This window comes from Nicotiana sylvestris, chromosome 8 (assembly GCF_000393655.2).
Source record: "Nicotiana sylvestris chromosome 8, ASM39365v2, whole genome shotgun sequence".
NCBI classification, from domain to species: domain Eukaryota; kingdom Viridiplantae; phylum Streptophyta; class Magnoliopsida; order Solanales; family Solanaceae; genus Nicotiana; species Nicotiana sylvestris.
Genome location: NC_091064.1, coordinates 96,465,111 through 96,537,199, shown reverse-complemented (window position 1 = coordinate 96,537,199; position 72,089 = coordinate 96,465,111). Strand labels below are relative to the sequence as shown.

General features: G+C 39.0%; 2 protein-coding genes and 1 pseudogene across 2 annotated transcripts; all 3 read right to left on the bottom strand.

The window, feature by feature from the left end:
- Positions 1-18,023: 18,023 nt before the first annotated feature.
- Positions 18,024-18,885, bottom strand: LOC138875416 (uncharacterized). Its single transcript, XM_070154242.1, has 3 exons — positions 18,623-18,885; positions 18,454-18,511; positions 18,024-18,341 (listed from the first exon to the last, which is right to left on the bottom strand). The coding sequence occupies exons 1-3, from the start codon at positions 18,883-18,885 to the stop codon at positions 18,024-18,026; spliced, it is 639 nt and encodes a 212-aa protein (XP_070010343.1).
- An 8,305-nt stretch (positions 18,886-27,190) lies between these two features.
- LOC104240485 (pectin acetylesterase 8-like) lies at positions 27,191-28,855 on the bottom strand (annotated as a pseudogene).
- Positions 28,856-46,880: 18,025 nt separating this feature from the next.
- Positions 46,881-52,181, bottom strand: LOC138875415 (uncharacterized). Its single transcript, XM_070154241.1, has 7 exons — positions 52,092-52,181; positions 50,498-50,575; positions 49,707-50,398; positions 49,046-49,508; positions 48,684-48,832; positions 47,461-47,913; positions 46,881-47,346 (listed from the first exon to the last, which is right to left on the bottom strand). The coding sequence occupies exons 1-7, from the start codon at positions 52,179-52,181 to the stop codon at positions 46,881-46,883; spliced, it is 2,391 nt and encodes a 796-aa protein (XP_070010342.1).
- Between the last annotated feature and the right edge of the window lie 19,908 nt (positions 52,182-72,089).

Below are 72,089 nucleotides of genomic sequence, written 5' to 3'. Positions count from 1 at the left end.
TCCTTTCATGTTAGCAGCCCCATCAAAAAAAAGTTTCTAGCCAGGTTTTTCAATTTGCTCCATCTCACCGATATGCATTACTTCTTCATCGGGGAAATAAGTTCTCAATGGCTCGTAATCTTCGTCGACCGGGTTTTCGGCTAAATGATCGGCCAATTCTTGGGCTTTTATTGCAGTCCGAGTCACATAGATGATGTCAAATTCTGTGAGCAATATCTGCCACTTTGCAAGTCTCCCTGTTGGCATAGGCTTTTAAAAAATATATTTCAACGGATCCAGACACGAAATGAGGTAAGTAGTGTAGGATGACAAATAGTGTTTCAATTTCTGAGCTACCCAAGTTAGGGCGCAACATGTCCTTTCCAGATGAGTGTACTTAACCTCATAAGCTGTGAACTTCTTGCTAAGATAATAGATGGCCTGTTCCTTTCTGCCGGTGATGTCATGTTGCCCCAGTACACAACCAAATGAATTTTCCAAGACTGTCAAGTAAAGAATCAAAGGTCTTCCTGGTTCTTGCGGAACCAGCACGGGTGGGTTTGACAAGTATCCTTTTATCTTATCAAACGCTTCTTGACACTCATCATTCCATTTGACCGCAACATCCTTCTTCAACAATTTGAAAATAGGCTCACAAGTTGTCGTGAGCTGAGAAATAAACCTGCTGATGTAATTCAACCCCCCTAACAAACTCATTACTTCAATCTTGTTCCTTGGAGGTGGCAATTCTTGGATGGCTTTGATCTTTGATGGGTCTAACTCGATGCCTCACCGACTGACTATGAATCCCAACAGCTTTCCAGATGGAACACCAAATGCGCACTTGGCAGGGTTAAGCTTGAGGTTGTACCTGCAAAGTCTCAGGAAGAATTTCCTCAAATCCCCAACGTGGTCGGACTGATTCTTTGATTTTATGATCACATCGTCCACGTATACCTCAATCTCCTTATGTATCATATCATGAAACACCGTAGTCATTGCTCTCGTGTAAGTTGCCCCAACGTTCTTCAAACCAAATGGCATTACCCGGTAGCAATAAGTTCCCCATGGTGTGATGAATGCCGTTTTTTCTGCATCTTCTTCATCCATTAGAATTTGATGATACCCGGCATAACAATCCACAAAAGATCCTATTTCATGCTTGGCACAATTATCGATCAAAATATGGATATTGGGTAATGGGAAGTTATCCTTTGGACTTGCTTTGTTGAGATTGCGGTAATCGACGCATACTCTAATCTTGCCGTCTTTCTTTGGCACAGGAACGACATTAGCCAACCAAACAGGATATCGAGTGACCCGAATGACCTTTGCATCCAACTATTTGGTGATTTCTTCTTTAATTTTCACACTCATGTCAGTGTTGAACTACCTCAACTTTTGCTAGACAGGAGGCACCATTGGATCAGTGGGCAATTTGTGAACCACTAAATCAGTGCTCAAGCCTGGCATGCCGTCATATGACCATGCAAAAATATCTTTGAATTCGATGAGTGCTTTAATTAACTCTTCCCGGATCTTTGGTTCGAGGTGGACACTTATTTTAGTTTCTCGGATATTATTTGTGTCTCTTAAATTGATGTCTTCGTTATCACTAAGGTTAGGTTTGGTTTTTTCTTCAAAATGAATTAACTCTTTACTAATCTCTTCGAAAGCTTCATCCTCATCATATTCTGATTCATAATCACAATATACTTCTTGAATTATTATTTCGGAATCAAATTGATTTTTAAGACTGGGCTGAGGATTCCTTATGCATGCCATATCACTAGAGCCAACGTAAAAAGGACTGTACAGAAAAAAAGAAGAAAAACAAAAGAAAACTATCAGGAATGATAATGAAAAGGAAACTGTATTTCATTGGATGATGAAAGATAACAAGGTTTGCACACTTCAAACAAACTATAAGATAAAAATTTGGATTACAACCCTGAAGTAACCCAAAAAAACTGAAGGAAAATCAAAATAAACTACCAAGACTCCTTTCGAATGGGGAGAGGAGTGGCTTTCCAGTAATTAAGCTTTGTCTCTGGCCCAACGAATTGAACTTCGGCGTCGCTAGAACCTTCACCACTTTCCACCATGTTCACATCGTCAAACAGCTTTTCAAATCTTTCAATTAATTCCTCCTCAGGATTAATCCTGGATTTAGGAATTGTTGTTATCGGGTGATTTCTGGTACCGGACTTGACAAAAGACTTTGATAGATGTGGGACTAGCTTTGGAAGGACCCATGCCTTCTGTTTTGGCTTTCTGGCCTTTCTCGCGTCTGTGACAGTGGGTATGAATCCCAAACCAAATGTTCCCCAGTTCTCGGGAAGAGATACTAGTTGTATAATGCCTTGCAAAGATGAGCCCAAACCTTTGCCGAGTACAAAACCATTCTTCAACATTTCATAGGCTACCATGACTGATGCAGCGGTTATCTTTGGATTCGGAATGTATTTCCCCTCCGGAATTTTCTCTACCAACATTGTGTCGGAAACCTGGTAAACCCATGGTCCCTGGTCATTCTTTATTACCTCGACCGGTACAATGGCACTGCTGTGAGCATTTAAACTCTCTTCCCCATGCACAACTATTTCTTGTTTATCCCATTCAAACTTGACCACCTGGTGTAGTGTTGATGGGACTGCTTTAGCAGCATGGATCCATGGTCGACCCAACAGTAAATTATAGGAAACAGCTATATCCAACACCTGAAACTCCATTGTGAATTCAACTGGCCCTATTGTCAGCTCCAACACTATGTTGCCAAATGAATCTCTGCTTTCACCGTCAAATCCCCGTACGCAAATACTATTCTTATGGATTCTCCCCTCTTTTATTTTCAACTTGCTTAGAGTGGAGAGAGGGCAGATATTTGCGCTTGACCCGTTGTCCACCAACACTCGGGTCACTACAGAGTTTTCACATTTTAATGTGAGGTAAAGAGCTCTGTTGTGCTCAGTACCTTCCACAGGCAATTCATCATCAGAAAATGTGATTCTGTTTGCCTCAAAGATTTTGTTGGCTATTTTTTCCAAGTGATTCACGGAGATCTTATCAGGAACGTGTGCCTCATTCAAGATCTTCATTAAAGCTTGACGGTGCTCGTCCGAATTGATCAGCAATGACAATAATGAAATTTGAGCGGGCGTCTTTTTCAATTGTTCCACGATAGAATAGTCATGCAGCTTCATCTTTCTCAAGAATTCTTCAGCTTCTTCTTCAGTCACGGCTTTCTTCATTGGTGTTGGATTATTTTTTAGTTTTTCTTAACTCTTCGGGAGTAAAACATCTTCCCGAGCGAGTCAAGCCCTGCACTTCACAGACTTCTTCCTTAACTTCTTTTCCTTTGTACATTACCGTCACCCGTTCGTAGTTCCATGGAATAGCCTTGTTGTTGATCACTGGTAACTGGGTTACTGGCTTGATAATAACTCGATCTACACGGGCTCCTTCCACGACTATGATGGGTTTGCTGGACACCCCTGGTATAATCACCTTTAACCCTTCTTGCTTCGTGGCAACTTTTCTCGAAGATCCCTTCTCAACTACCACAGATGGCTCATCACTGTTTTTGTTCTACTTAGGTACCTACTTCTCCTCTGCTAACTGTTCATCTATCTTGGCTTCATGAGACCGAATCATCATGACGGTTTGTGACGGCTTCTTTGTTTCCCCATCAGCCCGTACTATTTCTATCATATTGGCCTCCTGATGGGCTGGCATTGGATTTCTGTTGATATTGGGAGCTTCGGGGGTTTGAACTTCAATTTTATTAGTATCAATCAGCTCTTGTATTGCATTTTTTAAATGCCAACACTTTTCCGTATCATGGCCTGGTGTACCAGAACAATATTCACAGCTAACGGTGTAGTCCAGATTCTTTGGAGGAGGATTTGGCATCTTGGATTGTATCGGCCTTAGCATATCTAGCTGTCTTAGCCTGTGGAACAGACTAGTGTAGGATTCTCCCAATGGAGTAAAGGTTTTCTTTTTCTGCAACCTTTCACCCTTGAGTGCTTGATTAGGCCTGAAACCTGGTGCGGGATAGGTTCGCGGATAAGGGTAGGTACTTGGTATGACAGGAGCACGCCAATGAGCGTGGGCAAGTGGCTGATTGTATGCTTGCGCATGGTTGACGGAAAAATGAGGTTCCGACGGGTGATAGTACTGTTGGGGTGAATTGTGGTGATAAGTTGGTTGGTGGGATCGATGTTGATTGTAGTAATGAGGTGAACCTCTGGATCCCGACCAAGTTCCTGAATCAACCATTGTCGCTTCCTCTCTTTTCTTCTTTCCAATCCCTCCTACTCCGCCTTGAATAGCTTGAGTAGTTGCTTTAATAGCCGAATAGCTCATAATTTTATTCGACTTGAGACCTTCTTCCACCATACCTCCCATCTTCACTACTTCGTTGAATGATTTTCCTATCGCTGAAACCAAATGGGCATCGTAAGTAGGTTCCAAGGCTTGTAGGAAGTAATCTACCATCTCACTTTCCTTCATTGGGGGATCCACCCTTGCTGCCTGTTCCCTCCACCGGAAACCATACTCTCTAAAGCTTTCACTGTGCTTTTTCTCAAATTTTGTCAAGGATAGTCGATATGGGATGATTTCGAGATTGTATTGAAAGTGACAAGCAAATGCCTGTGCCAGGTCATCCCAGGTGTACCATCTCCCATGGTCTTGGCGGGTATACCCCTCCAAAGCTGATCCGCTCAAACTTTGACTGAAGTAAGCCATTAATAATTCGTCTCTTCCCCCAGCTCCCCTCATATTGCTGCAAAAACCCCTCAAGTGGGCTACTGGATCGTTGTGCCCGTTGTATAGGTCGAACTTGGGCATCTTGAAACCAGCTGGTAATTGCACATTTGGGAACAAACATAAGTCCTTGTAGGCCACACTGACCTGCCCTCATAACCCTCGCATGTCTCGGAACGATTGTTCTAAGCATTTGACCTTCCTGAACATCTCTTCTTATTCGGTATTTTTGACTGGCTTGTCAATTTCTGTTGGGAGGTCAAAATGGGGAGTAAATGAATGGATTTCGGAAGCTTTGAAAGTGGGCTCCAGGGGGGGAGTATTGGTTGTCCTGGGCCTGGAACATAGGCTCACTAGGAGATTTGTGGAGTGTAGCTGGGGGAGGTGCTACGAAGATAGGAGTTACTGGTGGATGAGGGTATGGAACTGGTTTAGGGGGTGGAGACTGTGGTGTATGAGAGGCGGTGCCTCGGTAGTGCTGGTAGATGGGGAAACTCGGGGATAGTTCAGTGGCAGGATTATCCTGAGTTTGGGCTAGTGGTGGGGTGGAGGCAGGGTTAGCTGGGTAAGATGGGGGTAATTGCCCTGTAGACCAAGCCCGATACATCTCGGCCATCTATTGCTTAAGTTAAAGCATTTCTTCTTTCATTTTACCGACGTCCAACTCCTCTATTTCAATACCTATGTCAACATCCGGGATAGACATGCTTTCGGGTATCGGTCCTTTTGATCTGGTTTGATAATTATAATGTGCCAGTATACTCTAGATAAACTAACTGCTTGAATTCTGGAAATGAGCAAACTTGTTAGTTTTGAGAGTTTAACACATATACAATTACACGTTGAGATGCAATATTCCTAGACAAATAACCATTTTCTATCATGCATTTTCTCGGTTGCTTGTGTCATCCCAGCTTTTCTTGATCTTTCTTTTTATTGTCACTCACTCTTTATTTTATTCCTTCTTTTGATTGTGGTCGAATCTTATAGAGATTGCCTACGTATCATGTCCCCGCATGAATCAGACCGTGCGTAGTTCCGGCGGAAGGCAATTGTCAACACTTTTATTTATTATTGAAATAATACAAAGATGGAACGGACATTACATTTGGAAAACATTTTAAGAAAATGGTTTAAAAATTCGACACAAACCCAAATCAAACAAAAGACATAACTCTTAACAGCTGTGAACATGCTCCACTCCCCACTTTTGTTTTCAATCATTGGATCACCTGCTCACGGTGGGGCTTGACCCGGCTGACCTCCTAGTGTACGATACATTCTTTCTAACTCCATTGCCAGATGACGGGCAAAAATAGGTGCATGCTCTATAAACCTTTCATAATCCATCCCTTGGCAGTTCACATAACTTTGAGAGGTGTAAACCGCCAAATCATGGATTTGTGCCCTGAAATCTTGGAGACATTGGTCTTGGTTTTGCAGTTGATGTTGGCGAATGGTGGCTATATCTCTTATACGGTCTTCGCGATCTAAAGCTGACTCTAATTGAGCTTGAAGTCTGGCCTGATCGAGTCTTGCCTGTGCTCTTTCTCTGTCGATGTCTGCGTGCTGATGTTCTCTATTGTACCTTCTCGCCTCTTCCAATTGTGCATGGAGTTGAGCTTCTGAATGTATCCAACGGTCTTTCTCTTTATTGAATTGTGCCCTGTCTTTTTCGGATCGCATTACTTGGCGTTCCTTATTAGATTTGGCCTCCTCGTTTAATTGTATGATTCTTTCCTTAGCTTTGCCTAACGCCTTTTTAGTCTTTGCCAAAATGGAGTCATAATCTTGCATTTTTTCCAAAAGATTGGCGATGATTTTTTGATATTTCCAACTTCTCATTGGTGCTTCAGAAGCTTTCTTCATTTTTTGAAATTGAGCGTGGAGATTTTTATTTTCACAAGTCAGACTCTTCTTTTCACCTTCTGCTTCTTGTGCTTGTAAGTCTTTCTCCAAATTGAGGTTCCTCGGACTTTCCTTTAAGGCATTAATAGTCGCTTTGTATCCCTTTTCCTTTTCTCCCCAAACCAATCGTTCTTGAATTTTATCGTCAAAGGTTTGAACATGTGGTCTTTTTATAGGCCTTCTAAGATCGGGTTCTGGTGCATTATCCACGCGGGATCGTTTCTCAAACCACCTTGCATATCCTGGATTTATTTCGCCCTTTGCAGGATCTGGAACTTGAGTATCATCTTTCAAGTATCGACATCCATTCCACATCTGCTGAATTAAAGCCTCGGGAAGAGTGGCTTCGGGGTGTAACTCGATCACTTGCATACTCAAATCCTCATCATCAGGCACCACTTGGTATCTCCCTAGTTGTCTTAGAACTCTCTGTGGCGCATATGGCTGGACGCTTCTCAATCCCAATAGTTAGCAAATAACTATTCAAGGTTGACATGTGTATCATTTCTCTCAACGGGAGCCATCCCAAAGTCCACTCAATTTGACTTGCCGTTAAAGATCTTAGATGAGATATCCAGGCTTCCACCCCTTCTGGAGATTTATAATCTTTTATTCTTTCTTCATAACTTTTGATGAAATTGTCATTACTTGGACCATACTGCATGAACTTGGGATGATGTTGGAGATGTTCGATCATCCACATTTGTAACAAAATTTTGCACCCTTCGAAGACTTTTGCCCCTGATTTACATAAATTCAACGCCCGATAAATGTCTGAGAGAATGATCGGGGCAAGGGTGTGATTTTCCTTGGTAGTGAGGACCTGTACGACTTTCGCTGTGCGTATATCAATTGTTCGTTCTTTGTTTGGGAAGACCATGATTCCCAGAAAAGCCACCGTGAAAGCGAAGCGACGGTGAATCTGCCAGGTGTCTTTGCTCTGTTTGTTAGTAAGGCCTTTTTCATGAATTTCAAATCCGTCCGGCTTTCCGAACCTTGAATATAGGAAGTTGAAAGAACAACACCCTTTGACAACGTTGCTTTTTCTGATTTGATTACTGATGTTCAGAAGACCAAAGAATCGATGCACTGAGGGAGCCCTTGGGAATATAAGATTTTGGTTTCTCAAATCTCTGTCAAAACCGGCATATCCAGCTATTTCTTCTAATATAGGAGTAAGCTCGAAATTAGAGAAGCGAAAGACATTGTGAACAGGGTCCCAAAAAGTCACTAACGCCGCAATCAAATCATCACGTGGTTTAACTTTCATAATATCTGTGAGAGTTCCCAAATGCTTAATGACCAATTTCTGACCATCTTCTCCTAACTCATGCCACCATATTTGAAGCCGAAATAGAAACTCATCTACATTTGCGAATGGTGGGTTTTGGGTGGTGCTCATTTTGTATCTGCGATTAATTTTAACAAAATCAAGACTCCTTTTGAAAACAGACACTCATAAAAAGAGAATGATTTTTTTTTATTTATTTATTTAACACTTCTTCTTCTTTTTTTCAAAATTTAAAACTATTTTGGGAATTTTCTAAAACAGCCCATTTTATTTCTCGGCTCTCACAATGATTTTTTTTCTTTTCCCAATTAAGCTGGTCAACATGCAAATCCGAGGCAAATGAATGCACAAGTTGCAAATAGGATGCATCAGGATGGTCTTTTCATTTCGGGTGCATCTGTCCTAAACAGACCCAACCCCTGTGTTGAGTCTCCAAGGTCAAATGTACATGATGCAAACAGACGTTCCTACTAGGGATCCGGTACGAGGATGAGTTATTCTAAGTGAAAAACCTGAGGCATATTGTTCTAGACCTGGCTTACCCAAACGGACAGCTTGAGCCGAAATGGGGGCAACGTATCGGGAGCACGAAAGTCTACCCGGCCTAGTTACTTGTCCCAACTTCGTCTTATTTGGTATGACTTCTAACAGAAAGGTGGGCCATGCGCACGTGTGCACCATAAATTCAGAAGACTCAGAAAGAAGAAGGGTTTCATAGCAGTTTTATATACACAATTCAGATAATATTAAAGCGGTAAAAAGCAACATTTAGTACATTAAGCATAAATATGTGAAAAAATCAGATAACAAACAAAGCCAACTATAACAGTTATTTTAAGCTCGAATTCTTGAACCCTGAACCAGTGGTTCTGGGTTTTCTAGTCCCCAGCAGAGTCGCCAGAGCTGTCACACCTCTTCCTTACACAACATCCCGGAGGAGGGCGTAGTGTAAAGAGAGTTTTTCCGATTAAAGGACAATCAAAACGGGATTCTTTATTAATTTCAGAGTCGCCACCTGGGAATTTTATGGCGTCCCAAGTCACCAGTTTTAATCCCGAATCGAGGAAAAAATGACTCTGTTTGTCATTCTGCGAACCAGAAATCCGAGTAAGGAATTCTGTTAATCCGGAAGAAGGTGTTAGGCATTCCCGAATTCCGTGGTTCTAGCATGGTCGCTTAACCATTTTTATACTTGGCCTTAATTATCTTGATTTACTAAATACATTTTTTTTCTTGTTGCATGATTTTGTTACCGCTTTTGGTTAGATTGTTTACAATTATAGATCTATCTTGAAACGAATCACGCGTACGTATATTCGTATTTTGTTTATATAAATGTAAAGAATCGTGTCACGCATATGTGTATACAATAAGATTGATAGTATTTTTATATTTTTTGATATATAAAAAAATGAATTTATGGCCGAAATTGCGCGTTCTTAAAATAAAATTACGAACATTCGTCACTCTTGTATGATTAAATGGTGAACTGCACATCTCGGGTTATATGAAATAAATTAATTTAATAACCTCCGAAAAACCACTTTTATTAAGAAAGTTTGTTCAAAGTTGCGCGAACGCATACTCCGAATTGTCTTTAGAAATGTAATCATGTCACGCGAACATGTCCCCCAATTACACAAAATATTCTTAATGGCAACATAAATTTTCTACAAATGTTTATTATGTCCATCTATTTTAAATATGAAAGCCATGGGAAATCACCGAATGGGATGCCTCGAGATTTCTTGAAAAATCATATTTATTAGGCGTTGACCACAGGTTATATTTTAAACGTGTGAATTATATACCTCAAAACTATTCAAATTGGAAGAGTTAATGAGATGAAAAATAAATAAATAACGTGCAGCTAAAATTACCATTTTATCGTGAATACAGTATCTGTAATCTGTTTATATGCCCTAGAGCTTGATAATTATATGCACAAGTTATTTATTATTTTCCTAGGCTTAAGACTAAGTGTATATGTTTAAAAACTTGCCAAAGCGAATTACGTGTAAAACTAGAAAAAAAATTAATTGATAAACAAACCAGTAGTTTTCGAAGAATTTTCATTATTCTACTCGGAGCAAACTCTACTTTGTATATCTTTGACTAAAATGCTGCAATTAGTATTCATAAATCCGACCTTCTTCTACACAACTTGTTTTTAGTCCAAAGTTCTAATTATTTGGTTAATTTGCTTACGATGATTGAGTTTGGGATAGATAAAATCAAACCAATTTTTATCTCGGCTTATGCAAGCTATTTAAAAATACTAAATCTATACTTTGTAAAAATCATTGACATTATTTTTATATACTATTTTTTAAGAAATGAGTTAATCGCATTCCTAAAATAAATGGGCCATTTGTTGTTAAGAAAGAGAACTAATCTACAAATTGATTTAATAAAATGACATTACATGTAACGTAAATACACATCTGAACCATCCAGAATATTCCAATATCTTAATCGTAACGAATTATATCGATTCACCTCTCACTTATAGTTATCCGTATTATTAGGCCCTATTTTGTATAAACGAGAATATTTATGTCAACTAGAATTAAACAATATCAGACTTGACGAAGTTTACCAGCGTGGTTCCCCGATATTTTCATGTTACCAAGCGCTTAGTTAACATGGTCTAAATACAAAGTTTAAAGAATAATCAACTTTCAACCAAGTCCCCTGTCTCGACAATTCGAATATAACTATACTTAATGAGATTCTGAAATAAATAGAATTATTGCAAAGCTTATACTAACATCAAAAGAGGATGATTAACTAATAGTTCTCATGTCAAGCGCAAGCTAATAGTTAACTAAAAAATTGAAACTCAACTAATGCCTTCAAATGAATAGCAGACATATTTGAAATTCCAGATTTCATTTCTCTATAATATTGAAACTTTGCAGTATCATGAGTCTAAATATATACCTGGAAATGAGGGTAAAAGAGGTAGTATTCAGCAGTAGCAGCAAAAGAAGCCCAACATCAGAAATAAAATGCCAAACAATTCAGTAGATTTGAACAAAACCAACAGAACCCGCGAAAACCAGACGAACAGTAGCAGAAATTTTAAGATTTCTGGTTCAATCAAACAGTATCACCAAACAAGTCCGGACAGATGCGAGGAAACAGTATTTCTGATTTTTAAAACTCGGGAAATGTAACCTGAAACTCTTAATCTCGAAATTCAACCTTAACACTCTAACTTATAATGTAAGGTTATTTTTTTTCTTCTGATTTTTTCTCTCTTTCTTTTTCTATTCTTCTTGCTGTTTTTCCAAAATCAGTCCCAAATTCTCTCTAATCTCTCTTTTTTCTCTGTCTGTTTTTTCTTTCTGTCCTCTCTCTTTCTGTGTGTGTTCTCTGTCTGTTTTTTCTTTCTGTCCTCTCTCTTTCTGTGTGTGTTCTCTGTCCCTGAAATCAGTCCCAACACCCTCTCTTTATACAATTGACTCCCTTTCTCCCAGCCTACTGCCCGGACCCCCCTTTTTCTTTTCAAATCAGTTTTTTTCCACTCAAATAACACTAAAACTGCTTTTTCTAATTAATCAGCCACTAAGGAAAACTTTCCCTTAATTTCAGCCCCTCCACTTCCTTTGGTTCCCCATTAGGATTAATTAATACCACATTGATAAAGCACTAACAATAAAGTATCATACTAACTGTTTTATTCCCCAAACACCCCTGAAATTCCCTTACTATTACTGCCCTGAAAGTTACAAAATTACTGCCCTACCCACTCTCTTTCAACCTGCATTGAACCTTTCCAATCTATTCAAATCCAACCACTAAATGAATTTAACTACAACAGCTAGAACCAATTCAATTTGAAACTCAAATGACCATTCAAACCAAGAGGGATTTAAATCAGATCAAATGGTATTAACATAAGAATAACGATCCAGGGTAATCAATGACCAATAACTTCAATTCAAGGAACTGAATGTACCAACAGGCTCAATTCTAAGTTCAACATATAGCAATTAACTCCTTTCAGTACAACTTCAGAACATGAACGAATCAAGAGGGGAATCAGACAGGAATGAACCATAATTTAGACTTATTATCAGGCTAATCTTAACATCCAAACGTCCCAGACCAATTGACAAACTTATTTGATCGATTATTCAAATTATAGCATATAACAATTATAGCAAACATAACAAGTAAAAGAATTGGACAAAATAAAAGGTCCATTGAAGATGAGCAGAATTAACTGATAGAAGATGGAAAACTAATAGAAGTTCACTAAACAGATACATAGATAAACAAAAATCATACATATAGAATAAAAGAAAAAGGAAAGAACCTCAGAAATATTCCGACCCAGGCTCGAACTTGAATTGGGACATTCTGAGGTCGAACAGACTTTAATCGAAGTATCCTCAATTGAGAATACCTCGGTTAAGGTCTATTAGACCTCAATCTATTATTTAATTTGGATAGATTCCATGGCTTGGATTTTTTAGGGTTCCTGATTTTTCTATCTAAAATTTGAGCATTTCTAGACATATTCGAACAGAACCAAGATCTTTATGTTATGGGAGAAACCTAGCGGATATCAGGTGTGAGTTTGGGGTGAGTTGGGGTAGGGTTAGGTTTTGCTCGAATCTTCGATTGAAGATTCGAGGAGCTTCGGCATGATTCGAGCAAAATGGTTAAGGGATTCGTGGAGAGGGCGGTTAGGTGCTCTAGTGGTGTGAATTTCACGGCCATTGGAGCCGGCGCCGCCGGGTTTACGGCGAGGGAACGGGGTGGCGGCTATTAGGGTTTCTCGTCTCTAAAAGAGACGAGGTTTGATGAGAAATGAGAGGAGGGGGGCCTGGTTTGGGGGGCGGGGTTAGTTTGGACCCTTTATATATGCACGTGAGGGTTGGATCCAGACCGTTTGATCTGATGAGATCAATGGTCTGGATTAATCAAGTAAGTGGAACGACGTCGTTTTGTTTATCCTCAAGACCTAATCAGTTTTGGATGGGCATGGGTCGGGTGTGGAAGAATTGATCTGGAGCATTGATCAAGTGAAATCAACGAACCAGATTGAGCATGATGAAACGACGTCGTTTAATTTAGATACAGGTGGACTGGATTTGGGACGGGTATGGGCTGGGTAGGAAGTGCAACTCTTTGGGCCTAAAACTGGCCCAATCCGATTCTTTATTCATTTTTTTGAATTCTTTTCCTTTTCTTCTTTAATTTTCTGATTTAAATACAATTCCTAATTAATTGTAAAATCTAACTACAAATATTAATTAATACTTACAATAATTAACACACAAAATCAAAGAAAAAATGAAATCACATAAGGGCACATTTAAATGACAAAATTACGTATTTTTTTTTGTGATTTTTCTTTTTTTGTAAAACAAACATGTTAATTCCTAAATTGAAAAACTAAATCCTAAATGCACATGCAACACATATTACATTATATTATTTTTTGTATTTTTAAATGGATTAATAAAATTACACACGCACATATGCCTATGCAAACAAACAGGAAAACCGTACAATATTTCCTAAAAATAACACATAATTAAAGAAAAGACCTAATTTCGGGAGTTATTTTGGAGTAATTCGTATGAGGCAAAAATCACGTGCTCACAAGCACATTTAAATTTGTTGCAAGCCCGGCAATCACTTGATCCCTCTCTTGATTTTCCTTGATTAGGTTGCTCAAGGAAGGAGAGCCATATGAGATTCCTCCGGTAGTATCCTCTGAATGCCATGCTTGGTTGTGCTTTGCCATTTTGTCCAGGATTTGTGTCACTCTTGCAAACGATTTGTCCATGAAAGATCCGTCAGCTGCATTCTTGGCGATGGCTTGTTTCATGGGATCCAAACCCATATAAAATTTTTCCAACAACATGGAATCCGGAAAACCATGGTTTGGAAACCTCACCAAGTATAATTTGAAGCGATCCCATGCCTTATGCAATTGCTCTCCCTGTATCTGCTTGAAGAAGAAAATCTTATCCCGCAACTCAGACTTTTTTCTTTGCGGAAACCACTTGGACAAAAACGCCCAGACAAGTTCGGGCCAAGAATGGATAGAGTTGGGTGGCAGATTCTGGAGCCATTTCCTCGCATCCCCAGCTAGAGAATACTTGAAGCATCTCAACCTCAGGGAATCGTAAGAGACATTGTTTTGTTTGTGCATTGCACACACACCCAAGAAATTCCTAAGGTGTTGTGTTGGATCATCATCTGTGGAGTTTCTGAAAAATCCTTCTACCTTGAGCATCAGAATTAGACCGCGTTCCACTTTAAATATTGCAGCTCCAACAGCTGGCGGTACAATGGCGTTAGTATCCTCAATGTACTCCTCGATGTCTGCGAAAGGATTCTCTCCCATTTCTGTCTCCGCATCATCACCGTATTCAGACATGTTTTCCTATCAACACCAAGCAAAGCAAGCAAAGTGTGATGGAATAGAAATAGACGTTAAGTAAAGTACACACTAAATAGTAATTTCAAAACCGTATTCCCCGGCAATGGCGCCAAAATTTGATACACTCAAATTACACTTTAATGAAAGTGTAAGGCGGTCGGTGTCAAATATAATAACCCAACAAGGTTGGGGTCAAATCCCACAGGGAATAGGTGTGAAAAGGTTACTCTTATAGTGTGTTGCTCGACTAAAGTCGTATCTCTATTCGGTTAACAATAACAAGAGAATGGTTTATAGTAACAAGAGTATGAATTGAGTTTGTTTGGAAGTATCAACTAATTGGAATATTTATAGAGTAATTAATTGGATTAAAGAAACCAAGATTGTGTCCCCTTTAATGGAGTGTAATGCTTATCGGTGTTAATATGATATATTTCTAATGGAAGGTTCTTTTGATATGCAAATGATGTCTAAGTGACTACCCAATATTTCCCAATAGTTGAGTAGTATTTCCTCTTTATAATTTTCCCAAATATAAAAGAGTTGCAATTTAGAACCATCAATATATTCCAAGTAAAACCCACTTATTCCTAAGCGATTCTATTAAACAAGGTTTAAAGCCTTGAGTCATTGATATTTACTTCTGCCAAATTCTAACCCATTTTCCCAAGCAAAGCAAGAATTTAATGGCACTTTTTAATGTTTGCAACCACCAACAATAAATGAAGAATGAGAAGTAAATAAATATCAACCAACCATTATATATATATTCAATGTTAAACACACATTAGCATAACACCCATTTAGGGTCCACAACCTTAGTATTTAAAGTTAGCTACTCATACTACAATACAAAAACCAAAGAGTATTTAATGTCATAAAAGCTTACAAAGTAGAGAATCTTCACCCAAAAGATTCCAAAAGTGAGGAATATTAATGTCTTGGAATGTGGTTCAAAGACTAGACAAGATGAGCCCACAAAGACATCATAAAACTATTTATAGTGGACTCAAAATCGGGACAGAAAACGGACAAAAATACCCTTTCAGGTCTGATATGCGATCACATTCTTGTCGCAGAGCACGTATGAGGTCCGCATCTTGAACATCCTCATCGCAGACTGGAACCCTAGTTTACAGGTCTTCTTCGCATTCCAATTTTGCGGATTGCATTGCAGAATTGCGATCGCATTTTGCATCGCATCTTCGTCCTTCAGTGATCTTCATAGTTGGTTTGCGGTTCACTCTGCGGCTCGCAAGTTGGTTCTGCGGTCGCATAATGGACCGCATTCTTGACTTGAGATTTAACCCAGATCTCTACTTTTGTCTGCGATTTGACGTGCATTCTGCGGCTCGCATGTCTGATCTGCGATCGCATAGTGTATCGCAGACCAGCATTTTTGCTACATTTTGCTCTTTTCTTGTCTTTTTGCTTCCATTTCCATGTTCTTGGGTTCTCAGTCCTTATGTACTGTAGAAACAACAAAACTACATAAGTAACGGAGATAATTGCATTAAAACGAGCTAAAATCTAAGCAATTAGTATTGAAATGTGCTGAAATTCTCCGACACATCAATCGACAAGCTATATCCCCACTTTGCAACATGCGAGCAAGAACATGGTGCATCTCAGCCTTGCGACTTGGCAAGAAAGAGTCTTGGAGCTTGAGCGATCATATTTCATCCTTGGCGGGCGAGTGCTTGGTGAGCCATTGCAAAATTATTAATTCCTTGATGTATGAGACATGAAATCTGAAGCTTCTTGCTTTCAAAGAATCAAAACTTGAAAGTTACATCCTTTAAAGAATTCACGGATAAATTCCTTGAGGATTAGCCGGAGTCGACTTTTGAAGCTGGTATACATATCTGACATTTTGACTTTACAGCACTGTATGTTGTCATCAAAACATATATATCTCAAGCTAGGAATGTCCAAATCACGAACTGTCTGCGCCAGTGGAAACTCAGAGATAATGAAATCCTAAAGATATCATAGAAGAATTCATAGTAGATTGTCCGCAGAAACTTTCTGAACTTGACCCATCTGTCTGCGAAATTGCTTTTCAGCTTTGCGCGCTTTGGTGGAAAAATTCATATCTCGAGTTAGGAGACTCAAAATTGGGATCCGTTTGCGCCATTAGAAAGTATACTCATAGAGCTAGAAACGTATGAGTTTCGTGGCAGAATGTCTTTCGAGCTGGAAATAGAAAATTCTCAAAGTCTACCTAGCTGCAGTAACTTTCAGATTCGTGTAGTTCCGACAACAAAAATTGTATCTTGAGCTAGGAGCCTCCGAATCGCAAACGGATTGTGTTGTTGGAGACTAGACATCCAAATCTACAAATATAAAATGTTTGGGGTAGAACGTCTTCCGGATGGACCGCAATAATTTTCCAAAATTGATCTCGTCCTCCGTTGAGCTCGCTTCCCATCTCTATGCTCTCTGAGTTGTCCTATGAATGTTGTTGTTTTCTTGAAATTGACTTTATAGTCTTGAATATAGTAACTTTAGCTATTGTTCTTCACAAATCTTATCTCTTTATTTATTTCTTTTGCAGACTTGAAAAGAAGTTCAACGAGTCCAGATATCAGTCTGAGATGTCATACAAGATGCAGAGTCACCCCTTCACCAATTGTTGCACTTGATTTGTTGACGGTTTTGAAGTTTATCAATGGCGGCTCCCGTAGTGATTGAAGGATTTTCAAGAGAGATGACTTTTCAAATATGGGACCTTCAACCAACACTTGGACAAGATAAGAAAACTATCATGCTCGAGGCTTAACAACAAGATACACGGTCAAGAGATCATCACAACTACTGAATGCGAGAGACATACATCGAGAATGACATTAAATGTGTAGACATCATACACTTGGAAAAACATTCAAGACGCGTCAGCAACAAAGCATAGTTTACGATCATTTTGTATAGGATAATGTCTAATTTCTTTCGTCTCCACATTTTTGGGTGTATCAACTTTTGTATCATTGAAGCAATAAAATATCTTTTACACTTCAGCACAAATTGTCTTCTTTCTCGTATTTATATATGCCTTTATACTTGAAAGATTTAATATGATGATCCCATAAGCCAAACCTTTTCTTTTTTAAACTCATGCGACTAAACTTAGAATGAAACTCTAAGCTGCCTACGTACCTCGGTGAAGAGGATCAAGTCATAACATAGTTCGAAGGGATGAGTTTTTTTTTTGGTCTTGACTTTTGCCTAGGCCGCCTCTTTCGAGATTTTCAACCTAGCAGACTTTTTTTGGCCCGTACATAGTTTATACTCATGCGGGCCAGGAGTGTAGCAACGTGCAGTTTAAGCTAATGCATCAAGGAGCGTCATGACTTGTAGTTTAGGCTCGTACGTCGAGGAGCATAACAACATGCAGTTTAGGCTCGTGCATTAAGGAGCTTCATGACTTACAGTTTAGGCTCGTGCGTCGAGGAGCGTAGTTGACTTTCATGGGAAGTACTGCTTCAGAAATTTTCCGTTGATTGGACTAACTCTGAGACCATCCTTATCGATAATTTTATATGCGCCACTTGAATAGGTTTCCTTCACAACATATGGCCCATCCCATTTTGAGGTAAACTTGTCACCTATGTGTTTGTTAAGGATTATGGGTCATCGAACAGCTAGGACTAAGTCTCCCACTTGAAATGATCATGGCCGCACTTTCTTGTTGAAGGCTCTAGCTAGTCGAGCTTGATAGCATTCCAATTTTTGTTGCGCTTCCAATCTTTTCTCATCCAATGCCTCTAACTCTGCTAGGAGAAGTTGAGCATTCTCTTCAAATGTGAGTCCTTTTTGGATTGCGATCCACAATGATGCAATTTGTTGCTCTAACGGAAGGACTGCTTCCACGCCATATACCAAAGAGTAAGGCGTTGCTTCTGTAGCAATTCTGAAGGTTGTCCGGTATGCCCACAAAGCTTCACCAATTCTCTCATGCCAGTCTCTCTTGTTCTTTGCAACAACTTTCTTCAAAAGGTTACCAAACGTCTTGTTAAAAGCTTCAGCAAGGCCGTTGGCAGGTGCATTATATATTGAAGACTTATGTTGTTTGTTTGAACTTCTCGCATAGACTCTTCACGAGCTTGTTTTCAAATGGCGTTCCATTATCAGTGATTATGTATCTTGGTATGTCGTACCTAAAAATTATATATGACTTGATAAAATCGACAACGGTTTTCTTTTTCACCTCCTTGAGTGGAACAGCTTCCGCCCATTTAGAGAATTAGTCTGTAGCGGCCAATATGTACATCTGTCCGTTTGATGACTTTGGAAGTGGTCCAACAACGTCAAGTCCCCATGCATCAAAAGGCCATGAAGCTACAGTTGGGTGAAGAGGCTCTGGAGGTTGGTGGATGTAGTTGGCATGAAATTGACACGCTTGACATCTTTTGGTATGATCCATGCAGCCCTTCACCATTTTCGCCCAGTAGTAGCCCATCCTCTTGATGGGAAAATGGAGCTTGGGACCAGATTGGTGTGATCCATATGAGCCAGAATGTGCTTCCTCCATCGCTTGACAGGCTTCTTCTTTGTCAAGACATCGCAAGAATGGTCCTTCAAAAGAGAGGTGAAACAATGTCCCCTTATAGAAGATGAATCATTGGTGCTCTTCGCTTGATGTCTATTCTTTGTCGCGGATCTTCAGGTAACTTTCCATGTTCAAGGTACTCTATCAGTGGTTGCCTCCAATCTTTTTCTTCAATCACTCGAACAGACATATGATGGCTTTCGTTGACTTGAAGATCCATAAGTCTAGGATAACCCATCGATGACACACATATACCTTTGTTGACTCATTCTCTCCAAGTGCCATCGTCGTGGCCAAGTTAGCCAAAGCATCAGCCTTGCGATTTTCTTCTCTTGGGACGTGGTTTAAGAACACTCTGTCGAATTTTTCAGGTAAACCCAGAAGTGTATTCATGGTATGACAATAGATCTTCCTTCTTTACCTCGTAACTCCCCAAAAGTTGGTTGATGATCAGCTTAGAGTCGTCGTAGATCTCCAACTGTAGAATCTTCATTTCTAATGCCATTTCGAGACCGACGATCAAAGCTTGGTACTCTGCAGCATTGTTGGAGCATGTTTCACCTAAAAGAAAGGAGAATGGCAAGACTTGTCTTTATGGAGAGATCAACACAACACCTTCCCCCGCACCATTACGACGTGCAGATCCATCAAAGAACATTGTCCATGGTGGCAATTCTTCGATGAACAAAATGTCTTCATCTGGAAACTCATCCGAAAGCTCCCATTCTGCCGAATGAGAGTAATCAGCCAGAAATTTGGCTAGTGCTTGTCCTTTCACAGCTTTTTGAGGTGTGTATGTGATCTCATATTGGTTAACATTATGGACCATCTTGCTAGGCGTATAGAAAGAACAGGTCGATTCATCACAAACTTCACGGGATCTGCTCGAGAGATGAGTTTGATGGTGTATGCTTCAAAATAATGCCTTAGCTTATTTATTGCATAAAGTAACGCTAAACATATTTTCTTAACAGGTGTATAGTTCAACTCAGCTCCTATCAGAGTTCGACTAAGGTAGTACAAGGCTTGTTCCTTTCCTTCCTCATTCTCTTGAGCAAGTAGTGCTCCAAGTGAACGTTCCTGTGCTGCGATGTGGAGTATCAATGGCTTCCCAAGCATTGGCTCCCTTAACACAGGTGGATTCAGCAAGTATGTTTTGATGCTTTCAAAAGCATTTTGACATGACTGATCCCAATGAAAAAAGATATCCTTCCTCAATAGATGATTGAAGGGTTGACACCGTCCGGCTAGATTAGAGATGAACCTCCAGATGAATGCTAAGTTTCCTTGGAGACTTCGAAGCTCCCTCAAGTTCTTTGGCTTGCGCATTTTCTAAATGGTGTCAATTTTTGCAGGATCAACTTCAATTCCACGATGACGCACAATGAAGCCAAGAAACTTTCTTGAGGTAACTCCAAATGCACACTTGAGTGGATTCATCTTCAGGTCGAATTTTCTTAACCTTTCAAAAACAATTCGAAGGTCTTCAAGGTGGTAACGCCTACTCTTCGTCTTCACCAATAAGTCATCAACATAGCATTCAACCCTCTTATGAAGCATGTTGTCAAAGATATTTTGCATCGCGCGTTGGTAGGTTGCACCAACATTCTTCAGACCAAAGGGCATCACTTTGTAGCAATATATCCCTTTTGGAGTTCGGAAAGCAGTACACTCTTCATCTTTTGGAGACATTCTGATTTGATTGTATCCAGAAGGCCCATCCATGAATGACATAGCTTCATGCCCTATTGTAGCATCAACCATGAGTTCAATAATTGGTAGCGGGAAGTCATATTTTGGAAATGCCTTATTTAGGTCTCGAAAGTCAACACAAATGCGTATTTGACCATTCTTCTTCTTGGCAGGTACAATATTCGATATCCATGATGGGCACTTCACCTCTTGAATAAATCTTGCCTCGATAAGCTTGTTAACTTCGACTTCAATTTGTGATACAAGCTCGGGTGGAAACATGCGTTGTGATTGCTTCACAGGGCATGCTCCGCTTTTGATCCTTAAATGATGAACAACCACCTTAGGACTAAGACCAGGCATTTCTCTATACGACCAAGCGAAGACATCTTTGTACTCGGTCAACAAACTTGGAGTATTCCTCCTCCTCTTGAGGCGTAAGCAGTGCACTAATGAATGTGAGGCGTGGATCTTTCAGAGTACCTAAATTGAGTTCCTTAAGCTCATCCACAGTTGATTGCCCGCCATCTTCTAGTTGAGGGAGAGCCTCATGTACTTCATCATCGACATTAAGGCATGGGCTATCTTCCACAGTTATGTGATAGGATGTTTCCACAAAGTCTGACTTTTCTCTTTGACTTCCTTGGATGGTCGGCATGGCTTCTTTCTCTTTCTTTGCTTCTTTATGAGACTAGCAAGTGTAAACAATGGTTATCTTTTGCACCTTCAGCGGACCATCTGTGGATATCGATAGAATAGACTTCCTCTTCATACGTGATGGGAAAGCACTACAAATTTCTTTGTCAGCAACAATTTCAAAATGATCCCGTTCCTCATGGACTTGCTCCTTGTATTTTGATAGTATCTTTTTGATAGAGACTTCCTTGTGGTCCCTAGGCGACAAAAGATAGAGATCTTTGAGGTAGTGGAAACTTCTTTTAGATGTTTGGAAGATACATGTTCACCTTTGTGAGTTAGCCTTTCAAACACTGAGACCGGAGGGGTTGAGCCTCCAATGTGATCAAATATTGAAGCCCGTTGTTTTATTTTCTTGCCCTTAACTTCCTTCATCTCCTCTACCAAGGAGTATTGTGATGAAGCTATCTCTTTGCTTCTCTTTGATGAAATTCGAAGAGGCTCTGCCAAACTGAACCCCAACCCAAACTTTGGAGTGGCGACGTAGTGCCCTTGCTTTCTCAACTTCATTTGGTACTCATTGATCCCATGTATCTTTTCACCAGTGACTTCGTCTTTGGGTTCTCCTAGTTGTGATGGATTGGAGAAGTCATAACCAGACTTTTCAAGCAGTATGAAGGCCTTAGGATCATAGTGCCCTTTTATTTTATCAGCTTGAAGATTGCCTTTAGCAGACTCACCCATCACTGATGGGATTTGTGCAACTGGGATAGTAATATGCTCCTTGAAATGTTGGATATCTTTGTGACTCATTTGCTTCTTTGGGGTACATTCATGTAGCAAAGGGTGCCCTTTCGTTCGATGCTCACGTGGAACATAGCGAAAAACCAGATGCTCTTCAGTCTTTGTCTGTATGTCACCTTCAGATGATGATATCTTAATGGAGACTTCTTTCGTTCCCTTCTTAGGCAGCTTGGTGGTAGTCCATTGAGCCTCATTTTCCTCTTCTGACTTAACACCAGCTTCATCATCTGATGATGGTTTCTCCACTTTCAGTTCACAAGAATCCAGGTAGAATTTTGCGTCTGCAAAGTATGACTCCATCTCAGTGAAAGACTTGATGTCTGCATCAATTTTGACTATCTCACCATCTCTTCTGTACTTCAGACATTGATGCAAAGTAGATGATACCACCCCATTCTCATGAATCCAAGGACGTCCAAGCAAAAAGTTGTATGATGTTTTAGCATCTATAACATGAATCAGGGTGTTTGAATTCATCTCACCAATGGATAATCCTACGTGGATCATACCTATGGCTCGTTGTCCTCCTTGGTTAAAACCTTGGATTGTTAGGTTACTTTTGGATAGCTCATAGATAGAGATCCCAAGCTTTTTTAGCACCATCTTTAGCATGATGTTGACAGCCGAAACATCATCAACAAGTATGCAATTGAGATGTTGTTCCCAAATGGACCCTACAACAAACAAAGGTGTGTTATGTGGCTTAGACCCCAGCAGTAAGTCATCATTTGTGAATGAAATTTTTCCACAACATGTTATAACTTTTCTGTCATCATGATGTTCATGTGTTTTCATTGGAGCAAGCTCATCGTTGCTTTCCTTCATTTCGTCAGTACTAGAAACTACATGAGTTGCACTAACGTGACATCCATGAAGGAATTTTCCCAGAAAGAATTCATGCAATGTGATGGGCTTTTCGGAAATTCGGCAATAAGGCACTATTAATCTTCTTGCTAGTAGAAGATTTGATATTTCTTGGTTATTGTAGCCTATCTGCATTGCTCATCATCGCTCTTTAATTAGGAGTTCGTAGCCTCAAAACTGCCTGATGTTTTCTCTTCTTGTGAGTGACTAGAATCCAAACCTCATCGTCTTTGTCTTTGGAGTGATTGTCTAGATCTAGTGAACCTTCAAGAGTTTTCCTTGGAAGATCAAATTCAACGGGCTCGAAACCTCCAAATTGTAAGAAGGAAGTGCTTGACACGTTATGCAACTTTGAACACTTCTTTTCCTTGAACGCGATACTTGCATGATTTGCTTCTGTTGTTTCATCCATGTCTATGATGATTTTTCCTTCACTTACAAGAGCCATAAGTTTTTCCTTTAAGACGAATCATTTCTCTGTAGGGTGGCTAATGACGCGATGAAACTTGCAGTATTTTGGATTGCCAACTTTGCCAATTTCCTCTGGCCTTTTTGATTCAGGGAGATCGATGACTTTCTTGTCCAGCAGTTCATCAAGGATTGTGGGTACGTCTGAATCTGTAAATAGATAAACCTTCGCCTCTAATTCCTTCAAGGTGGGACGACGCTTCTTCCTCTTTGGGATATTGACTCGGGGTCTTATCCTCCTTCACTTTTTTATTAGTAGTGACCTTCATAGAAGTTGCTTTTACCACCATTGATTCTTTGGTTTGGTTCTTTGATGCAACATTTTTCTTGAACTCCTTTTGATCAGCAAATGGAGATGCATTTCCATGACTTGCGATGCTTAACTCCTTGTCGTGCGCTCGTGTTGCAAGTTCTTCAAAAGATCGCGGTTTGATCCATTGTAGGATGTACAAAAGGCCCTAGTGTATTCCTTGAATGCACATATCCACAGCAGATATCTCTGAAAGGCGATCTTTGTAGTCCAAACTTAACGCTCTCTAACGATTAATGTAATCCACCACAGGCTCGTCCTTCCTTTGCTTGGTGCCTTTCAACTCTATCATGCTTACAGTTCTTCGGGTACTATAAAAACGATTAAAGAATTCCTTCTCAAGTTTCTCCCAGCTATCAATGGACTCGGGTTCCAAGTTAATATACCAGTCAAATGTGTTCCCTTTCAGAGAACGAACAAATTTTTTACAAAAAGGTCACCATGCTGGAAAATATTTTTACAAAAAGGTCACCATGCGTTCCACCATTGCTACAAGTCTCGACAAAGTGGGTAATATGTTGTCTTGGGTTCCCTTTGCCATCAAATTGATGTAGCTTTGGTGGTTGATAATTGGTTGGCATGGTTAAACAATCAATCCTCTTAGTATAAGGCTTAGCGTAGTACAACGAACTTTGCGATGGCCCGCCATATTGAGCTCTGACGGTGTTTGTTATCATGTCTTGCAATTGTTGGACAGATAATGCCGCAACTGAAGTAGATTGTTTTTCCTTTTGAATGTTTAACTTTGCAAATTATTCCTCAACAGCTGTTTTCTGGGAGGTGAAGGCAGGTGAATGAGGTGGGACATGGCTCGATTCTCCAGGAGCATAGGCCTCCAATTTGTTCATGAGTTGAGCGATTTGAAGGTCTTTGTCTTCAATAGATTTCTTCAAGACCTCTATAGTCTGTTCCATCATGGCAAACTTTTCGTCCACATTAGTTGCGTCAGTCACCAAGGCATCGACTTTCGTTGAAACTGAAGAATCCACCAAATCCTCAAATCCGCCAAGGTTTGAGGCTGTTTGAGAAAGTTCGTCAAACATCGAGAATGGGGTGTTGCCCTTAGAGATTGCGGTTGCGAACGTCATACGAGATCTGCTTTTCTTTGCCATCTCCAAGGAGGCGAAGTATTCGGATCCATTCAAGCCACTTGACTTGAACTTTCTTCGAGTCATTGGGCCAACATGACTGAGCTCAGCGGATGTGGCAACAGTAGCATTTTTGCATGAAACATCACATTTGCGGAAGTCCATTGTAGCAGTAGATATGAAATTTGTAGTTTTCAACTTGAAAGAAGGAGAGATGAAGGGCAGAATTGGTCCCACTGGGCGTGCCAAAATTTTTTCGCAACAAATTTTTGTAAGCCGAAAAATAAACTGCAACAAAAATAGTATAAAGAAAAAGAGATATTATTGATAAATATTTGTGAGTACAATTCTATATATCCCTTGATTCTCCTCTCTAAAATTCTCCAAGATTCGAGGGCTTGAGAAGCGTCTTTCTCGAATGTAGGATGATGCGGACCTCCTTGTGATATATTTAATCGCCAAGAACGTCGAGTAGCACTTTGTTGTTACAGGTTGATCTCCGGGAAGAACTCCGTTGATCACTCCTTTGTCGAAGAACTAAGCACTTGATGATTGATCTCTCTATTTGTGGATACCTTCACTAATTGCAGAGTGTTCTTCTCCAACTCTGAATGTCCCCTGAGAGTTATGTATCCCCTCTGTTTATAGTTGTAGAGGATGGACAGTCCAGCTACATAAGAACTCTCTTCCTTGATTTTGATTGGCCCATGTCATTTTAGCCATTTGGCAATTTGTGGTTGGTTCTTACTTTTTGACTTGGATTGCCACATCATTTAACACGTGGCATCATCTTGTTGGCTTTGGGTTTGACTGGACATGCCATGTCACTTGACACATGGCATGAGTCTGGGTCTTAAGATGAAATGGACCTTGGGCTTGAAAATAATAAAATGGACTAATTTAACTTGTAAAACCCAAATTAATTATTTAACCCAATTGAATTTAATCTAAATTTTGTATGGATTAGACCCAATAAATTTTATATGTCTACAGAATCATCCCAAGAAATTTTTTCTTTTTAAGGAAATTAAAGAAAAAACAAAATACAATTCTTTAAAAGAAAGAAATTGGCATCTATATCCTTAATTAACGAGTCATAAGCTGCATTTATTATAAAAAGTGGAGTGGTGATGTATGGAACAACGTTCTGAGGAAAAAAGCACTGCACCATCATTAAGGATACGGAGAAGGGTCGAATATATTCATGTACTATGAAAAAATATTTAAAAATATCCTTCGTTATACTATTTGGTCATCTTAGCCTCTATCGTTATATTATATCATTCAAATATACCCCTCAATTAGACAGACTGTTAAAGAGTACAACAACAACAACAACAACCTAGTATAATCCCACTAGTGGAGTCTCGGGAAGGTAGGGTGTACGGAGACATTACCCCTATCTTGGGATAGAGAGACTGTTTCCAAATAGACGTCTGGGGAGGGTAGGGTGTACGGAGACATTACCCCTATCCTGGGATAGAAAGACTGTTTCCAAATAGACCCTCGGCATCCTTCCCTCCAAGAAATCTCCACCTTGCTCTTGGGTGACTCGAACTCACAACATCTTGGTTGGAAGTGGAAGTTGCTTACCATCAGAGCAACCCCTCTTGTCTCATCAGAATTAAAGAGTGTCACTCCAAATTAAAATACCCGGTTCAATACTAAGATAACCCCAATTAGACTCATACCCATCCGCTTAAAAACAGCCCTATCCAATTAAACCCCTCATATTACTATAATGATTTCGTTAGCAGCCAAACCAACAACATACTTTAATAGGTCACTATGTTCATGTAAATATAGGCTTTAATCTTTATATCTTGCGTCTGTTTTTGGCACGTTTTGTTTTCCTCTTTTTGAGTAATAGACGCAGTGATGATTTTCAATTTTTATGCTAACAACGTTGAGACAATCCACGGGTGATTTTGCAGGTATGACGTGGTTGCCTTCTACTTGTCTGATAAAAATGCAGACTTGAGCCTCAAAATTCTTGTAATCGAACCCGAGTCCTCTTGTTCTTGGAAATCTATTTATGTTTGGTTTAAATTTTAGCCCAAGCTTCATGCCAAAAGAATGAGATGTCAGAGAAGATGGGTGGCTTTTCTTCTTCAATAAGGTCATGATTTCAAAACCAAATTACTTGGTTGATAGATATATGGATAGAAAATTTTCTGATTTTATGTAAACCCAAAATCAATCTATATATACAATCGTTTCTGTTATAATGGGTAAGGAGTAAGAAAAAAAAAAGTAGAAGAATTAAAGGAAAAGGAAATGGAAAAGAGAAGAGGAAAATTAGAGAAGATGTTCATGAAAGTTGATTCCACTCATTTAGGGTTTTTTTTTTTATAAAAAGAGCTGACTTGGGTCGGGTTATGGGTAGAGGGGAATTGAATCAGGTAAAAAAAGGGGATGGGTCTCTTTAATCCACGTGGTATTCCGTCCAAGAAAGGGGTATATTTGAATGATAGTATAACGGTATGGGTCGAAATAACCAAATAGTATAACAGAAGATATTTTTAAACCTTTTTCGATAGTACAAGATATATTTGATCATTTTCCGTTAAGGATAACTAATGTTAGTAGAGGGCAATAAAAATATAGCATAAGAGTTTATTTGTTTCCAAATTAAAATTTAAACTCTTACCAAGCTTGGATCTATTGTAGAGGTGCAAGATGTAGGCAAATTCTTAGCCGACCTCTTAAACAAAAGGAAAAAAGAAATATTAAAGCAATCAAAACTGCTTATTAATTAAGCGTGTTGTATATCTTACTAAAACGAAAAAGACAATGAGACTCACATGTAAATTAACGACTCTGTTATACTCATCTTGAATATCTGAAGTACCAGAGATTGTCTTCCTGCATAAATCATGAAGTGCTAGAGTTCCAATTGCATAGATATAAATCAATAAGACGAACATCATTTAATTTCTTAAGTGATCACTTAATGCATAGCAAGAAGAGCTCACGTGTTAATGAAGAAGCCTGCATCCGCAACGCACTTTACTCTCGCATCAACAGGAAAGAAGGATTTGAACTTGTCACAGTTGTAGCCAATCCTCCAGTTAAAGTTCCGCTTAGGATTGCCTGATCACGTATTACATTTTGATTTTTCAAGATGTAGCCAACTGGGAAAAATCTTGTAAAGGATGAAATAGTAGTATGTGACTTGTCTTATGCTGTATATATGGGGTTAGAGAGTGAATTCAGTTCTATCTTACATTTTCAGCAGTTTGCATTCCTTTTCTGGATAAATTATTCATAATGGCTCTGAAGATTCTTGCTCCTCTATAATAAAGTTTGGTATCCTAACATAGTTAGACTTTTTCAAATCAGTAAAGTTTTAACTTTTATGTAAAGCAATATAAATAGCACTCAAAATAATTTTCCAACAAATTAAAGAGATATATGTACTACTACTTACAGGGTCAACATCTTCAACATGATCCATCACAATATCTAACCCTCACTCTATTCCAATTGTAAAAGTTTACCAACTCAAATTTTACAATTAGTAACTGCTTAAAATACACATACAAAGAAAAAGAACAATTGTAAATAAGTAACTGAAATATGAGCTTAGTTCACCTGGATTAGTTCTGGGATCGTTATGAAGAATCCCCGAAAACTTAGCTTCTGGCGGCTGCATCTTTGTGGAAGAACCTAAGTCGCTAGTTGAACGACTACGGCAATCCGAGATGCTCTGGCACCGACCACCCCCCTGAAGATATGAATTTATCCAGAGTTATCAATAAGGAAAAGAAAATGAATAAAAGGAAGAAGTAAAAGAAAAAAACTAACATCAATGGCGATGATCCAGCTGTGAAGTCCGCTACCATATCCTGATCAAGATGATATGCCGGGGGGCTCCCATCTAGGCACACTGTTTATGACTCAAAAATAAATAAATTAGTTAGTATACATGTGATTATCTTGTCTCCGTTGCTTAATGTATTATACCTGCGCCTTCAGCAGTGGCACTGTGAAGTATGGTGATGTTGACTATCAGTTCTTGTGGTGGTTGTGCCATAATATCTGTCAACATTGCTGAAAACACCAGCAAAGCTAAGAAAAAGGTTGTCATCCTGCAAACATTCAAATAAACAGTTGTTGGTTCGTGCTTGTAATAATGCATAACGTAAAAAATGTTAGGGATATAGTAGATATGTCCTAGATCCAATCTCATATTTGATTATTTGAACATTTTTTGTGAATGTTATTTAATATAAAAATATATGGCATTTGATATTCTTTTATATATCATAGTTATTATTAATTATTTGATTAATTTGATAAAGTCCTTGATTAAATTTTGAGATTTGTCATCGTGATAGAGATCATGATAATGATAGCAAAGTCTCCTACAATTAATCTAAATTTGTTCTTGATCGTAGGATTATTAATTTGGACATTAGTAATCCGGTTAGATCAATATTTATGTGATCGTCTTTATTGGATAAAGATTAGTTGATCTCATTAACTAAATCACATAGATAGATGATGCATATAGAGATATGATCATTGAACCGACTCATTGGATAATTCCTAATGGTTAGAATTACCATAAACTGTCAATAGGATATTCTCTTGAAGAATGTGATGTAAGAGTTTCCTTTGACCTGAGATCGTCATAGTAATTGACAAGTTATTTATTGTGCTTTGATACCAGACACATATGGCCCCAGGGCGATAGTTGAAAGGATATTGGGTACGATTAAATACTTGTAGAATTCGTGATTGATCAAGATGGAATCTGTCAACTCTTGGTAATGAGTTTAAGCTCCATGTTATCATGAATTATAAATGATCAAACTAAGACCTTGGCCAGGGCAATTGAATGAAAGAAGAAATGAGTTTCTTAGGTCATTCGATGGTCGATTATATTTGACATGAACACATAGTTGGTCGCCTATTAGGATTTGACAGTTGAACCATATCCTAGGGTGATCCAGAGCTATAAGGACAGAAGGAATTACTACACTATTCTTCTACTGGTTCTTGAGAGTAAATTGTATACTTCATATTATCCGGTCGTTAAGGAGTGTTGCTAGACGCCACCCTTGATTAGTATATTAATGTGATCAATTTACTACCGGTTTAGTATTGAACCTATGGGGTCGCACACTAACGAGTGTTCTGATCTTTGCTAAAGGATTGGTTACTTTATTATTTGTTAATTAAATTAAAGAATTTAATTAGTTAAATAAATTTAGTTATTAGTCCAAATGAAATATTATTATATTCTTTGTTAGCACAGAGGATATAATTAATATTGTGAACAAATTGAAGTTTCTATTTAGAATAGAAAATAAATTATTTTTCTTGGTTGAAATATATTTGAGATATATATAATATGAATTAATATTGATTTATATAAAAGTTATATATATAAAATATTAATTAATTTACCAATTTGGAATTGGATAGGAAAAGAGGACGTATGAATTGAATCCAACCAACTCCAACATTAAGTTGGATTGGTTCGGCAGTCATGTTTAGTTAAAACGTGATTTCCGAATTTCCATACAATTCGATTGTGATTTATTTTGGAATAAATTTTTACCCTAAATAAATTATTACCTCAATCAAATAGGAAAAAGGTTTATAGGTGATGCTATATAAAGGATGATGGAACAAAAATTTGCACAATTTTTTTCTTGAGAAGAAAACTCACTTTGTGAAAGTGAGAGTGCAATACAAAGCCAAGAGAGAAAATACAATTGCAAGAAAAGTGTTTCTTGTTCTTCTAACATTGAGTTGAGATTTCAACACAATATTTTTCGTTCAATTTTGTTCACGGGTTTCATTGATCAAAGAGTTGATAGCAAGGATCGGTCTCGGTGTGGATATGCATAGACTCTTCGCTCTATCGAAGAAATTTTGAAACGAGACTCTCTTCACCAAGTTTGTCTTTGATCCAATCTTTGACATGTAAATAAATTTTAAATACGAAAAGATCTGCCTAGGATTGTTATTGTCTTCCGCTGCGTGTTACGAACACCTATACGCAATCCTTCAGTGGTATCAGAGCCATGGTTTATTGTGTCTAAAATTTATTTACGAAATATTTTAATATTATATTTGAAGAGTTCAAACCATAATACATGTGTCTTGTGCAATAGTCAAATCATTTGAATGTTGATATTATTTTATTATGGATAAAATATGTATTCATATAACTATTGAGATAGTTCATAACTTGAATTTGAAATTTTGTATTAGATACGATGGGAATCTATAATAGGTTACATGATTCTATTGTTATTTTTAATTGCTATTAGTTCATGAGATGTTAATTAATAATGATATTCTGGCATGAATTATTTTTTTGTGATATATGTGATATATAGATTAAACATGTTAGAAGAATGTTGAATTTTATTTTTATGTCACGTGCTTGTTCATTACATAATTTTAAATTATTTATTACATGTGATGTAAATCAATTTAGGACTAAGCATGTAGACAACTTGAACTAAATTCACATGCTATAAAAGATTTGATCTTCATGTTGTTAAAACTTTATTTTAGTAACAATTCCATCTTACTAAAATTTGAGTTCTTAAATAATAAAATATAAGATATTTTATTATAAGAGTTATCCATCAAGGTAAATAATTTTACTTATTTCTTGTTTATAAGGAGCGACCTGACTACCAGGAGACTTATAGTTTGAGAATATGTTAAAATTATTTATTGATTAGATGTATGGATTGAAAGAATTATTCAATTTTACACTAAACGCCTGGACCACCTGGGAGTTATAAAATTTAATAAGTTCTTTGCTATCATGATGGTTGAACTCAACTATGCCAATAGGATCGACCTGACTACCAGGGGGCTATTTGACATAGAGCTATTTAAGAAAATTGTATGGGGATACAATTGGTAAGAGTACCTACCTTTAAAATATATGTGAGAAACAACTTGACTTCCAAGGGGCTCATACAATGTTAAAGGATTAATTTACTCCACTAATAGAAATAAAGATTTCGTAAACTATAATGAGGGTAAATAGTTTAAAATAATTAGTGGAAATATTATTTAGATAAAAGTCCATGTCTTTATGATATATGCAAATATGTTCTTATATTATTTCCTTTTCTTTTCTATATTTTAGATTTCTCAATATGTCTGTTATATCACTGCGCGAAACACTTGAGACCAACAAGTTGGTAGGACCAAACTTTGATGACTGGTATAGAAATTTGAGAATTGTTCTCATGCATGAAAAGCTCATTGATGTGATCGATAAGCCTGCAAAGATAATCCCACCAGAGAATGATGTTCAAGGCACCAAGGTTTATCAGAAATACTTGGAAGAATGCCTTGCTATTAAACACATCATTCTCGCTTCTATGAGTTCTGAACTCCAGAGGAAACATCAGAATATGGATCCAATTGCAATCATTGAATATCTTAAGAAGATGGTTGATACACAATTGGACATTGAAAACTCTCCAGTTGTACCCCTTGTCAATTATATGATTGTTCTTACAGAAGAACATGAGAAGTTGGGGTACAAGCTTGGTAAAGAGCTTTATGAAGATTTGATCTTGCAACCAGTATATGATGCTGAATGTTTTCACTGTAAGAAGAAATGACATTGGAAGAGAAACTGCAAGGAGTATCTTGCAACACTAAAGGACAAGAAACAAGGTGAGACATTAATAAAAAATGTTTTCAATGTTTCTTTAGCTACTACTAATTCTTCACTGTGGGTATTAGATACTGGCAGTGGTTATAACATCTGTAATATGTTGCAAGGGTTCAAGGTAAGTAGGAGGCTAAAGAAAGGAGAAGTTAATCTACAAGTTGGAAATGGTGCAAAAGTTGCGGCCGTAACTGTAGGATCAATTTCTTTAATAATGCCTACGGGCAAAGTACTTATGTTGGATGATTGTTATTATGTTCCTAAATTTGTTTCGAACATAATTTCAGCTTCTATGTTAGACTAACGTGGTTTTCGCATTAATATAGGCAATGGTATTTGCTCTATTTATTATAGTGATAATTTATATGTGAACGGCTATCTCCAACATGACGTTTATGTCTTACCTAATGTGAATGCTAATTCGATTATGCATGTTTCAAGTCTTAAGAGGAAAAGAGATGATCAAGTAAATCATGCATACCTTTGGCATTGTAGGCTTGGTCATATTGGAGAGAAAAGAATTAACAAGTTGTACAAGGAAGGGTACCTTGACAAATATGATTTTGAATCATATCCAACTTGTGAATCTTGTCTCAAAGGAAAAATGACCAAATCTCCATTTACTGGAAGTGGAGAAAGAGCTTCTGAATTATTGGGACTAATTCATACAGATGTTTGTGGGCCCATGAAAATTCAAGCTAGAGGTGGATATTCTTACTTCATCACCTTCACTGATGATATGTCAAGATATGGATTTGTGTATCTTATGAAACACAAGTCTGAATCTTTTGAAATGTTCAAAAGGTTCCGTAGTGAAGTTGATAAGCAGACTGGTAAAAGTATCAAAGTACTAAGGTCTGATAGAGGTGGAGAATATCTTAGTGAAGATTTTACCAGATATCTCAAAGAGAATGGGATTCTCTCACAGTGGACACCTCGAGGAACACCGCAACATAATGGTGTGTCTGAAAGGAGAAATCGAGCCTTATTAGATATGGTGAGATCTATGATGGGGTTCACCGATCTTCCAATAAATTTATGGGGATATGCTTTGGAAGCAGCAACATACTTACTTAATAAAGTTCCCACTAAGTCAGTCTCTACAACACCATAGGAGATATGGAAAGGATGTAAGCCTAACCTTAAACATATTAAAGTTTGGGGTTGTCCAGCTTATGTTAAGAGACTACAGTCTGATAAACTTGACTCAAGATCTGATAAGTGTAGATTCATTGGGTACCACAAGGAAACAATGGGATATTATTTCTATCACCCATCTGATCATAAAGTGTTTGTGACCAGAGGAGCAACCTTTTTGGAAAGGGAATTTCTTTTAGAAGGAAATTATAATGGAAAAATAGAACTTGATGAAGTTCAAGAAACTAATGAATCAACACAATGTAAAGATCATGAGACCCAAGTTGAAGAACCTTTATTGGATGTTTTGAAGTTGCCAAGGAAGTTTCCATCTTCAACGGTTGAAGTTCAAGAACTAAATGAAGTTCAAGAACAGGTTAATGAACCAGTTCCAAACCAAATTGAACAATAACCAAATCCAACACAAGGTGAACAGGTTATACAAGTACCTCTTAGAAGGGCTACACGAGAACGTCATATACCAACTAGATTAAATTTAATAGTACAAGATGATGTATCAAATGAGGTTGATCATAATAATGATGACCCTAAGACCTATGAAGAGACTATACAAAGTTCTGATTATGAGAAGTGGCAAAAGGCCATGGAATCCAAAATGGAATCTATGAAGGAAAATAAAGTATGGATTTTAGTTGAACTTTCAAAGGATATAAAACTTATAGGTTGTAAATGGGTTTTTAAGAAAAAGATTGGAGCAGACGGAAAGGTGGAGACCTACAAAGCCCGTCTTGTTGCCAAGGGATATCGCCAGAAAGAAGGAGTCGACTATGACGAGACTTTCTCTCCCGTGGCAATGCTCAAATCAATTCGGATTTTGCTTGCTATAGCAGCATACTATAATTATGAAATATGGCAAATGGATGTGAAAACAACTTTCCTTTATAGTGAGCTAGAAGAGGATGTGTACATGACACAACCTGAAGGTTTCACATCTTCGTCTGATCATAATAAAATTTGTAAGCTACAAAGATCCATTTATGGACTAAATCAAGCTTCTCAAAGTTGGAATATTCGATTTAACAAGACAATTGAAAAGTTCAATTTTGTTAGATGCGAAGAAGAACCGTGTGTATACAAAAAAGTTAGTGGGAGCACAATTATATTCTTAGTGTTGTATGTTGATGATATATTGCTCATAGGGAATGACATACCAGCATTGCAAAGTACCAAGATTTGGCTATCTGAACAGTTTTCCATAAAAGACTTGGGAGAAGAAGCTTATATATTAGGAATAAAGATCTATAGAGATAGATCTAGGAAGCTGCTTGGACTTTCCCAGTCTTTGTACATTGATACCATCTTAAAGAGGTATAACATGGATAATTCCAAAAGAGGTTATCTACCGATAGGCACTGGAATATCTCTCAGTAGGGAGGATTGTCCTAAAACACCTAAAGAGAGAGAACGCATGAGTAGGATCCCATACACTAGTGCAGTGGGAGCTATCATGTATACCATGACATGTACACGTCCTGATGTAGCTTATGCACTTGGAGTGACTAGCCGATATCAGGCAAATCCTGGTGAGGAACATTGGAAGGTGGTGAAGACCATTCTTAAGTACTTAAGAAGGAGTAAAGACCAATTCCTCATCTATGGGGATTCTGAGTTGAAACTTGAAGGTTATACTGATGCAAGTTTCTCTTCAGATAGAGATGATAGCAAATCTATTTCTAGTTATGTATTCACCTTAAATGGTGGTGCAGTGAGTTGGAAAAGTTCCAAACAAGCTACAGTAGCTGATTCAGTGACTGAAGCAGAATATATAGCAGCTAGTGAAGCTGCTAAGAAAAATGTATGGATGAAAAAGTTCTTAACTGAACTTGGTGTGGTTCCTTCAATAGAAAGTACAATTTCATTGTTGTGTGACAACACTGGAGCCATTGCTCAAGTAAAAGAACCAAAATCACACCAAAAATCCAAATACGTTCTGCCAAGGGATCACTTGATAAGAGAAATCATTGAACGTGGAGACATCTAGATTCAAAAGGTTGATGGAAAGGAATGCTCCATACCCACTCACTAAAGCTCACGGTACAAAGGAGTTTGACAAGCACAAGTGAAAATTGGGAATGAAGTATAAGAGCGATTGGCTCTAGCGCAAGTGGGAGATTGTTAGGGATATAGTAGATATGCCCTAGATCCAATCTCATATTTGATGATTTGGACATATTTTTGTGAATGTTATTTGATATAAAAATATATGGCATTTGATATTCTTTTATATACCATAGTTATTATTAATTATTTGATTAATTTGATAAGATCCTTGATTAAATTTTGAGATTTGTCATCGTGATAGAGATCATGATAATGAGAGCAAAGTCTCTTACAATTTAATCTAAATTTGTTCTTGATCGTAGGATTATTAATTTGGACATTAGTAATCCGGTTAGATCAATATTTATGTGATCGTCTTTATTGGATAAAGATTAGTTGATTTCATTAACTAAATGACATAGATAGATGATGCATATAGAGATATGATTATTGAACCGACTCATTGGATAATTCCTAATGGTTAGAATTACCATAAACTGTCAATAGGATATTCTCTTGAAGAATGTGATGTAAGAGTTTCCTTTAACCTGAGATCGTCATAGTAATTGACAAGTTATTTATTGTGCTTTGATACCAGACACATATGGCCCCAGGGCGATAGTTGAAAGGATATTGGGTACGATTAAATACTTGTAGAATTCGTGATTGATCAAGATGAAATCTGTCAACTCTTGGTAATGAGTTTAATCTCCATGTTGTCATGAATTATAATTGACCAAACTAAGACCTTGGCCAGGGCAATTGAATGAAAGAAGAAATGAGTTTCTTAGGTCATTCGATGGTCGATTATATTTGACATGAACACATAGTTGGTCGCCTATTAGGATTTGACAGTTGAACCATATCCTAGGGTGATCCAGAGCTATAAGGACAGAAGGAATTACTACATTATTCTTCTACTGGTTCTTGAGAGTAAATTGTATACTTCATATTATCCGGTCGTTAAGGAGTATTGCTAGACGCCACCCTTGAATAGTATATTGATGTGATCAATTTACTACCGGTTTAGTATTGAACCTATGGGGTCACACACTAACGAGTGTTCTGATCTTTGCTAAAGGATTAGTTACTTTATTATTTGTTAATTAAATTAAAGAATTTAATTAGTTAAATAAATTTAGTTATTAGTCCAAATGAAATATTATTATATTCTTTGCTTAGCACAGAGGATATAATTAATATTGTGAACAAATTGAAGTTTCTATTTAGAATAGAAAATAAATTATTTTTCTTGGTTGAAATATATTTGAGATATATATAATATGAATTAATATTGATTTATATAAAATATTAATTAATTTACCAATTTGGAATTGGATAGGAAAAGTCCATAAAAGGACGTATGAATTGAATCCAACCAACTCCAACATTAAGTTGGATTGGTTCGGCAGTCACGTTTAGTTAAAACGTGATTTCCGAATTTCCATACAATTCGACTGTGATTTATTTTGGAATAAATTTTTACCCTAAATAAATTATTACCTCAATCAAATAGGAAAAATGTTTATAGGTGATGCTATATAAAGGGTGATGGAACAAAAATTTGCATAATTTTTTTTCTTGAGAAGAAAACCCAATTTGTGAAAGTGAGAGTGCAATACAAAGCCAAGAGAGAAAATACAATTGCAAGAAAAGTGTTTTTTGTTCTTCTAACTTTGAGTTGAGATTTTTGTGAAAAATTTCAACACAATATTTTTCGTTCAATTTTGTTCACGGGTTTCATTGATCAAAGAGTTGATAGCAAGGATTGGTCTCGGTGTGGATACGCATAGACTCTTCGCTCTATCGAAGAAATTTTGAAACGACTCTCTTCACCAGGTTTGTCTTTGATCCAATCTTTGACATGTAAATAAATTTTAAATACAAAAAGATCTGCCTAGGATTGTTATTGTCTTCCGCTGCGTGTTACGAACACCTATATGCAATCCTACAAAAAATTGTTCTGTTAATATAATACATTTGGTCTTCTTATAAAGGCTGGTGAGAGAAAGCAATTATAGTAGACTGTAGAAGCAAGTAGAGGTGAATCAGTTGGTCTGATAGTGTTCGACTCTATTAATAATGCCAGTAACCATTTTGCTTGCTTCCAGGCGAGGGTTCTAAAATGTGGAGAAAATAAAATTTCTCTGTTGGGAGATTAGCTCCATGCATGTGCCAATCTCCATCACTTCTTTACTTTTCGTCTCAAACAAATCACATGGTTTTCTCTTGTCATATTTGGCAGTAGAAATTAATATCTTCCATAACCATCTTCTTTTCTTGGCAGACAAAACTAAATCTTTTTCTTGTATTATCTTTTTCAAACAATTCGCATGGGTTACTCTTGCTATTTGGCAGTAGAAATTAATCTTTTCCATAACCATCTTCTTTTCTTGGCAGTGAAATTTTACTCTCTTCACTTCTTTTATCTTCTTCAAACAATCACATGGGTTACTCTTGCTAATTGGCAGTAGAAATTAAATATCCCGTAGCCTTCTTCTTTTCTTGGTGCTATTTCGCAGTAGTAATTATAATTTCCCATTGCCTTCTTCTTTTCTTGGCAGTGAAAAATAAATAACTCTCTTAACTTCTTGTCTTCTCTCTTTGAACATTCACATATTTTGCTCTTGCTACTCCATTTGGCAGTAGAAATTCAAATTTCACATAACCTTCTTCTTCTCTTGGCAGTGAAAAATAACTCTCTTTTCTTCTCTTTTTGAACAATTCACATGGGTCCGTCTAGCTATTTTCCGATGCTTTTTATACAGCTACTAGTGTAGTTTAATGTGCTAATATCCAGTTTTTTTAACCATTCTTTCGAGATAAGCAGTCAATGATTATTGCATAAAGTTAAATGTAATTGTTGAGTTTAACTTCTACACAGTGATAGTTTAAAATCTTGAAATGTGAATATAATAAACTTGTTTTCCATTTGTTTACATTAGTTCAAGAACTAGAATATTAATTTAGTACAAGTATTAGATCATAAACACATTGATGTACTTTGGAAGATACAATGTCTAGTAGTGTCATCCATGTGTCACACCTCCCTTTTTTCACACCCCGAGAGTATATAAGGGAGTTTTTCCAATTTAAGTGACATTATGAGTTGAGATTATTTATTTAATTCTTAGAGTCGCCACTTGGAATATTTTAATTGGTGTCCCAAGTCACTGGTTTATTTTAAATCCCAAATCGAGGAAATTTCGACTTTCCTTTTGAAGTCTGCGAACTAGAAATTCTAGATAAGGAATTTTGTTAACCCGGGAGAAGGTGTTAGGTATTCTCGGGTTCCGTGATTCTAGCACGATCGCTTAGCAATTTATACTTGGCTTAATTGTTTAACTACTCATTTTTAAGACCTATGTGCAGTTATCTTTTTACCGCTTTTAAATCACTTGAATTATTCGTAATTAAAGAATTGAGTTACGCGTACGTATACTCTTTTCTTTTGGCACGTAAAAATCATACCACGCGAACGTGTCCACGATTAATAACGCTTTTGTTGATTTATTATGAGAGTTTGGTTGAAGGTACGCGAACGCATCCCTCGAGTCTTTTTAGAGTTAAATTTGCAATTATATTACGCGAACGTATATATAATCGCAATACTAATCTAAATCGGGCCTAAAACAAACTACGGTAGTTCAAATTAGTAACAAAGTTTGCGAGGGCCATGAGAAATTCAATTGATGGCACGCCCTGATTTTAAAAAAGTTATTATTAATTAAATGAGGGTCATGGACTTAGGGGGTTTTATTTAACATGGCACACCTCAATTTTACAAATTTGATTAGGTTTAAGAGGGCCATATGTTATGGGTTGTAAAACATGGCACACCTCAAATGGTTTTTTTTAGAAGAAACTTATTCAATTAAGGTCATCTATGATATCCCTATTTGGGACTAATTAAAACTTAACCAAGGCTCACTAGTTATGAAGGGTCTTTAATTGTTTTGAGACAAGGAGAAGTGGGCCAGTAACAGCCTGCTCATGAGCTAGCTTTGAGAGCTAAAATTGGGCTCACGAATGACCCAGAAATCAGAAGGGAATTTGGGGACGCTATTGCTGGTTTCGAGTCAAACAATCCACATTGGGTTCAACTTTTAGGCAGGCCCAAATGGCTATATTCTCTAACTTTTCTTTTGGGCCTATCTACCTTTAAAACTAACGAAAATTAAACAACAGCTCTCTATCAAAATAAAATCAGAGATCTGGAAATCAAATTGCTATTCCATTTTTGATAATTGAATACATGAACACAAGAGAAGCACATATTTGAGTCATGATTTATAGATAAAAAGTAAACATCTAAACTTGGGTTCACGACCCAGGCCCAATGGCCCAGGTCCAGGCTCATTTGGCAGGCCAAATTCAACTGGGCCTCATGCTCAAATCCTCTTCACCCTTTGCGGATTGAGGCTTTCAATTTAGCCCATTGGGCGGTTTTAAAAATGTGATAATACCCAGATATACTCTTCATGCTTTTGTCCAAAAACAAATCAGTAAAGAAAAGAATGGAACTCAAGCCTTAAATTATTACAGTCCTTAAAAGAAAATTCTTCGAATTAATACATGGCAACCTATTAATACATAAATACTGATGCTAATAATTAATCTATTACAGATTCTACACGAATAATGTCCTGAAGAATTCCTCCTCTTTTGGACATGGTTTGTCCATTAGAACTTGGTTCTCTCTTGTGTTAAACTTCAATTTCCAGCTTTCAAAACCTGCTGATTTGGCCAATAAATGGCCAAATCTGCAGGTATCAGCTTATAACAAAACAAACAAAGGATAAAACAAAAGGATTTGGGTAAAGAGGAAATTGTATGCTTAAACAAAGGTAAAGAACTGACTTAAAAAAAATCGCACATCCAACCCTAATGACTAACTTTGCAAGATTGAAGCTCATTAAATATTCAAACATAGATCAATCTACTCATGCTCAGAATCTAAACTCACATGTTCAAGGTTCAATTATCCATATCATTATAGGCTAACTTCTATCATGAAAAAAGAAAGCTCCTTTGCTCAAACATCATTTATGCAACTGATTTCACACTTCTTAAACAACACACATTACAGGAGGAGAATAAGATCCAGTACCTTGCACAACAACAATAAACAACAACTAATAGTGCAGAAACTAGCTGAAACTTGAATAACACATCAACAAAAATTCAGCAACTAAAAGCTCAAACTGGCTGAAGCCTTAAATGATAATAGAGCAGCAGCAGACAGCCAAGCAAACAACCAAATCTGACCCAAGCTCAACTTTCAAAACCAGAGATTTCAAATTAGAAAAGAAACTCAGAACCAACTTGAAACCCAAAGATTCAGCTAAGAGGACTAAGAGTGTTTCTATTTCAAACCATATTTCAAGCTTGGAAGGAATGAGAGATTTTTTGGAGTTTTCAAAGCTGTTTTGAGTATGAACTTTTCAGAGGAGAAATAAACCTTTTTTAGAAAAATTGCTGATGAAAATGTGCATCCCAATCTCTATTTTTTCAGAAAGATAGAGACTATATATAGGCTGCCTAAGGGGAGGGCATCTTTTTAGCATATTCCTTATCTTAAGGAATAATAGTACAGTCCTTTTAATAGCCCCTGGTACAACTATCCTATTTTCAGCACATTTTTTAAACAGCTAGGAAAGCTGTACACTTTTTCAAGAAATATCTAATTTTTAGACCAAGTGAAAACCCCTTTTTACCCTTTAGTTACTACTTATATCATGTTTAACCTAAACTTTTGTAGTCCAAATGAGCCCCTAAAGTTTTACTGATTTTCACATCAGGGCAAATAACTTGAAACAAAGCAAAAGATGCATCAAATGTTAATAGAACAGTGGAAATCAAAAAGAACTACTGTAATTTAAAAAAAAATGAATCAGCCTAACTAATATTAAGAGACTGCTCTTCTGAGCCAACCATAGCAATCTTGCCAGAAAACATCAAAAAAACCTAGAATCTAGACTAATCAGGTTAATCATTTAAACACAAAAATCTAGCCTTAAGGGGAACATTTAATCAAAACAAAATCAATGCAATTCGTGCATAGAAACTTAAACAATTACTAATTAAATAATTAATCTAAAACTAAATTCAGATGAACATGCTTTTAATTAAAACGGATGTCAGAAAATAAATAACAGTCACAAGAGGGAAAACAACAGAAGAAACCTAAACATGCTGCTACAAATAAGAACAATCACACATGAAGAAAGGAAAAATCAAAATTAAACACTCAAAAGAAAAAAAGAAGGGATTTACCATGTTTTAATTTAAGAAAACTGGATCAAAACACGAGCTCGTCCAAACCTCTTGAAGTGCAATATGGACTTTGACCAACATTAATCGATTGTTCTTAACAAGAACAATCAATTAGTGGAGGGTTTAAGTCCATTCGACCAAATACAGCCCCAAAAAAGAGAAGAAAGAAAATTAGGGTTCTTCCAGAGTCACGAGATTTGAAATTCGAGAAGCTCAAGGCAGATTCAAAAGGGGCTAGTGGTGGTTTGGTGCTCAGAGAGGGGTAAGGGTCATATGGTGTAATTTTGGGAGGCTTTGGACCATTTAGGGTTTTCAGTCAAATTTTCGATCCAAGATTCGGACAGCTTGGGCCTGATTCGAAGGAAAGGGAATGAAGATTTGGGATGGGGTGGTAAAGCGGAGTTCGTGGTATCAATTTTGGGGCGATTGGACCACCGGAACCGCCGTGAGGCGATTTCCGGTGGTGGTTCACGGTGGAGGCGGCGTGGGTTATGGGCGGCTAGGGTTTCTTGAGGTGAGGATGAGATACAGAGAAAGTGAAGTGGACTTTTGGTTTTGGGGGTGGGTTGATTGGATTCGGACAGTTATAATGCGTAGGACCTTTCAGTTCCGGGTCGTTGGATTAATGAGATCCAATGACTGAGATCAAATCGAAATAAAACGAGATCGTTTAGGATTGAACGGGGCTGGACCGGGTTAGTAAGTGTTGGGCTTGGGGTTTTGGGGTGGATTTGGACATTGAACGGGGCTGGACCGGGTTAGTAAGTGTTGGGCTTGGGGTTTTGGGGTGGATTTGGACCGGTTTGGGTCAAATTTTAGGGTCTTTGGTGCATTAGCCCAATTCCGAAAATCCCTTTTTAATTCCTTTTCTTTTCTCTTCCCTTTTCCTTTTTTTTAATTAAAAAATCCTAATAATAAAAGTCCTACATTATCTAAAACGTGAAATTAAACTATTCAACTAATTATAAAAATTACAAACACCACTTAATTCTAGATTAAAAGAGAAAAATCAATAAAACTAAGAATTAAAGGATAAAAAATGTAAAATGAGCTATTGTTTGTGATTTTCAAATTTTATAAAACAAATAATTACTGATTAATTCTAAAAAATATAAAAATAAATCCCAAATTCAATGCATGATATTTTTGGTATTTTCTCATTATTTAAATAAATTAAACATGCACAGAAAAATTGCAAATAATTCAGAAAATTCTACAAAATTTCTAAAATGGCAAATAATTTGCAAAAATCTATTTTCTTGATTTTATAGGAGTGTTTTGTATGGGGGAAAAATCACATGCTCACAGCTACCCCTCTTTGCTCGGAAACACGAAGGGTTTTCGGGCAAAGATAAAATGATAAACTATGAGGGATTTTTGCCCGTTTGAAACTCCATGAGAAGCACTTTTTGAAAAAAGTTTGACCGAACCTTGCTTCAGAGGTTGCCTACATATCCTTGGCTATAAAGGAATCAGGTCATTGTAATTCTGGAAGTTTTGGTATCTAGGACTACCAGGAAGCTGTGATTTCACTACTGCTTCTACTGCTACTGCTACTGAACTCCTTATTACACCAAAAATGGAAAATAAAAAGATAAACTAGCTAAGCCTATCAACTACGAGTTACAAGATTCCTATCTATAAATCTTCTGAAGCTTGATCTTGAGTCTTGGCTGGTTCTTGCTGCAGACTCTGATCTGAATCTTGATGCTCGTTAGCTGGAACTGCTGGTTCATTTTTCTTCAGCTTTTTGGATCAAGACGGGACATGCGAAGCTTGCGACTTCAGTCATATCTAGAGCAGTTTGCATCTTTTCTCCGCTTCTACACTTTGAGTTCACCTCTTTTTGCTCTTTTTCTCCTTTTCTTTATTTGGATTGAGACTTCTTCTTTTGGTCATCTCAAACCTCGTGCCTTATGGTAAAAACCTATTCAGGCACCAAAACAAACAAACGAACAAAAATTTTCTACCCCAGTTTTCACTGGAAAACTTTCGTGAGTTATTGCAACAAAGATCTAAACTATTTCTTTATTGAAAGCAAATAAAATTAGGATTGTGTATCCTTAAGAAAAAGGGATTGGGAAGTGGAGCCCTATATCAATCTAAAAGTCAACTAGGGAGTGGAGACCCTATGTATAAAATAATCTCAACTAGGGAGTGGAGACCCTATGTTGCAAAAGCGACTAGGGAGTGGAGACCCTATGTCTAAAAATAAACTCAACTAGGGGGTGGAGACCCTATGTTGGCAAAAGACGACCAGGGAGTGGAGACCCTATGTCTAAAATAATCTCAACTAGGGAGTGGAGACCCTATATTGGCAAAAGGCGACTAGGGAGTAGAGACCCTATGTCTAAAAATAAACTCAACTAGGGAGTGGAGACCCTATGTTGGCAAAAGGCGACTAGGGAGTAGAGACCCTATGTCTAAAATAATCTCAACTAGGGAGTGGAGACCATATGTTGGAAAACGACGACTAGAGAGTGGAGACCCTATGTCTAAAATAATCTCAACTAGGGAGTGGAGACCCTATGTTGGAAAAAGGCGACTAGGGACTAGAGACCCTATGCCTAAAATAATCTCAACTAGGGAGTGGAGACCCTATGTTGGAAAAGCGTAAAAATAGAGATTGGGGGTCCTAAGCTACCTTTTTTTGAATTTTTCTTCTTCTTCTTCTTCTTCTTATTATTATTATTTTGTATTTTGATAGAATGAATGAATGCAGGAAAGAATTTTGAAAGGGGGACTTTCCTTTTTATGGATTGTTGCTGCAAAGCTATTCCTAGCACTTGCACATGTTTTTTTATTGCACCTGCTTCTTGCAAGGTTGCTTTGGATTGCACCTGTTTCATGTTTTCAAACAGCGAAAAATTGTTACTTTGAAATGGTGGTTGGTTTTGTGGCCTTGATTGTTGTGATCACTTGATCTCGACCCAACTCTTTTGATGAGAACCTTTACTGCTTGCTGGCTTTCTGGAGATCGATTTCTCTTCAAAAACTGAAGACCTCGACTTCCAGAATTTCATATGAGGGTTCACTCGTGTGGGACTTTGGCCTTTTCATCTTATTCTGCCTTTATGGGCACTTGACTTTGGGTTTCTTTCATTTTCAATAATTTCAACTTCCGAGCATTGGCCATCATGGCTAGTCGGGATCGACTTGATGCACCCGCTGAGGCTGAGTGTTTTTCTTTGGATTTGGCTTTTGTTAGGCAGAAACCTGTAAAACCAATCTTGCCAGATTTTCTTTGTATTAGTTTCGGGATAGAGTTAGATCAAAAGGGAATCAAAGAAAAGCAAAGGACAGGGAAAATGAATTTAAAGAGAAGTGTACCTTTCGGAGAGGAAGAAGGACTTATCTGGAGTGCATGCAGACTTCAATAGACATGACATACTTCTTAGACTGGATACCCGATCTGTGCAACTATCCATCTTCTCATAAATCCATGATGAATCGTGTTTTAAAATTGGAAAACCTTGCCAGTACTCTTTCAGTGCCAATGGTTTCAAAGGATTCTCTCTGTTCGATCAACGATGCCCTTTGCAGGTTTTCGCCAATCGACCTCTCTCATTTCTCTTCTCACCGTCACCTTATAATACTCTTTACGAGTATTCACTAACAAGACTCTCTCATTTCAATTTCTCTGCTCACCATCGCCTTGCGGTGCCCGGGGCTTTCACCAATAAGACTCTATCATTTTATTTCTTTTATCTTTATTGCATTGGGTTCAAACAGCTGTGTTCTCCGATTTTGAACACCTTTCACCGATTGATCGGAAGGACTTTGAACAAGGTTTAGGTAAAAATAATCTAGATCAAATTACAACTTTGGAACCGTTCAGGTGGGATTATCGCCGAACCATTATAATATCTGCCCTAGTTTCATTTTTGGTGGAAATTAAATTTTTGTTTTGGTGTGACTGAACCCCAGAGAGGTTGCCTACGCATCCTTTCGGAATCAAGTCGAACGTATTTCAGGAAAACATTTTGTTTTGTTTTGTTTTTTTTTCTTGTTTCTTTTACAAACGTTTTCAAGTTCCAAAGAGGGTAATGAAAGAAAAGTAACCGGCTCAAAGAGTTAGCAAAGGATTGGTGTGTTTGTGGTAGTGAGATTGAAAGCATTCGTCATCCCAATCGGATAATGTTGTTGCTGCAAAAAGACGAGACATAATACCTTTTGGCTGCATCTACATTTACAGCTATGTCGTGGTCATTTCCTTCGATGTCTCCCAGGTATAACGCCCCTTTTGGCAACAATTTTCTGATAATGTATGGGCCTTTCCAGTTAGGAGAAAACTTTCCTTTCGCTTCCTGATGATGGGGGAGAATACGTCTTAAAACGAGTTGCCCCACTTCAAAGTTTCTAGTCCGCACTTTCTTGTTGTAGGCACGGGACATTCTTTGTTGATACAATTGCCCGTGGCAAACTGCGGCCATTCGCTTTTCATCAATTAGGGTTAACTGTTCTATACGGGTTTTAACCCACTCACTGTCCTCAATTTCAGCTTCAACAATGATCCGAAGAGAAGGGATTTCAACTTTGGCGTGTATTACATCCTCAGTACCGTAAACCAAAATATATGGGGTTGCTCCGACTGATGTGCGCACAGTACTGCGGTATCCCAATAATGCAAACGACAAATTTTCATGCCATTTCCTGTAACTTTGGATCATCTTTCTCAAAATCTTTTTGATGTTCTTGTTTGCTGCCTCAACAGTACCATTAGCTTTAGGCCGATAAGGGGTAGAGTTCCGATGCGTTATCTTGAATTATTCGCATATCTCCCTCAAATGACTATTCAAGTTTGTAACATTATCCGTAATGATAGTTGCAGGAATACCAAAACGGCATATGATATTGGAGTGCACGAAGTCTACCACCGCTTTCTTAGTGACAGATTTGAGAGTAATTGCTTCAACCCACTTTGTGAAGTAGTCGATGGCGACCAATATGAACCTATGTCCATTTGAAGCTTTTGGCTCGATCAACCCAATGACATCATACCCCAGGCAACAAATGGCCAAGGTGCTGACATAGGATGCAGTTCTATAGGTGGTGCATGGATCAGATCACCGTGCACCTGATACTGATGACCTTTTCGGACAAAACTAAAGCAATCCTTTTCCATAGTCATCCAATAATAGCCTGCTCGAAGGATCTTCTTTGCCAAAATATACCTATTCATGTGGGGTCCACACACTCCTGCGTGCACTTCATACATGATTCTTCCGGCCTCTTCGGCGTCAACACATCTTAACAAGTTAAGATCTGGAGTCTTTTTATACAAGACCTCGTCGCTCAAGAAGAAACCGCTTGCAAGTTGTCTAATAGTTCTCTTTTGGTCTCCACTGGCTTGATCAGGATATTCTTTAGTTTTCAAAAATCTCTTGATATCATGATACCATGGCCGAACATCCGGTTCTACCTCAACTGTATTGCAGTAACCATGCCTTTCTCAGATTTAGATTTCCAATGGGTCAATGTGGAGATTGCCTGGATATGGCAACATCGACGCCGAAGTAGCGAGTGCATCGGCCAACTCATTGTGAAAATGAGAAATATACCTGAACTCGACTGACTTGAACTGTTTACTAAGATCCTCCACATGTTGCCTGTATGGAATAATCTTGACATCCCGAGTTTCCCATTCACCCTGAGCTTGTTGGATAATCAAGTCCGAACCTCCCATAATCAATAGTTCTTCAACATCTTGGTCGATTGCTATATTCAAACCCATAATGCAGGATTCATACTCGGTAGTGTTGTTTGTGTAGAAAAACCGAAGCCGGGCTGTGGCTGGATAGTGTTGACTAGCAGGTGAGATCAAAATTGCCCCAATCCCGATACCTTTTGCGTTCACAGCTCCATCGAAGAACATTTTCCAAGCATTGGTGTCTTCTGATATTACCTCAACTGAATTCACATCCTCGTCATGGAAGTAAGTATTCAAGGGCTGATATTCGTCATCAACAGGGTTTTCAGCTAGGTGATCTGCTAGAGCCTGGGCTTTCATTGTCCTGCGGGTGACATAGACTATGTCAAATTCAGTAAGCAAGATCTGCCATTTTGCTAACCTCCCTGTGGGCATCGGCTTCTGGAATATGTACTTTAAAGGATCCAACCTGGTGATGAGGTAAGTGGTGTAGGCCAACAAGTAATGCCTAATCTTTTGAGCGACCCAAGTTAAGGCGCAACAAGTCCTTTCTAACAAGGTATATTTAGCTTCATAACTTGTGAACTTTTTACTCAAATAGTAGATTGCCTGCTCTTTCTTCTCGGTGACATCATGTTGCCTAAGGATACAGTCGAAAGAATTCTCCAAGACCGTCAAATACAAAAACAAAGGTCTTCCAGGTTAGGCTGGGACTAAGACCGACGGATTCGACAGATATTCTTTGATTTTGTCAAAGGCCTCTTGACACTCGTCTGTCCATTTAATTGCTGCATCTTTCTTCAACAGCTTGAAGATGGGCTCACATGTGGAAGTCAATTGAGCAATGAATCGGCTGATGTAATTCAACCTTCCCAGCAGGCTCATAATCTCTTTCTTGGTTTTCGGATGAGGCAAATCTCGAATAGACTTTATTTTCGTTAGATCTAACTCGATGCCCCTCCGGTTGAATATAAATCCCAAGAGTTTGCTAGACGGAACCCCAAATGCACATTTAGCCGGATTCAGCTTCAAAAGTACTTACGCAGCCGCTCAAAAAACTTTCTCAGGTCTCGAACATGGTCATCCCGTGTTCTGGATTTGATGATCACATCATCCACATACACCTCGATTTACTGGTGCATCATGTCGGGGGAAATGGCAGTCATGGTTCTCATGTAAGTTGCCCCGACATTCTTCAGACCAAAAGGCATGACCCTATAGCAATAGGTGCCCCACGGTGTTGTAAATGCTGTCTTTTTTGCATCTTCCTCATCCATTAAGACCTGATGATACCCAACATAACAATCCATGAAAGACTGTATCTCATGTTTGGCACAGTTGTCAACGAGGATGTGGATGTTTGGTAATGGGAAGTTGTCTTTGGGACTTGCTTTGTTCAAATCTTAATAGTCAACGCACACCCGAGTTTTCCCATCTTTCTTTGGCACGGGAATCGCATTGGCTAACTAGGTGGTGTATCGGACCACTCGGATCACCCCTGCCTTCAACTGTTTGGTGACTTCTTCTTTGATCTTGTCACTAATATCAGTTTTGAACTTTTTTTGCTTTTGCTGGACATGGGGATAATTGGGGTAAGTCGGCAACTTGTGGACCACCAAATCGACACTTAATCCTGGCATGTCATCGTAGGACCAAGCAAACACATCTTTGAATTCAAACAAAAGTTGGATCAAGACATCCCTAGTTCTTTCATCTGTGTGAATGCTTATCATGGTCTCTTGGACCTCTTCTAAATTACCCAAATTTACCGGCTCGATTTCATTTAGATTTAGCTTAGGTTTATTCTCAAATTGTTCCAATTCTCGATTTATTTCCCTGAAAGCCTCTTCTTCATCATATTCCAGTTCTTGGTTCATTATTTCATAATGAGACAGCATGTTTAGATCTAGGCATGAAGTCCGCAAGCATGTCATGTTATTTAAAGCCGCATTATTAGAACTGAAAAAAGAAATAAGAAAAAGTAACAAAAATCAGAAAGAATAAAGAGAGATGAACGATGAAATATTGATTTCATTTCATTGAATTTGAAGATAACAGGGTTTACATTGGAATTTAAAGATAGGAAACTAAAAAAAAACATTCGAGTTATACCCTGAAATAATTTGTGATGCAGAAAAAGTGGCAAGACTGGACTACCAGGATTCCCGCCTGACTGGGAACTGAGTAGCCTTCCAATTTTGCAACTTGGCATCGGGCCCCATGTATAGCACCTCAGCGGTGCTCGAGCCTTCTCCCGGCTGAACCATGTGGGTTTCATACAATATCTGTCTCACAGCCCTACAGATTTCTTCAATTTCTTCGGTCGTGAAGGCCTCATCTTCTTTTTCTTCATTGTACTTGGGTCTGACAAAGGTTTCGAACAGATGCGGGATCAGCTGAGGCAAGACCCAACCGTTGTTCTTTTGTTCATTTGCCCATGTTTCATCAGTTGGCGTGGCTTGGAAACCCACACCAAAGAACTTCTCGCTAGCAGCCAGAGTGATAGGTTCTGTAATTCCTTGCAATGATGTCCCGAGCCCCTTCCCGAGTTTATAACCATGCCTGATCATTTCCTTGGCAACCATAATTGATGCATTTGAGAGAAAGGGTTGAGGACAAGGGCTTCCTTCTTCACATTGGTCTGCGACTACAACCTCAAAATCTTGATAGACTATATGTTCACTTCCTTCCCTAGCTTCGAGACATGGGACTAACAGGTCCCAGTAAATTGACTGCTCGTCCTTTCCATGGACTATAATCTCCTGATATTCATATTCAAATTTCACCATCTGGTGGAGAGTGGAAGGTATAGCTCCTACTGCATGAATCCAAGGTCTTCCCAAGATGATCTATCGGGTCATCACAACAAACTAAAGACCAAGATTACTCTTTTAGTCCGTTCTTTGATGAAGATGATGATGAAGAATTTGAGGAGCAGACTATCATACCACCTTCAACACCACCAGCACAAGTTCAAGAAAAAGATTATCCAAGTTCAAGTTCTTCAAGTGAAGTGCCTCAGAAAACTAAAAGTTTTCATGAGTTGTATGAAAATATGGAAATGGTACAAAAAGATTTATATGATTTGACTCTCTTTTTTGTTGGTGGATAGAGAGCCTTTAACTTATGAAGAATCTTTCTAAAATGCTAAATGGAGAGATGCCATGGATGAAGAAATCAAGGTAATCCAGAAGAATGATACTTGGGAATTAGCCATACTTTCAAAATGCAAAAGCACCATTGGTGTCAAATGAGTGTACAAGTTGAAGAAAAATTCCAACGGTAAGGTGGAAAAGTACAAATCAAGATTTGTTGCCAAGGGATACAAGCAAAAGACCGATATTGATTATGATGAGGTATTTGCACTAGTTGTTCATTTAGAAATAATTTGTTTTATTATTTATTTGGCAGCTCAAAATCAATAGAAAATTCATCAAATGGATGTGAAATTGGCTTTCTTGAATGGTGTTTTGGAAGAAGAGGTTTACATTGATCAAATTTTAAGCTACAAGGTTGAATTACATAAAAATAAAGTTGTGGAGCTTGAGCACGTGAAGTCACAAGACCAAATTGCGGATATTTTGACCAAACAATTGAAAATTGAGCACTTTCAAAAGTTAAGGATGGCTCTTGGAGTGATGAAATAAATTTAAGGGAGGATATTGAAATGTGAAAATAATAAACTTGTTTTTCATTTGTTTACATTAGTTCCTGAACTAGAATATTAATGTAGTACATGTATTAGAGTATGAACACATTGATGTACTTTGGAAGATACAATGTCTAGTAGTGTTATCCATGTACCTTGAAAGTTGTGAGGTGTGGACTTAGTTATTATGTTTACATGTAGTGTAGGATAGATACATGAAAGGATTTCTCTTATAAATAGCCATGTATTCCTAGCCATTTGGAGTAAGTCAAGTTGAATAGAAATCACCTTTCTCCACTTTCTTCTTTGTGAGTTTTGAGTGTTCTTTTGTGTTGTCTTGCTCTCCCAAATTTTCTAGCATAAAAGAATTCTTGCACTATTTGAAGCATTAGTTGGGCTGAAGAATCTGTTTTTGGAGGATGAAGACATGGACTGCGGTGCAAGAGGAGAAGGAGGAAGAAGGCCTTACTATTCAGATAGTGGAGAAGGGAGCAGTGCTCAGGAACTGGACCATCACACCATCCGGGGCCCACCGAGTCCCTGGGTAGCTTGACAGATTTTATTCCTATAGCCATTCTAGGCATTTAAGATTTTCAGTAATTTTGTCTTTAAGATTCATTTGTTCAAAATAAATGCATGATTCATCGAGCCGTACTCATTTGGATGTTTTAAGTCTTAATCAAATGCATTGCTCTTTATTATTTATTATTGTCTTTCATATTTTCTTTCTACATTGTTATTGTTACTTTTCCTGATGAACCGGTGACTGTGATACGTAATGAGGCAACGCAACATAAGGATAGTAATTCAGATGAAGAAGACGAGATACATGAGGAAGTTGTCAGGGAAGTTGAAAACTTTGAAAATAAGCCTAAGTCCAACCTGGACGAAACCGAAGCCGTAAATTTGGGAACGCCGAGACCGTCAAGGAGACTCTCATCAACATTTACTTGTCGCCGATAGAGAAAGAAGAATACAACCATTTTCTAAAGGAATATGAGGACATTTTCGCATGGTCATATGATGACATGACCGGTTTGAGCATGTCCATAGTAGCTCACAAGTTGCCTACTAATCCATTGTGTCCACCAGTGAAACAGAAACTCAAAAAATTCAAACCAGATATGAGCCTGAAAATCAAGGAGGAATTTATTAAGCAGATCAAAGCCAAAGTTCTCAGGGTTGTTGAGTACCCAACTTGGTTATCCACCATTGTGCTAGTTCCGAAGAAAGATGGGAAAGTTAGAGTATGTGTTGACTATCGGGATTTAAATAGAGCAAGTCCCAAGGACGACTTTCCACTGCCAAACATACATATCCCGATCGACAATTGCGCCAAGCATGAACTCCAGTCTTTCGTAGATTGCTTCACAGGTTATCACCAGATCTGGATGGACGAAGAAGACGCGGAGAAACCTGCTTTTATTACACCATGGGGGGTATACTGCTACAAGATGATGCCATTTGATCTAAAGAATGCTGGGGCTACCTACATGAGAGCCATGACAACTATCTTCCATGATATGATACACAAAGAGATAGAGATGTATGTAGACGGCGTTATTATCAAATCCAAGAGGGCTGCGGACCACATAGCGGACTTGAGAAAGTCCTTTGACAGGCTAAGGAGATACAACTTGAAGAGAAATAATCTTCTAATATATCTCATGATACATACATTAACCCCACATTAATCAAGGCTAACAAATAAAACCACACCCCGACATAAGACGAACCTTTCTCTAAGTTTATGTAGATATGTCAAGTACTCGTCTATTCTGATTATTTATTAAGATTATGCCGTAAAAGAAATCATTAGAAATTAGAAACCAAGAGCAGCGTGCAACGTAATTAAAGGGCCAATCTCGTATAGACGCATGTTTTAATTTGGATATACTCTTAATGAAGTTCTTTCGAGAAACAATTCTTAGAAAATAAAACTTGTTAGTAATTGCTGTTTTTTAGATTGGCTAAAGGAAACTGCCATTATAGGCCAAAAGGTTATTCTTTTGTTCTTTAAAATAAACTTCTGCTTTTCTGAAGAAAAAGAAAAGTGGAACAACCACATGTCACTCAAAAGAAGAAAACTTACATGTCCAAATAAGGATGAGAAAGACAGCCAATGAGCCATACATCTTTTACTCTTTCAATTATCATTTAAGTACACGTCCCATTGAAATTCCTTAAAAAAGGGCCATCCTATGTAATGCTATCATATATAATAATATAGATGTTTTTGGCAATGACATTACGAACTGTTTATCCCAAGGGACCACACTACGGCATTTCAGCCTCTTCATATCGGCATTCAAAAATCCACTTCTTGAATAATTGATGACATTCCTTCAATTAAGAGATGACGAGAACAACTACGTGACATGTGATATATGCTTTAAATGTAAAACTCAATAATTTCTAAGGAATTCATTTACTGTGAATTGAGAATAACATGAACAGAACATGTGCTATGCTTTAAAAAAATCAAAAAAGAAAATCTGTTTAATGAGTTCTTATTGAAAAAGTTACATACAGTTCAATGCGTGATAAACTAAAAATATTATCTAATCCTATACTGTTGGCCTAAGTGGTTTTAGTTTTGATGATTGAAAAAGGAACACTTGCATGAATCTGTAGGTCCATGGACAGTGTACACAGGTCACGGTCAGATTCAAGAACAAAGTATGCACGTGAAGGAAATGAGTATAAGTGGTTATATCTGATATTGCCTGAATGAAAAAGTTACATAATTGATAAGAAGCATGATTCCTTAATTGAAGAGAACTCTATCCTAGATAAGGAGTTAGAGAAGAAGTTAACTAGAACTCTTTCACCAAAGAAGAGTAAAGCATTAGAACTCTAGTTAATCTTAATTCTACTAACTCTATATATTTCAGTTGTATTCTCTTTTACAGGTGACGCACTAACGCTGAAGTTAAGCAAGAATTGAGAGCAAAATAGTAACCCATTTTGCAAGCAATTCATGTGTGTTTCAAGTGTACAAACCCGGAGCTACATGAACCAGATAGAAGAACAAATTTCATTTGTCTGTCTTTTATTCTAGTTTAATTGTAGTTGGGCTTTTAAGTTGTACGTTTTAGCTTTCTTTAGAAGCATTTGTACTAGGTACTTTGTGTTGTATTGTTCAAGCTAGAGTTAACTTGAAGCTGTTGCAACAGCCTGTGGCTGGTTACTACAAGGGTTAAAGGTAATCCTTAGGTTTACACGAGGTTAATAAACATTATTGTTTTGGCTCAGAGTTATAGTGAAGTTTTCAGAAAAGTCATACCGGGAAGTAGGTTGTGATTTTTTTACCTTTTGAGCCAGGTATTTTTCACGTAAAAATACTTGTGCTCTTTACTTTCTGCATTACTTATTCCGCAACTGTAGTGTAAAAAACGCATAGAAGTACCAGGTCCTTCTATAAACCAGTGCATGAAAAAATTGGACACCACACAAATCACCCTCTCTTGTATGGTATTGAAGTATAAATCATCAATTGGTATCAGAGCAAATTATCCATGAAGAGGCTAACACAGCGAATTATCCATGAAGAGGCTAACACCTTAGAAAAAGATCGAGATGAGTGTACCACCTGGAAATTGGGAAGGACAATCCACTGCTAGGACAACACTCTTCAATGATCAGTGCTACTCTTGGTGGAAGACAAGGATGAGAGATCATATACGGGCAGAGGACTACGAGCTATGGGACATAATCATTGATGGTCCACTATCTACTTTGAAGAAAAATGTTGCATGAGAAGATGTGCCAAAGACAAGAGCTGATAGCAATGCTGAGGACTTGAAGAAGTGGGAAAAGAATGCCAAAACCAAGAAATGGCTTGTCTATGAACTTGGTCTAGATGAGTATAACTTATTCTAAGGTTGCTCCACAACCAAGCAAATTTGGGACACACTACAAGTGGCCCATGAAGGAACAACTTGGGTGAAGAGATCAACAGGAACCCTACTATACTCTCAGTATGAAAACTTTGCCATGAGAAATGGAGAAACCATTTAGGAGATGTACACAAGGTTCACTACATTGACAAATGAACTAGTCTCTCGGAAGGACTATGCCCGAAGATGAGAGGGTTGAGAAAATACTTACTAGGGTCTTGCGAATCATATGGGAAAGCTAGATCATTGTCATTCAGGAATCAAAAAATATTGCTATACTTCCATAGGATGAATTGATTGGAAATCTCACAACGTATGAACTTAGAAAACAAACCATGAAAATGGGTGTGCCTAAAAAGGAAAGGAGTCGGACACTAAGAATTACTAAAGGTTTCTAACTTGAAAGATGATGAAATGGTAATGATTACCCAATTACTTCAAGAAGTACCTAGGAGAGGAAAGGGTTCTTCAAGAAGTGGAAGCTACAGCAAAGCAAAAGCTCCGGAGAAGCAGGCTAATGATGGATACTATAAGTGTGGAAAGACAGATCACATAATCAAGAACGGTCCTTTGTGGAAAATTGAATATGAAAAGGAAATAGCTGGACGAAGGAACAGGAAAAAGGAACAGGTTCATCTCAAGAAAGGAAACAACAAAGGATCAACCAAGGCCATGGTTGCTGCTTGGGGAGATAGCTCATATGAAAGTTTCGATGATAATGATGATGAACGGGCATTAATGGCCATTGGAGAATATGATTAGGAAATTGAGGCAAGAGTCTTTCAACTCAAAGATAAGATTAAGTTTTTATCTAAAGAAAGATTGTTTGAATTACTACTAGAGCTGATTGATGAGTCTAAAGATGTGAATAATAAAAAGGAACAATTGTCAAAAGAGTATGTCATTTTGACATCAAAGTGAAAAAACATAAACTTTAGAGTTTGTTAAACTGAAAATGAATGCAATGTTGAAGAACCGGGTTCATGCACTTGATACAAACGTTCTAGAACTTAGCTCTGAAAATCTAAAATTGAAGCTAGGAATAGGTAAAACAATAGTTGGTAACACTCAACTCACTCTAGAAGAAAATTTAGGCAAAATGAAAGACGAGTTGTATAAAAGGGATGAACATGTAAGAGTCTTGAAGGAAGGCCTGAATAAGGTTAAGCATGAGCTAGACAGAACTTGTAAGTGGAATAGGTTCTCTGATGCACTTTCATGGCTATAAGAACACCACGATAGCAATAGACAGGTACTAGGCTTTAGGAACTCTGCACCTAAGTCAGATTCCAAAAGCAAGTACCTCACACTCCCTGAGAATAAAATATGCACACAATGTGGTAACATTGGTCACTATAAGAGTGAATGACTGCAAAAGAAAAGGCAAGTCAAAAGAACAAAAAATTTATTCTAAGAAAATATAGGTTGTGAAGTTGGGCTAAAAAGAATTTGATTTATCCATTTGCCTAAAGAAAGGGACCCAAACTAGTTTGGGTTCCTAAGACTAACCCCAGATTTTGTTACCTGGGTTTCTACGACTAACCCTAGATTTTGTTACCAATAGGAATTAAGGATCAGTTTCAATCAATAGGTTCATACATGAGATCAACAAGACAATATACTTCTTGGCAAAGGTGAGATACAGTTGGCTCATTCATATTCCATATCTCTGGCCAGACATAGTAAGGTTCTTTGAGGAGTGTCACACCTCCTTTTTGCGCGCCCTCCCCGAAGGGTGAATGTGCGAGGGAGTTTTTCCAATTTAAGTGACAACATTTGAAATGATATTATTTATTTAATTCAGAGTCGCCACTTGGGAAAGGTTTGGCTTTTGGTGTCCCAAGTCACTGGTTTATCTTGAATCCCAAATCGAGGAAAATATTCGACTTTCCAAACGAAGTCTGCGAACCAGAAATTCTAAGTAAGGAATTCTGTTGACCCGAGGGAAGGTGTTAGGCACCCTCGAATCCCGTGGTTCTAGCACGGTCGCTTAAATTGTTACAATGGCTAAATATCTGATTTAAATACATGTTGTGACTTATGTGCTTTATTAAGTTTAAACCGCTTTTATTATTATCATTTATTTTTTATAGAATTGCAATGTCGTGAATATGCATCTCGAACCACGTCACAATCAATGCACCCGTAGTTGTTAACACATTTTGACTCCGCTGAGATTGGGATTTGGGTCGCATAAATGCGCACCCGAATTTAAGAATGTAATTTAATTAAATCGCGCCTAAAGAGTCTAACGCGTTTATTATCTTTTAGGGAAAGTGGTGAAGTTCACTAAACGGCTCATCCCAAGAAATCTAAATATTTATTACAACCAATTTGTTGAGGGCCCCGCAATTTGCATCTATACTTGGCGAGGCTCGTCTCATTTTTAAAGGATAAGCCTACATCGACTACATTTTTCTATTATGTTTGTCTCTAAAAATGGAAGAAAAGAAAATGCATGCTAATTAAATTACATGCTTTGCCCAACTCCGGGTTCTTGTTAATTATCAGATTAATTATCTGCGAGGTGGGGAATTTTTGTACCTTATTGAACATGCTTTTAATTTGATAAAAGAAATTGCATACAAGGTAAATAGCATGCTAAACTCAAACTAAACATCCTTCGAGTTTGAATTTAAGCTAACTTATTTAACTAGATTAATAGAATTAACTATTGGAAGCTGCTGCTAATGGGATTCGAACGTGGTCCTATAAACTGCCTAACGGGATCCGATAAAGTTAAAACTCAAAAGATTAAAACTACATTGTATTCGGCAAGGTTAAAGCATTCTACCCTATACATACAACATATAGTTGAAAGGAAATCTAGTTATCAACATGCCAACTACTCGTGCATTCCCCAAATTGTATGATTATATCATTCGTACAACCAAACAACTGTAAATAACAATACCTAAACAGACTAAGCTTCAGTTAAGTACAAAAACTACCTATTGTATTATGCTATTGAGTTACAACCTAGCAAGTTACACAAATCTAACAACATCTAAAAAAGCTGTAATTACTGCAGCAAAGGATTAAACTTCTTCACATCTTTCATTTCATGCTTTCACTGTTACAACAATGTGAAATTCTAGTGTGTACCTGGATGTTGAAATGCAAAGAAGAAGAAGGTAGAGAAGTCAGCATCAATAACAAAGGATAGCAGTAACAACAACAAATACAGCAGCAGTAGCACCCCCAGGCAGAATAAACCAGCAGTAACTCAATGAAACAGTACCCAATGTCCAAGTAAAAGATTCAACAAGTCTCAGTTGAGACCCAGGAAACTCCAATGTTAATTAACAGGTAATAGGTGAATCCGACACAATAATGGAACACAGTTTCTGATTTTCAGACACTCAAAGGAAAGAAAACCAAGTTTCGAATAGAACAAAGCAATTGATGCTGATTTCAAACAGAAAAAGTGAATAAAAGTAGAATTTCAGCTTCTTCTTTGTTCTCAAATCTCTTTTGGTCCCAAACCCCTTTTCCTTTCCAGTTTTTCTCTCTTCTACCTTTCTGATTTCAGAACTATATCCTGCTCTCTCATCCCTTTCTTTTTTTGAACTCTTCCTGTCCTCTCTTTATAGAAGGAAGAACCTGCCTTTAAAGACAGGCTGCCCAGGGCTTAAAATAAGCCTTAAAGGCTGTCATCTTCACTTAGGATTGTCTAGGCATGAGATTTCTTCTACTTTAAACTGCTAAAAATCAAGAAAAGCAGTGGATACCCTACTGTACAGCAAGTTCCACTACCATTCTCATGTGCATCTCCAGCCTTTTATTATTAAACTCAGTTTGCACCTGACTTCTCATCTGTAAAGATGTCAGCCAGGGTGTATTTGCACTATAGATTATTTTAAATGGTTCAACCATACTCAAACTGGCAGTCCACTTAACTTATATTCTGAGATTTTATTAAAATTACAGCTATAACCAATCCTACAGTGGTTTTTGATTCAATTTAAAAGGCTAACACATAATGTAATCAATTCTCAACTGATTTGAATAAAATTAAACCAACAGGAGTCAAATTACTATAATTCAAACTAAAGCTAATCGACGACGTATATCGAATCGACTATGTGAATTACAATAGGCACAATCAATAGAAATTGAATCCAAGTCGAACAGTATTAATAGGTGGTTTAAATTGCACTGAAAAAACAAAGTTAAACCGAAACTAATTAATCGACCAAATTCATTTTCAGTCGATTGTATAGTTTACACACATACACCCAGTCAGTAAAACAGAGAAAAACTCGACCAAATAAAAAGGGTCTCATGAAGACCCTCCGTCTTGACCGGATTCATGTCAGAAATATCAAACAAATTAATTAAACATGTTGACAAACTGAAACAAACGTTTAAACAACAATGGAAAAGAAAAAAGGAACTCACTCTGAAAGCTTAACAATAGACGACCCCAGCTTTGACCGGATTTGCCCATTTTGGGGTCGAACAGACTTTAATCGAGGTGTTCTCAGACGAGAACACTTCGATTAAGGTCTATTAGACCCCAACCCTTCGTTTAAACTGACCGGATTCCCACAGTCCTTGTGTTCTAGGGTTCGAATAGTCAGATTTGGGGTTTTGGGATTTGTGGGTAGATTCGGACCAAACAAAGCTTGGTTTGGTCACGAGTGAAGCTAGAGTAACGGCTGGTGTGAATCTGGGGTAGGTTGGTGTAGATCGGGGTTTTGCTCGACCCTTCAAACGAAGATTCGAGGCGATGGGGAATGATTCGAGGCAAGGGGGTAACAGATCCTTGTTCAGGGGGTTGAGGTGTACTAGGGGTGTTAAGATGGTGGTCATCGGCGTCGTTGCCGCCGGGTTTACGGTGAGAGTGCACAGGGGCGGCTAAGGTTTGGGAGGTTTGGGTTGGGGTTTGGGTTTGGGACGATGAAGGGGGGTGTTCGGATGGGGGCGTGGGGTAAGGTTTGGGGTTTATATACGTAGTGGGTGGTTGGATCCTGGCCGTTGGATGAAGTGAGATTGAGGGCCAGGATCTTTCAACTAATGAGGAACGGTGTCGTTCCAACTAAAAGGGGGTTGGGTTGGTCCGAGGTTGAATGGGTCGGGTTTAAACGTGGGTATGGAGATGTGATCTTGGCCGTTGATCATTCTGAGATCAACGGCCCAGATCAAGCATGATTAAAACGACGTCGTTTGGATGCCCCTGAGGCCAACTAATCTGGACCGGGCAAAGCAATGTTTTTGGGCCTGATTTTGGGTCCAATTTAATGGCCCAATTCCGATTTTAAACTCATTTCTTTTCCCTTCTTTTTATTTTTGATTTAAATAAAATTCCTAACTAAATTGTAAAATCAAAAATAAAACCATGCAAATATTAATTAATACTCAACAATAATTAACACACAAATTAAAACGTTTAAAAATCACATGATGACGACAATTAAAATAAAAATGCATATTTTTTGTGATTTCCGCCTTACAAACCAAGATTATGGTTTAACGGATTCCTGAATGCACAATTAATCCTAAGTATGCATGCGACCTATATTTTGTATTTTCAACTGATAGAACTAAAAACTACAAAATGAACGGCAAATTCACAAAATTATACACGAAGACAATTTATTGTTATTTTTTTGATTTCTTTTGGAGTAATTGTCGTGTAAACAAAAATCACGTGCTCACAGCTGCCCCTCTTTGTTCGAAAACATGCGAGGTTTTCGTGCAAAGATAAAGTGAGCGGATATGAGCGATTTTTGCTCGTTGGAATACTCCATGTGAAGCATATTTTGAAAGATTTGACGGAATCTTTGCTTCAAAGGTTTCCTACATATCCTGGGCTAAACAGGAATCAGGTCAATGTAGTTCGGGAAACATTTGGTAGCTGGGACTACCATGGGATTGCAATGCTTGATGTTACTGTTGTCGCTGTTGCCACGACTGCTTTACTGACCTCCTTATTACAACCAAAGGAAATTGAAACTGAACTAGCTACTTATGCCTGTCAACTGCTAGTTACAAGATTCCTATCTATAATTCTTTTGCAACTTGATATTGGGTCTTAGCTGATTCTGCTTGTAGACTTCGATCCGAATCTTGATGCTTGCAAGTTGTAGGCGCCTGTTTATTTCTGTGGTATTGAGTGAGACGGGATTGGCGGAGCTTGGGAAGTTGATCAAATTTTGGAGCGACCTGCCATTTGTTTGTTCCAATATTTGGGAACATCTTCTCTTTTTGTTCTTTTCTTTTTTTCTTTATTCTGGAGTGAGACTCATCCCATAGGTCATCTCGATCCACGTGCCTCGAGGTCAGACCTGCTGAGACAACGAAATAAACGAACGAAATTATTTCTACCCCAGTTTCAACTTGGCAAATTTCGTGAGTTAATTGCCATGAAAATTTACAGCACTGATGAGGGGATTGGAAAAACTCTAGTCTACAAAACGCAAACTCAGGGATTGGAGCCCTAATGTCGCCAAAGGTAAAAATGCACAACTCAGAGATTGGAGCCCTAATGTCGGCTGAAGGAAGGTTGCTCAACTCAGGGATTGGAGCCCTAATGACGGCTCACAGAAAAAACGCTCAGTTCAGGGATTGGAGCCCTAATGCTGGCTAAATGGAAAAGTGCTCAACTCAGGGATTGGAGCCCTAATGTCGGCTAACAGAAAAACGCTCAGTTCAGGGATTGGAGCCCTAATGTTGTCTTAATAGAAAAACGCTCAGCTCAGGGATTGGAGCCCTAATGCTGGCTAAATGGAAAAGTGCTCAGTTCAGGGATTGGAGCCCTAATGCTGGCTAACAGAAAAAATGCTCAGTTCAGGGATTGGAGCCCTAATGCTGGCTAAACGGAAAAGTGCTCAACTCAGGGATTGGAGCCCTAATGTTGGCTTAACAAAAAAATGCTCAGTTCAGGGATTGGAGCCCTAATGCTGGCTAAATGGAAAAGTGTTCAGTTTAAGGATTGGAGCCCTAATGCTGGCTAACAGAAAAAACGCTCAGTTCAGGGATTGGAGCCCTAATGCTGGCTAAATGGAAAAGTGCGCAGTTCAGGGATTGGAGCCCTAATGCTGGCTAATAGAAAAACGCTCAGTTCAGGGATTGGAGCTCTAATGCTGGCTAAACGGAAAAAGTGCTCAACTCAGGGATTGGAGCCCTAATGTTGGCTTAACAGAAAAATGCTCAGTTCAGGGAGTGGAGCCCTAATGCTGGATAAATGGAAAAAGTGCTCAACTCAGGGATTGGAGCCCTAATGTTGGCTTAACCGAAAAATGCTCAGTTCAGGGATTGGAGCTCTAATGCTGGCTAAATGGAAAAAGTGCTCAACTCAGGGTTGGAGCCCTAATGTTGGCTTAATAGAAAAACGCTCAGTTCAGGGATTGGAGCCCTAATGCTGGCTAAATAGAAAAGTGCTCAGTTCAGGGATTGGAGCCCTCATGCTGGCTAACGGAAAAAACGCTCAGTTTAGGGATTGGAGCCCTAATGCTGGCTAAACGGAAAAGTGCTCAACTCAGGGATTGGAGCCCTAATGTTTTCTTAACAGAAAAACGCTCAGTTCAGGGATTGGATCCCTAATGCTGGCTAAACAGAAAAGTGCTCAGTTCAGGGATTGGAGCCCTAATGCTGGCTAACAGAAAAAACACTCAGTTTAGGGATTGGAGCCCTAATGCTGGCCAAATGGAAAAGTGCTCAGTTCAGGGATTGGAGCCCTAATGTTGGCTTAACAGAAAAACGCTCAGTTCAGGGATTGGAGCCCTAATGCTGGCTAAATGGAAAAGTGCTCAGTTCAGTGATTGGAGCCCTAATGCTGGCTAACAGAAAAAATGCTCAGTTCAGGGATTGGAGCACTAATGCCGGCTAAACTGAAAAGTGCTCAACTCAGGGATTGGAGACCTAATATTGACTTAACAGAAAAACGCTCAGTTCAGGGATTGGAGCCCTAATGCTGGCTAAACGGAAAAGTGCTCAGTTCAGGGATTGGAGCCCTAATGCTGGCTAACACAAAAAACGCTCAGTTCAGGGATTGGAGCCCTAATGCTGGCCAAAAGGAAAAGTGCTCAGTTTAGGGATTGGAGCCCTAATGCTGGCTAATAGAAAAAATGCTCAGTTCAGGGATTGGAGCCCTAATGCTGGCTAACAAAAAAAAACGCTTAGTTCAAGGATTGAAGCCCTAATGCTGGCTAAATGAAAAATGCCGGGGATTCTAACTGACCCTTTTTTTTGAGTTTTCTTCTTACTTTTTTTTTATTTATTATTTTTGTTTAGTAAAATGTAAGAGAGAATTTTGGGGAAACTTCCCTTTTGGGTAGATTCCTTATTGCAAAGCTGTTTCTTGCATTCACGTATTTCTTTTCTTTTGGGCGAAACCTGCTTCTTGCACGGTTGCTTTGGATCACACCTATTTCAATTTTCCAAACAAAGAACAATTGTCAGTTTGAAAAAATGGTGGTTGGTTCGGTGACCTTGATTGTTCCAATTGCTTTGTCTCGTCCTTATTCCTGTTGAGAAACTCTGCTATTGATTGGATTCACAAGCGACACCCTTTTAAACTGCTCAGACCCGTATTCCCGGATTTGTGATGATTTTCCCGTGTAAGGCTTTGGTTCTTCCATCCCATTCTGATTGGGAATTTTTACCGAGGTAGACTCAGTTGGGATTTTTATTGGGGAGACTCTGTGGGGATTTGTACAAGGGAGACCCTGTGGGGATTCGCTGGGGCAGACTCTTTGGGGAATTTTTACAAAGGGAGACTTCGTGGGGATTTTTACCAAGGGAGGCCCTGTGGGGATTTGTACAAAGGGAGACCCTGTGGGGATTTGTCATTTTTTTTATTGTGTGGGTGTGTGTGGCTTTACTTCAAATGCAACCAACATCATGATCAATCAGGATTGGACAAACGTACCACTGAAGCGGGGTATTTACTTCTTACGAAACGGAGCTCCGTGAAACCGGTCCTGCCACCTATTCTTTTTAGTATATTTGGAACTTGGGGTTAAAAATGAAAGGGATTCAAAAAAAAGTAAAACAAAGAACGGAGAAAGCAAATTTTAGAAGAGAAGTGTCTCTTTCGGGACAAGATAGACTTATCTGAGGAAAATATGCTGACTTTAAATTGACATGACATGCTTTTTGGACTGTACGCCTAACCTTCAACGAACTTGCATTTCCTCATGAACCAAAACGGATCTATGTTTCCAAACCAGTGGAACTTTGCCAAAACTTCCTGAGGTGGAATCATCCTTTCGGCCGACAGCGCCCTTTGCGGGTTTTTGCTAGTCGACCTCTCTCGTTTCTCTTCTGGTTGTCACTTGATAGCACTCTTTACGAGTTTTTACTAAACAAGCTCTCTCATTTTTGATTTCTCTACTCCCGTCGCCTCACGGTGCCCGAAGGTTTTCACCGACAAGACTCTCTCATTTTATTTCTCTCAATTTGAATGTGCCGGCCTTCAATCATGATGTCTCTCGGCTTCCCCTGCCTTTGGCAATTGATCCGAAGGACTTGTGCTTGGTAAAAGAATGGTAGATGAAACTACAACTTCTAAGCTGTTTGGTGTGCCCCGGTTTCAATTTCAGGGTAAATTGGATTTTATTTTGGTGTGACTGAACCCTAGAGAGAGGCTGCCTACGTATCCTTTCGGAATCAAGTCAGACGTAGTTCAGGCCAATAATTTTTTTTGTAAGGTAGCCAAAGAAATGTAGCCGGCTCAAAGGGCTTGTGGAGAGAGTTGATAGTGTTTGGGAAGTGGGGATAAATCCTTCATCATCTCAAATGTGTCAAAATATCACCGAAGTAAACTCAAACATAGTACCTTTTGACTGCATCCTCATTCACTGCTGTTTCAGGATCATTTCCTTCAATATCGCCCAGATACAATGCTCCTCTCGGCAATATCTTCCTGATGATGTACGGGCCTTTCCAATTAGGAGCAAATTTTCCTTTCGCTTCCTGGTGATGTGGCAGAATGCGCCTCAATACCAGTTGACCCACTTCAAAATCCCTGGGTCGGACTTTCTTGTTGTAAGCACGGGCCATTCTTCGTTGGTACAACTGCCCGTGACAAACCGCAGCCATTCGTTTCTCGTCAATCAAAGTCAATTGTTCTAATCGAGTCTTAACCCACTCGCTATCTTCAATTTCTGCTTCGACAATGGTTCAGAGCGAAGGAATTTCCACCTCTGCTGGTATCACAACCTCGGTCCCATAAACCAACAAGTAAGGGGTTGCCCCTATTGATGTGCGTACTGTAGTGCGATATCCCAACAATGCAAAGGGTAACTGTTCATGCCATTGTCGGGAACTCTGGATCGTCTTCCTCAAAATCTTCTTGATGTTCTTGTTTGCTGCTTCAACAGCGCCATTGGCCTTGGGCCGATAAGGAGTGGAGTTCCTATGCGTTATTTTGAACTGTTCGCATACATCTCCCATCAAGTGACTATTCAGGTTTGCTGTGTTATCTGTGATGATAGTTGCAGGAATACCGAAACGACATATAAGATTTGAATGTACAAAATCCACCACAGCCTTCTTAGTGACTGACTTGAGAGTGACATCTTCTACCCATTTCGTGAAGTAGTCGATAGCAACCAATATGAATCTGTGTCCATTTGAGGCTTTCGGCTCGATCGGACCAATGCCGTCCATGCCCCAAACAACAAATGGCCAAGGTGCAGACATGGGATGCAGTTCTGTGGGAGGTGCATGAATCAAATCACTGTGTATCTGACACTGATGACACTTTCGAACGAAGCTAAAACAGTCCTTTTCCATGGTCATCCAGTAATAACCTGCTCGAAGGATTTTCTTTGCCAAAACATACCCATTCATGTGGGGCCCGCACACTCTTGCGTGTACTTCATGCATGATCCTTCCCGCTTCCTCGGCGTCAACACATCTTAACAAATTGAGGTCCGGGGTCCTTTTATACAGTACCTCACCGCTCAAAAAGAAACCTTCTGCATGCCGCCTGATAGTCCTCTTTTGATCTCCAGTAGCATGTTCGGGGTATTCTTGTGTCTTTAAGAACCTCTTGATATCATGGTACCATGGCTGTGTACGTGATCCTGCCTCGATTACATTACAGTAACCGTGTCTTTCCCGGATTTATATTTCCAAGGGATCGACGTGGGCGTTTCCTGGGTAGGGTAACATTGAAGCTAGGGTAGCAAATGCATCCGCTAGTTCATTGTGACTCCGCGGGATATACCTGAACTCTATTGATTTGAAACGCTTGCCGAGGTCCTCCACGTGCTGTCGGTAAGGAATAAGCTTGACATCCCGAGTTTCCCATTCACCTTGGGCTTGCCGGATAATCAGGTCAGAATCCCCCATAATCAATAAATCTTCAACATCCTGATCAATCGCCATATGCATGCCCATGATGCAGGCTTCATATTCAGCTGTATTGTTCGTGCAAAAGAAGCGCAGTCTAGCTGTAGCAGGATAGTGCTGACCAGAGGGTGAGATCAAGATTGCCCCAATTCCTACACCTTTGGCGTTTACGGCCCCATCAAAGAACATCTTCCAAACATGAGCGTTTTCCGAGACTACTTCTACGGTGTTTATTTCTTCATCCGGAAAATAAGTACTCAATGGTTGGTATTCCTCATCAATCGGGTTTTCGGCCAAATGATCCGCTAATGCCTGGGCTTTCATTACTATGCAGGTGACATAGACTATGTCAAATTCAGTAAGCAAGATTTTCCATTTGGCCAGTCTTCCAGTAGGCATTGGTTTCTGAAATATGTACTTCAAAGGATCCAGAATGCTTATGAGGTAAGTAGTGTGAGCTTGGAGATAATGTCTCAATTTTTGAGCAACCCATGTAGAAGCACAACACGTTCTTTCCAGCAAAGTATATTTGGCCTCGTAGCCGGTGAATTTCTTGCTCAAGTAGTAGATTGCCTGCTCCTTCTTTCCGGTTATGTCGTGTTGCCTGAGGACACAACCGAAAGAATTTTCCAAGACTGTCAGATACAAGAACAGGGGTCTCTCTGGCTCTAGCGGGACCAAAACTGGGGGATTTGAAAGGTATTCTTTGATCTTGTCAAAAGCTTCTTGACATTCAGCCGTCCATTTGATCGTCGCATTCTTCCTCAATAGCTTGAATATGGGCTCACATGTGTTAGTCAGCTGGGCAATGAATCGGCTGATATAGTTTAATCTGCCCAATAGACTCATCACGTCTTTCTTCGTTCTTGGGGGAGGTAGATCTCTGATATATTTTATCTTTGTTGGATCTAATTCGATACCTCTCCTGCTTACTATGAAACCCAAAAGCTTGCCTGATAGGACTCCGAAAGCGCATTTGGCCGGGTTCAGCTTCAAGTCATACTTTCTCAGTCTCTCGAAGAATTTCCTCAAGTCTTGGATATGATTGTCCCGAGTCCTGGACTTGACTATCACGTCGTCCATATACACCTCTATTTCTTGATGCATCATGTCATTAAAAATGGCAGTCATGGCTCTCATGTAAGTTGCCCCAGCATTCTTCAGACCGAATGGCATAACCCGGTAACAGTAAGTGCCCTAAGGTGTAGTGAAGGCAGTCTTCTCGGCGTCTTCTTCCTCCATCAACACCTGATGATACCCAGCGTAACAATCTACGAAAGACTGGATGTCATGTTTGGCGCAATTATCAACAAGAATGTGGATGTTGGGCAATAGGAAATTGTCTTTGGGGCTCACCTGTTCAAATCTCGATAATCACACATACCCGAGTCTTCCCATCTTTTTTTCGGCATTGGAACTACATTCGCCAACCACGTGGTGTACTGGACTACCCGAATTACTCCCGTTTTCAACTGCTTGGTGATTTCTTCTTTAATCTTGTCACTGACATCGGTTTTGAACTTTCTCTGCTTTTGTTGAACTGGAGGACAATCAAGGTGAATTGGCAATTTATGCACCACTAGATCAACACCTAATCCTGGCATGTCATCGTATGACCAAGCAAACACATCTTTAAATTCAAAAAGGGGTTGAATTATCGCGTCTCGCGTTTTCTCATCCGTGTGAATGCTTATCTTGGTCTCTCGAATTTCTTCAGGAGTTCCCAAATTAACCGGTTCAGTGTCATTCAGATTCGGCTTAGCTTTATTCTCAAAGTGTTCCAATTCTCGATTTATTTCCCTAAAAGCCTCTTCTTCGTCATATTTCGATTCTCGGTTCATTATTTCACAATTAAATAGCTCGTTGTGATCTGGGCATGAAGTCCGCAAGCATGTCATATTATTTAAAGCCGCATTATTATAACTGAAAGAAAAGATAAAGGAAAAATAACAGAAATCAGAATAAAGGAAAAAATGAGAAATCACGGATTTTTATTTCTTGGAATTTGGAAGATAACAAGGTTTATATTTCAGGAATTCAAAAACAAGAAACTGAAGGAAAAACATCCGAGTTAAATCCTGGGGATAACTCGTGATGCAGGAAAGGTGGCAGGACTGGTCTACCCGGACTCCTGTCTAGTTGGGAATGGCGTGGCCTCCCAGTTTCGAAGCTTGGCGTTTGGCCCCACATATAACATCTCAGCGGTGCTTGTGCCTTCTCCTGGTTGAACCATGTGAGCTTCGTAGAGCATTCCTCTCATTGCCCCACATATCTCCTCGATCTCTTCGGTCGTGAAAACCTCATCGTCTTCTTCTTCGATTTATTTCGGTCCGACGAAAGTCTCGTATAAATCTGGCAATGGCCGAGGCAGTTTCCAACCCTCATTTTTCCTCTTCCTTGCCCACTCTTCATCTTTTGGAGTGGGTTGAAAACCTATCCCAAAAAGTTTCTTGGTGGAAGGCAGGGTGATGGGTTCCGTTATTCCTTGCAACGTTCGTCCGAGCCCTTTCCCTGGCCTGAATCCATGTCGGATCATTTCTTTAGCCACCATGATTGAGGCGTTGGACAAGAAAGGTTGGGGGCAAGGTCTTCCTTCTTCGTACTGCTCTGCTAGCACAACTTCGAAAGCCTGATAAACCGTGTGCTCTCTCCCTTCCCTTGATTCAAGATATGGGATGGATGGGTCCCGATAAATAGACTGTTCATCTTCTCCGTGGACCACAATTTCCAGATCTTCGTATTCAAACTTCACCATCTGGTGAAGAGTGGAGGGCACAGTCCCTGCCGCATGAATCCAAGGTCTGCCGAGGAGAAAATTGTAAGACGTATCCATGTCAAGCACCTGGAAAGTTATTTCAAACTCCACTGGTCCTATAGTTAACACCAAGTCTATTTCCCCGAGGGTGTCCCTCTTGACGCTATCAAAAGCCCTTACGCAGACATTATTGGGGCGGATTCTTCCGGTCCCAATTTCTATTCTCTACAGTGTGGAGAGCGGACAAATGTCAACACCTGAACCTCCATCCAACATTACCCGCTTGACGTAGTAGTCTTCGCATTTAACTGTTAGATGTAAGGCTTTGTTGTGAGCTGCTCCCTCTGTAGGTAAGTCGTTCTTGCTGAAAGAAACCTGGTTAACGGCGAAGAACCTCTCCTTCATTCGCTCCAGTTGTTCGACTGAGGTTTCAACTGGTATGTACGCTTCGTCCAGGGTCTTGAGCAAGATCTTTTGGTGTTCGGCCGACCTCATCAGCAGAGATAGCATGGACACTTGCTCGGGGCACTTGCGTAGTTGATCCACCACTTCGTAGTCTGGCATTTTCATCTTTTGGAAGAAAGCTTTCGCTTCCTCAACGCTTACAGGTTCCTTGGGTGGGAAGTGTTTCCGTGTGGCGTTGTTTAACTCTTGAGTGTTCGAATACCTTCCAACGAAAGTACTCTCCGGAAGTTCTCCCATGACTTCTCTGCCTTTGTACGTAACCAACGTTCTTTGATAGTTCCACGGTACTGGATGGGTCTGTCATTGGCTTCTGTGGTACGCGTCCGATAACCACTGGCTCATTCAGCCGAGATGGTTGAATCGTCCCCCGGACCACGTAGCCCCCTTTTGGTACGTACATTGGTTTTGTCTTGTTGACTTCGAATCTCTGCTACTTCTCTGCTCGACCTCGTGGAACGTAAAGAACTTCATTCCTTACAGGCACCATCGTCACTGTCTTTTCCTCGACCTTCTCTTTGGGCTCAACCTTGACAGTACTGACCTTTTTTTCCCCTTTCTCTAGCTTCGGGGTGGTTTTATGCTTTTTCCCTGCATCGACGATGGCGATTATAGCTTTTAAAGCAGGATCAAATTCTTTGTCCTCGCAAATCATTCCAATCATTGGCCCGTTATTGTGAGCGGGCAACAGATTGTTAGTCACATTTGGGACCTCCTCGTCCCTTAGTACTATCTTCCCCTGCTCTATTAAGTTCTCAACTACCCTTCTCAAAGCCCAACAATTATTTGTATCGTGCCCTTCTGCTCCTGAATGATAGGCGCACCTAACACCGGCTTTGTAAGCAGGTGATGCCGGATTGTGCCTTGTCTGAGGGACTGGCTGCAGGAAACCCATCTGAACTAGCTTTGGGAACAAAGTAGAATATGGTTCACCGATAGGTGTGAAAGTCCGTCTTCTAGGTGGTTCCTGAGGGCGAAAGTTATTTTGAGGGGGCTGTGGATTATAGTGGTTCTGGTAGGGAGGCTTATTTCTAGGAGGTGGAGCTTGGCCTCGATTGGCTTGCTGCGGTGGATGGACATAGGGCTGGGTATTCATGACCATGTAGGGTTGAGGAGCATAAGTCACATTTTGGTGGGGGTAGTAATGTTGTGGGTTTCTTTCTGGAAAGCGGGGCCTAGGATTACGATATTCCCTCGCTTCTGATGCCTCCATGGATGTTTCTTCCTTTTTCTTTCCTCTTGCCATTCCTCCGGACCCGCTTTGGACGGCTTGGGAGGTTGCCCTTATGGCTGTTTGACTTAAGATTCTACCCGTTTTCAAACCATTCTCTACCATCTCCCCGATCTTGATTGCTTCCGCGAAAGGCTTTCCCATGGCTGACATCATATTCTAGAAATAGTCTGATTCTTGAGCCTGGAGAAAAGTAGTGACCATTTCTATCTCGTCCAAAGGAGGTTTTACCCTTGATGCCTGCTCGCGCCATTTAATAGCATATTCTCTGAAGCTTTTTGAAGGTTTCTTCTTCAAGTTTGACAGAGAATTTCTGTCGGGTGCAATGTCGATGTTATACTGGAATTGTCTCACAAAATCTCTGGCGATATCATCCCATATATGCCATCGAGATATGTCTTGGTCGATATACCACTCTAAAGCCATTCCTATCAGACTTTCTCCGAAGTATGCCATCAACAATTCTTCTTTGCCGCCGGCTCCCCGCAACTGGTTGCAATACTTCTTGAGATGAGCAATGGGGTCGCCGTGCCCGTCATACTTCTCAAACTTTGGGGTTTTGAAACCCACGGGTAGGTTCACGTGAGGGAACATGCATAGATTGGTATAGGAGACACTCTTCTGCCCGCTTAAACCTTGCATGTTTTTCAAACTCTGATCGAGGCTCCTCATCCTTTTCGCCATCTCATCTTGTTCAGCAGCTTTGGGGTTTTGATCCTGCCCAGGTGCAAACTCGTATTGAGGTTGTTGAGGATGAGTGCTGGTGGTGAACCGAGTTGGTTCCAATGAGAAGGATGGTGCTTGGAATGTGAATGAGGATGAGTCAAAATTTGGCTTGTGTGTAGCAGGTTGTGCCACGATTGGACAGGGAGGTGTAGTGAATATGTTCGTAGCTACGTCCTTTGTTGACATCCGGGGATAAGAATCAGAGGGCGATCCAGCAGAGAGGGCTGAAATGGCTGGGTACCCGAATGGGGTAGCTGGATAGCTTATGGGGACGTTGGAAGTCCCACTTGTCCTGGAGAACAACTCAGGAAACCCAGGGATTACACTCGGTGGCTGCAGGATTTTGTTTTCCTCAGCAGTTGCTGACTCGGGCGTCAGGACGGCCGAGATTGAACTCTCCTCGGAAATAGGAACTGTCGACAAAGGAATTTCTGAAGACATCTCTATGCTTCCCTTTGATCTTGTGAAGTAAGTGTGAATACTCCCTCTCAACTTAACAATGGGTAATTGAACA

Coding starts and splice junctions, on each gene's coding strand:
- LOC138875416 (XM_070154242.1), bottom strand. CDS start 18,885: ATGGAGGAAGCACATTCTGGCTCATATGGATCACACCAATCTGGTCCC. Junction 18,512..18,622: donor AAGTCATCAAACGGACAGAT/GTACATATTGGC, acceptor TATAATTTTTAG/GTACGACATACCAAGATACA. Junction 18,342..18,453: donor CGCCATTTGAAAACAAGCTC/GTGAAGAGTCTA, acceptor AACCTTTTGAAG/AAAGTTGTTGCAAAGAACAA.
- LOC138875415 (XM_070154241.1), bottom strand. CDS start 52,181: ATGGTTGTATTCTTCTTTCTCTATCGGCGACAAGTAAATGTTGATGAG. Junction 50,399..50,497: donor TGCTGGTGGTGTTGAAGGTG/GTATGATAGTCT, acceptor ATGACCCGATAG/ATCATCTTGGGAAGACCTTG. Junction 47,347..47,460: donor TTCAAGTCAGTCGAGTTCAG/GTATATTTCTCA, acceptor AATCTGAGAAAG/GCATGGTTACTGCAATACAG.